Source organism: Nannobrachium achirus (genome assembly GCF_963921795.1).
Source record: "Nannobrachium achirus genome assembly, chromosome: 5".
Lineage (NCBI taxonomy): Eukaryota > Metazoa > Chordata > Actinopteri > Myctophiformes > Myctophidae > Nannobrachium > Nannobrachium achirus.
The window spans coordinates 33,831,887-33,903,975 of NC_137814.1; the positions used below are offsets into that span (position 1 = coordinate 33,831,887).

A 72,089-nucleotide genomic window follows, 5' to 3' on the forward strand; every position below is an offset into this window, starting at 1 on the left:
CACAGGGATCAATTCTCTTTATGTTTGCAGATCTAGTCTAACTATTAGCCCACCTGCTCCAAAACTGCTGTTTCCAGTTTGTGCCACAATGTTATTGTTCCGGCCAAAATGTATGATCTTATGAATCCAGCTTCTTCATGGAATACACATTTTGGGCTTGCGAGATTAGCCTCTTGACACAGTCAAGTTCAAACTCACTTTCTCTCATGTCATGTGTTCAGTTGCACCATACACATCAATTTGGCATCACTTTCCACAGGTACTGCGGGTCTGGTGAAGCAAGGTTAGGTGTTGTGGCTGACTGGCTGGTGTGGACCAGGCCCACATGTGGTTATACTACTGACATACCTGAGCTGCAGTACTCTGGGTTCAGCCACATTCACTGTTATCAGTGAATAAATACCTTTATAAATGACTGATCAACCCTGACACACTGAATCTTCACACAATCCCATCATGGTCCTTGCACTTTGAATTGTAGATTAATTTCCTTATATGCCTAACCTTCCATCTTCAAATGTGTTATTGGCATGAAAGAAAACCATTAAACCACAAAGGGGTGATCTCATGGTGTGATCAAGGATCATTGAGTTCTTTTATGTCCTTTACAATGGCTTTGACCTCCACAGCCCATCTTCAGTAAATGGTGACCACTATGAACATGCCAAGAAAGAAGATCCCTGGAGGCAGTACCATGCAGCCAAGACAGACATAAACATTTCTCAATGAAGGATGAGGATTTTCTACTTGGCAACAGCACACAAGATGAAAGAGGAGGAAACAGAACCTTGCAATATTTTATTTTACTGAAAGGAACATGATTAGCCAAATGTTCTTCCTCGCTTAGTACCGCTTTCTCATTAGGAGGCCCTCATTCTATGTGCGGTTTTGGCCTCTTCACCTTTCCACATGCTGATGACAGCTACAGAATATCGTCGTTGTCGGGTGGAAACCTTGTATGTCCAAAACCGCTGTTTTCACTACTTTTGTGCCACAGCCTTGTATGATGAAGCAGGGCTTTACTTTACGAAAAAACATACAAATTTGAAACTTGGAGATACGAGGTTTCTGCCCGACAGTGACGATATGCAGAATGCATCAGACCCCTGCCCCCTCCTCACACAACACACAATCACAATCAGCCTGACGCACCTTGCTGCTACACAACACAATCAGCCTGACTCACTCGTGTCCAATGACTACCTCATTCACTGGAGCCATATCACACCTCATTTATTTCCATGGTTAAGATGCTCTCCAGAATTGAATTTACAAACTTAACTTATTCAGCCAAGAGCATGGCACTACAATAATGCTTTGTGCAGTACCTGGTGATAAATCTGCATCGAAGATGAATAGCAAACAACCCAGGTAAAAAGGGGGAAAGGGAATGTTGAAGAGAAGCTAATCTAACCCACCGACTCAAACCATTGTGCGTCACAAATGTGTAATCAATGACCAAATTGTAGACAAAGGCTTTTTATTTTTTACTATCATACAGAGTAATGAGCTGTGGCACAAATTATGAACAGCCATCTTCTCATCAGCGTGTCCAATTAAGTTCAGGATCATCCCTGGAAAAGAAGCAGCTGTGTAAAGTGACTGGTGTGCAGTGTGGTTCTGTGAAGGCATGTGGATTAAAGAGGGCTCTGAAGGATTAGGAGAACCCTCGCTCCCCGGCCACGCGCACATTATTCATCCCACCTCCTCCTCCTCCTCACCCCTTCTCACCCTCACCACCTCTCCTACCACCAGCCCCCCCCCCCCCCCCCACTTCGTGCTCCCCCATGACTCCCCCACTTTCCTGACAGAAGCATAAGCCCCGAGAACCTCTCTCCGGACCGCGGTGGCGCGAGTTGGGAGTTGGGATGGTGTTAATTAAAGGAAAAGGTTAACTCACACGGGGCTGGCAGAAGGCGCATTCGGGACGCTCCCTTGGTGGAGCAGCTGCTCACCGTCCCCTCCATCCGAGCCCCCCAGGAGCGGACCAGGGAGTGGGGGGATGCAAGCCAGGTGATAGGGGACACCAGAATGAAGGAGTGACTGGGGCATTGAGGATGGGGCTGATTTGACCCTCACACCGAGCAGCAGCCAGGGGGTGTAGCGAGTGGCTCCACTCACCTGTCCAGCGCCGGCCCGACTGGGCCTCGTGTGGAGCTGATTAGTGTGTCCCAGAGAAGGGCTCACCTCCCCAAACACCGCCCACACACCATTGTCCAACAGTGGGATGTGTGCCAGACCCATTTAGGGAGGAATGTCAGGGAGGTAAGGAGAAACAGACAAAAAGGGAAGGATGGAAACCAACAAGGAGAGGATCCGAAATAGTCATTTAAAAAGACAAAAAAAGAAAAGAAAAAGGTCTGCTGGACACCAAGGAGGAGGTCAGGGTGCAGGTGGGATGGGATGGGGCGCTGAGGGCTCAGGGGCGTCACACCAAATTCTGGGCCCCGGGTACAAGGATTCACTGCGGGCCCCCCATGAATGTTAACTATTGAAAAATAGCAGATATAAAAGCTCACAGTAGATCTGCTATTTTTTTTAAATCGTGAAAATGTGCGCAAGAAACTTAGGCCTATGTTTCTGTCAGTGGTGCTCAAACGTTTTCATGTGAAGGACCCCCATGATGATATGTATTTGGCCACAGCTAGACCCCCCCATCTCTCGCACATTTTCACGACTTTTCAAAAATAGCAGATCTACAAGCTCGCAGCGCGGCACTCGGTGCCGCGCTGTGAGCTTGTATATCTGCTATTTTTCAATAGCTAAAGTTACTAGGGCCCCTCCACCTTGGGCCCTAGTAACCCAGTGCCACTTTCCTACCCCTTGTGACGCCCCTGCTGAGGGGAGCTGTGTCTTGGAGAATTACCCCATCAAGATCCTGTACAGCTGTTGTGGCTGACTGCACCATGTGTGAAGTACTGTCTGTGGGAGATCATTAAATAATGATAAATTATCACTCCATATTGCCCAAATATGTAACATTATTCTCAAAAAGAACATCCATTTGGGAGAGAGAGAGATGGCCTAGTTTAGCGCCGCATACGTCGCAATGGTTGTTTTGTATCAATTGGGAATAAATGATAAATGGATCAGACCTAGCAGCGATATTTTTAAGATTAATTTATAAAAGTTAATTAAGAGCACCTAATTTGATTAATATTAAACTGTGTTCCACCAAGCCAATTGTACAAAACATAGAATCGAGATTTAATGTCTATATTTTGGTATTTCAGTTCTCTGGAAATTATGCACTATCCCAAAAGTAACTTTCTCTTTCAAAAAGGTTTTTATTTGTAATTTTGCCAAGCTTTCTGTCATCTGTCTCGATTCCAATTTAACCCTCTGAATCCCATATTAATACACAGCTATCAACTATCCTGTCATCTCTCTCAAATCAAGCTCAACCCTCTGAATACCTCATTAATTAACTCCAATAAACACTTATGAGCTTTTAAGGCAAACAAGAGGGAGTGAAACAGTTTTTTTTTCCTCTTTTTGCCCCCAAACAAGCAGAGATAATTACACATGCATCCTCTGAGAAGAAATGTTCCCAGTGGAAGGCTGTTTGGTTTAAGGATTTGCTCTGTGGTTTTACTCACTGGGGACCCGCTCGCCGTTTGACTCTCAAGGTTTTATAACTCTAACAAGGCTTTAATTGCCAAGGTAACAGACCACCTGATTAAGTCCAACACAACCCATACTCTATCTGTGGAGGAGGGGAGTGCGCGGAGTAGATCACGTGGAACCGCATTCAAAGGATGAGTGCAAGTGTTCAAGTGAATTCTATTCTCTGGCCCACATCTTCATTGTCTCCACCAGCCGAAGGCTGAGGGAGAGTATGTTTTCCCCTCCGTCCGTCCGTGCGTCCGTGCGTCCGTGCGTCCGTGCGTCCTCGCAGTTTGTGAACAGCTAATCTCAGTCACCGTTGGCCCGATCGCTGCCAAACTGAGCACACACACTCCCTGGATGCCAATCTAGAACCTCTGCCCCACATTTTTCAAATCAGCCTCATGGTGGCGCTATAACAGGCCGATTTGTGTGGCCTGGTTGTTACCAGCTAATCTCCGGCGCCGTTGGCCCGATCGCTGCCAAACTGAGCACACACACTCCCTGGATGCTAATTCAGAACCTCTGCCCCACATTTTTTAAATCAGCCTCATGGTGGCGCTATAACAGGCCGATTTGTGTGGCCTGGTGGAGACCTGTGCTCGGAAGAGCACTGCTTCTAGTTTATACTCCATTTCACAGCACGGTCGGTCACTCGATGGTGACACCATCGTACTGACACATCATCCTGTTGTTTTCTATATAGCGATGGTCACTGAAGAGCCATACAGTATGCTGTCATGTCACCACAGCAATGTGAGCGTGTGGTTAAATGTTGCTTGTCGCAACAATTATATTTACTGCGCATCAACTCACTGTGTGCAATGCACAGCGCTGGCAGCAAAGTTTGCCAATACTACAGTGTGTTTACTTTGTGTGTATGTGTGTGTGTATGTGTGTGTGTGTGTGTGTGTGTGTGTGTGTGTGTGTGTGTGTGCGTGTGTGTGTGCGTGCGTATGTGTGTGTGTGTGTGTGTGTGTGTGTGTGTGTGTGTGTGTGTGTGAGAGGAGGCTGCACTCAAAGCCACAGGTCCCATGCCATGTGCCCTCCTTATTGTAACGAGTGCATTTCTCTCCTCAAACTCTGACTGGTGAGCGTGCTGAGGGGGAGAAGGAGAGGGGGGCTGGCTCTTCAGAGGAGATGGAGGCAAAAAAACTCTGTGTTAAAGTCCCATCTCTCCTGTCAGAGGGCTGACACAGGGCATCCAGGGACCCGGGGCCTCTGTTGCTCTGAGTCTGGACACTGGCCTAGTTTCACCCCTCCTACAATATCCCACCTACAAAAAGAAGAAAAAACTCCACGGCAGCCCCATCTCATCTGTTCTTTACTGTCATCCTGACCCCAATGAACTACCCCACCACCCCACGCTCCTTTCTTTCTTTCTTTCTTTCTTTGCTTCTTTCTTTCATATTAACCGATGAAGACCATAGGCCAATTCTAGAAATGCCTTCTAAATCAGTAGTTCTCTCACAGATGCTTTCCCTGTTTTAATGGCTTAAAAGCATCGACATTGTTGTTATTCAGGACAAATCGGAGGGGAAAAATAACATATTTCACATAGGTTATTGCGACCGTCAGGGAGCAGTTTACTATGAAAACCTCCACCGGCCGTCCGTCCGTCGGTCGGTCACACGTCACACGTCACACCTTTGCCCTGCTCATATCTCCGCATCAGTATATAGGGCTTGTTTGTTTATTGTATGACATCACGCCACATCATCAGCTGTGGACTCTGTGATGTCATCGTATCGCATCAGTATATAGGGCTTGTTTGTTTATTGTATGACATCACGCCACATCATCAGCTGTGGACTCTGTGATGTCATCGTATCTCCATATATGGCCATCTCCGTATATGGAGATATAAGTCGTCCATGCCCAAGTATGGGCTGGTGAGGTCAGACTTTGTGTGATGCGTAGGTTATCTTCATATATGGAGATTCAACATTCCAGGCAATGCTCTCTTCCCTGGTGAGAATTGCCCCTTTATATAGGGCTTGTTTGTGTATTGTATGACATCACGCCACATCATCAGCTGTGGACTCTGTGATGTCATCGTATCTCCATATATGGCCATCTCCGTATATGGAGATATAAGTCGTCCATGCCCAAGTATGGGCTGGTGAGGTCAGACTTTGTGTGATGCGTAGGTTATCTCCATATATGGAGATTCAACATTCCAGGTATGACGTGAGAGGTGGAGGTTGTGATATTTGTGGAGATAAGCGACCAACGGTCGCTTATCTCCCGATTAGGGAGTCTTACTGGTGTAATATCTGTGAATCACACGCATGCTAAAAGAGCAGTCGCAATGTTGTTAGCATTAAAAAGAAAACATCAATCATATCCCCAACAGGCCACATTTTCTGGAAATCGTTCAGATTTTTATGACAGACTTCTGTAAACAAATATGTTATAATACAAAATAATTCTGCTTAATATGTCATATATACATATTCAGTGTTGAGGAAAACGCTCCAGACAAAGTCACATACCATAGAGCACTGGTCCACAATGTGGGGCCCGGGGACCCCAAGGGGGTCCTTGAGGGGGTTCCAGGGGGTCTCCAGCTAGATGATTGATAGTTAGGAACCAAATGGATCCTTACAGATCTGTAACTGAGAGTAGACCCATAGGGGTCCATTTGGTTCCATGTGGTTACACTTTGTTACTTTTCCAGTGTGCAGTAAACTATGGTCCCAGAAATAACCATCATATCAAACGAGGGTCCATGACTAATGCATATTAAACTGGTGGTGGTCCTTGACAGTCTAAAGGTTGAGGAACAAGTGTCACAGCTCACGCTTTGCTTGGCTCATATTTCCATGCTGGGAAGAAACTGTTGATGCACAATTGTTGACTAAACTGTCCAAGATGATGGGGATCTCTCCCTTCAAAGGTTTTTGCTTGTGTGATATTGTGAAACCTTTAGTTTACAAATGGCATCCCTTACTAACCCCAAAACAACATTCAAAGCCCTTCTGTGATGTGAATATGTAGTGCATGTCACTTCATGGAATTCAGAGTGACATGCGTCTACAACACATGCACCTCACAATGTGTATGTGGAAATGTCTCACATGTCAGTATGGTGCTCTTGCTGGCAGGTGTAAATGCTGCAGGTTTTTGCTGTCTTGTTCGACACCCATTCTATTTTGATGTGTTGGCAATCCCTTTGCCAGACCAATAGCTCCCTCACACCTACACTCCTCTTTCATGTTGCCTGCTTTATTCTCATTCTTGGTGGAATCCTCTGGAGATACATAGTGCGCCTCTTAATTTCCCTTGGGGTGCATGCAAGAAACATACACTAGTGATTTTCCAGGCATGAAACATGGGGAAAACATTAGGACAGGAGATTGACACCTACTACTGCTGGGTCACATGGGGTTCCAGAACTTGTCACTTTGCCTAAGTCCATATTTTGCCTTTTTGCTTTGTTTGCCTTCCGTTTTGGTTCCCTTCCTTTGTTTCCCAGACCGAGGGTGGGATTATTCAGAGCGGCTTTGTATTGAGCAACACACACAGCCAGCGCAGCGTAGTAAGGGGGAGAGTCCCAGGAGACGGCGTGCCCCGGTGGGTTTGGTTTGTACACCCGTCACACACATCTGAGGGGTGACGTGCATCACTGCTCCACTGAGGGAGAGCCTCTGCCATGTTTACTGTCATGTTCCTAGGTATGCTACGTGGCTTCAAACACATCAAACACATCTACAGGAATACTGATATTGGGGAATGCCACAGGGAGCCTCGGGAAACATACAGACACACTCCTCAAAACATATACACTGCTGTGCCACAGTCACAAACCATTCCCAAACATAAACACCCTAGCCTAGATTTTCAACCTCATATTTTTCCTTTTCTTTTTTCTTCCTTTCGCTTAGCGTTAATTATGATAACACATATTCCTATACACAAAGGGGAAAGTATTTTTATTTTTTTGCAAAGACAGTTAAGGCAAATTAAAGCAAAAAAAGAAAAAAGAAGAAGACATTGTCAAAAAGATTGTGTCTCATTTAGTGCCCGTAACATCTGATTTTGTCAATGTGCTTTCTTTTTCAACTGTACAATAGTTTCCATAGTAACAATGCCAACAGTGACACCCATGATGTAAAAGCAGTCTGTATAGCCAGGGGACGTCTTTGTTCAGACTGTGAGAGCTGATTGGAAACAAGAACGTTTAAAGGGTCTGTCGGCCTCTGAGTGTTTGGCACAGTAAAGTCTGGAGTTTTAATTTAACTCTCAAAGTGTAAAGCTAATTTTTTATACCTTCAGAGTTAAGTTATAACTCCAGATAATATGCACTCACTGTATACAGCAGTGTATTGTAGTCCTGCTACCCTCAAAACAATCTCATTCTGTCAGAAAATTGATTTTTCTTTTTACTTGTTTCATTTCAAGTCTGCATCAAAACCTGACTTAAAGGTTTGATGAGGGAGCTCACGATGAAACTCACATCTCTGTAAAACGGTGACGGTTGGATTGAAAAGTCCAGCATCACATGGTTGCGCTTGATTGATGAAGGACTAACTGTCGAGACTGATTTGACTATGGCAAAGTGCTCCCCTCCTGGCCTGCTGTGTTTGGTTGTTGTATACTGTAGATCTGTGTTGTTTGCTGTGCCATAGGCTCAAGGATGAGGGGGAGCAGCCTGGAGCTCCTGCCTGGCTCAGGGGGAGGTTGGACTGGATTAGACGGCTGACAGCTGGGCCACATCTCTGGAGGCGCAGGGCGGAGAGGCCCCCTGTCTGCCTGCCTCTGCACCAAGTGTCAATTTGAGCATGAAGGAAGGATGGAGTGAGCCAAGGAGTAAGTAAGTGAGCGAAGTGGGGCCAGTGGTAGTCCTTGGTGGATGGACATCAGCGGTGCATGGGCCGTGCACACCGTTAGGCATCACGAAACACACTGTTTATTTAGGAGGTTTTGACTTGGGAGCACAAATGTGTGCACACACGGGCGGACACTCAGACACAAGGCAAAGTGTGCTTACTGTACGTGGATATCTTTTTTGGTTACCTCTTCTCTTTGCACTCCAATATATTGTATATAGCAACAACAACATACAGTAGGGTCTGGGTATAGTTAATTAAGTATGCTTACTTAAAGTAAATAAAAGCTTTCATAATCACAGACATCACAGTGAATTGTTGTACAATTATGTGCAAGCAGGACTATAAAGTAAACTATTTCACCAAGAAATAGATATGTAATTAAATCTTACTTCGATTACTGGTTATTCTTTTAGATAATTTGACTTTCACCATCAAATTAAAAACTTGAAGAGTTTAATTTAGGGAGACAACATTGATATATTATTATCTGATTGTAATATGCATAACAACTGGCATAATTTACTTGAGCAGCACATCTTTAATATGAAGAATGTTTCCATAACCATAAGAGAATGTTCTATAATAGGTTTTCCCTAGTCCTACGAGACTGCATTGTGTATTTCCTGCACTGAGACTTGGCCATCCCTGGGACATGGGATGTGGGCCGGAGTCGACTTTATTAGCTGGTGATGTTTCTAATGTGATTTATTTTTATAAATGAGGGTGGGGTGGGAATGGGTAGTGGGGGTGGAGGCCAGTATGCAAATGTATCCCCTCATTAAACACCAACACCACCACACAACATTATCCGCCACTCCTCGGATGGTGTTTGTGTGCATTAACGAGGTGCAAAGCGTGTCTGCCAACTAATGACATTGTAATGATCAGAAGACTCATGATAAAGTCATCAGAAGCCATGACATTTACACGTTCTCTGCTCTGGGAGACGATCTGCACCTCCCATACAAGCGGACCCTGGATTTGCATCGCCTGGATTTATCTATGTGGGCATGTCAATAGCAATTTAACGCATTCAGAACGGCTACACAGTACTGTGTATTATTATTTTATGCTTTAACTATTGAAAAATATCAGATATACAAGCTCACAGCACGGCACCGAGTGCCGCGCTGCGAGCTTGTAGATCTGCTATTTTTGAAAAGTCGTGAAAATTTGAATTTTGACTCGATTTTATAAGTGTCTTTTGAATCCTTCTAAGATTTTTTGAAAAACCTATATTTCTACGTCAGCATTCTGGCCGGCCATCGTCAAAGAAAAGGTCCTTTTCACTTTCAACTGGAGCTCAGTTAGTCAGTTCTTGAGAGACTACTGTGTCAGTGGTTCTCAAACCTTTTCATGTGAAGGACCCCCAAAATGATATGTATTTGGCCACGGACCCCCATCTCAAAATATTTAGTTCCAGGGACTCCCCAGAAGAAAAAGTTTAGTTACAAACGTTTGCTTAAAAAAGACATACCGGTATATTCAAAGATTTTCACACATTTTCACAACAAAAATAGCAGATCTACAAGCTCGCAGCCGCGCTGTGAGCTTGTATATCTGCTATTTTTCAATAGTTAAAGCATTCAATAATCCTAGGCCTAAATGGGTTAAGTGTTGAATCTCTCCAGAGTCAATAACAGTGACATTTCACTGACAATAAGATAGTGATCACGTCAGCCGTCATCATTTACTAATGATTCATAAATTATTTGGTGATAATAAATTCATATTAAGATAGATGTTAAGAAAATATTGCAAGTCTTTCTTGTTTCCTGTCCTTTACTATCTGCATCAATGTCATAAACAATAACAACAAAATAGTAAGATTGATAAACAGTTATATGTCACTGTTATTATAATGGTTTACAATTGCACAAGCTCAGTATTACACCACAGATATATATATTTTGTTTTATCTAATAGCATTGTCGAATGGAATAAACCACTAATCTAAGGTCGCAAGAATAATCACTTAATAATTATTCTAAAATAATGTATTATTGCAAATTATTACAGAGAGGATGACAGTTTATTTTTGATCCTGAAAAACTTTTCTTGTAAAGTTGGGATGAGTTCTCTTGAGATTTCTATACGAGTCCATTTGTGATTGAGATGTTTATCTTCATGGCTTTCGCGAGAACAAGGAGATTAACCCCACAACTAGCAGACATCTTATAGTTGATCTGAGCATCATTAGTCCACATTAATAACCCATGCAAGTGCAAATGGATTTTTTTTATCATCTTAATTACATGACATCTGAGCTCACTCTCTGAAGATGACTCACTTTGGATACGAGAGGGATTCCGTGACTTCAAGGTATTTGTTTTATTGTGAGCATATCTGACTGGATACAGTGGGAGATGAGATATGCACACATGGATACACGCGCATGGACACACACGCGTGCATGGACACACACACGCGCACTTGGACATGCACATGCACATGCACACGCAAACACACACACACACACACACACACACACACGCACACACACACACACACACGCGCGCGCACACACACACACACACACACACACACACACACACACACACACACACACACACACACACACACACACACACACACACACACACACACACACGCACACATGCACGCACACACGCACATATGCCAGCCAGCTAAACTAAAAAGGATGCCATTGCCCATTAGAGAGATGGATTGACAGGAGAGTGGAATAAATCTTTGTGGCAGTGAGTCAGAAATATAAATAGAGCACCTAAGATAGATTTGTCTCATGGTGTTGATGAAGTTACCTCTGGGGGGAAGAGCTCTACCTTTTTAGTAATGAGGACAACCACAAACACTTTGGTCTCCTAATGAGGAATGATAGGTCTAGAGGTGCCATACAAAAGTGCCATAGAATAACACCTCACTTAAGCATTTACACAGCCCTAACGGCAGTGAAAGCAACACAGGCATAGCAGCTCCATCCAAAAATACCCAGAGTGTGAGGAGTATCTTCTGAACGAATGAGCCCCACCTGGTGGCTTTGATGTATGTTACTGCACAAGGGAAGGGAATATCCCATTGCATGTTGTGTATCAATGAGCCTTAAAACAGCAATATAGTTTTGATATTGTGAATGGTGTGGATGTGAATGAGACTCCTGAGTTTACATTAACATGAATTCTGCCGGGCGGCTTTAAAATAAATGTATTTTAAGCAGGACAATTGTGTGAAGCACTGACTGAGTGGTGAACATCATAAGATTACATTTCGATAAGATATTTTCCCTTAGTGTTGTGTCCAACATCTTAGTTGACTGCGTCTTTATAGGTGTCCTTAATCAAAGCATCCTCTCCAAAGAGAAGAAGAAAATAATACTTAAAAGCTCCATTAACGGCTAAATCATTTTTAATTAGATCAATAAGCGGTGGTAAAATCAGGTAGGCAGGGGAGGAGAGGGATGCTCTATTACCCATTTTATCATCAAAGCGTGTGCAGTGCTAATTATGCTAGCAGCACCCAGTCAGAGCAGCCCACCAGAGACTGATAACAGAGGACTGCCCAGGGTTACAGTGATTGCACACGCTGCACAACTCCCTCTACGCCATCTCATTGGACAGGTTGAATTGCTGATATTCATGCAAAAGTGGAATGCATAATGGCATGAGGTGGGTAGGTGGGGGCAGGAGTGTCACACCACATTCTGGGCCCTGGGTACAAGGATTCACTAATGGGCCCCCCATGAATGTACTTCATAGGGGGAGGGGGTTTAACCAGACTGGGAACGTATTATTACGCATTATTTTGTAACTATTGAAAAATAGCAGATATACAAGCTCACATTGCGGCACCGAGTGCCACGCTGCGAGCTTATAGATCTGCTATTTTTGAAAGTCTTTGAAAGTTTGAACTTCTAAGTTTTTTTTTTTTTTTTTTTTTTTTAAACCTATAGATGTTTCTATGTCAGTGGTGCTCAAACTTTTTCATGTGAAGGACCCCCAAAATGACATGTATTTGGCCATTGACACCCATCTCAAAATATTTCGTCGCAGGGACCCCCCAGAAGCAAAATTTGAATTACAAATGTTCGCTTAAAAATACATATATTCAAAGATTTGCACACATTTTCACGACTTTTCAAAAATAGCAGATCTACAAGCGCACAGCGTGGCACAAAGTGCAGCACTGTGAGCTTGTAGATCTGCTATTTTTCAATCGCTAAAGTATAAAATAATTAAGGCCCCTCCACCTTGGGCCCTGGTAACTCAGTCCCACTTGTGACACCCCTGGATGGGGGTGCATCATGTAATATGTTTTTGAACCTGAGCTTGAGAGCTGGCATCCCATTAGAGCCGTATTGCTAATCAATGTGAGGCATTATAGGTTGTATAAATCACACTCTGACACCTGCTGTATGGGTCGTTAACACAGAAGTCACCAGGGAGGGATAGACAGAACAAACATGCATAGTCAGTCACATACCACAGCAATGGCCTGAGCCTAAATTGAATCACGGTGATGTTGAAATGCGAAGGTGGTGATAGAACTGTTTTGACGGAGACAGTGTGATCAACTGAAACATAAGTAGGCTACCAATTCATTAGGGCATACACTGAATTACCACAGGCACTTCTAATTTACCACGTAAAAAAATAGATAGGTCTAGGCTTTGCTTTGCTTTCGAATAACACTAAGATGTATCAAATAATATTTATTTGCAGTTCTCCAATTAACAAACATCCACAGACCACCGGAGATGTTTTTCAAACACAGGCAAGAAGAGAGTTCCTGTGAAAAATGTTTAATTGAGGATGTAGTTATTTTGCCTGAAAAGACTGGCTGGAAAGTGCACACGCAGGCATTTGTAACCTGAGTGTGCTACAGAGGGGGACCATCTGAAGACTCACAGGCCCTTTGATGTCTCCTGAATACAGGCATAATGCATGTGTAATTAATAAGCCATTTGCATATGATGAACTAGGGCACTTAGTCAATGTTCTCGGGATACAAATACCTGAGGAAAACAATAACAACAGAGAACATTAAAAAAGGGAGTCTACGCAAAAAAAGACAAATCTATGGCTCGCTTCGGATTAGAAATGCATTAGCAGCTAATTATGTCCTAATTGCCAATATTTTAGCAGGTGTTTGTACTTAACCAGTAGTAATGCCCTCCTGGAACAAGCTCATCAGGGTGATTCTCAGGTGAATCTCTTCTCCAGTCCTGGGTGAATAGAATAGAAGAGATGGACTCATGGTCAAAATATTTGGATGATAATGAATGGATCTTATGATAATATCACTGCTATATTAAGGATGTCCATAATTACAACACCAGAGGCAGCGCCACAGATCACTTTCAACCCAGAGTCAAAACCAACAAAGGGTCAAACTCTTTTTTCTGCTATACCACCAAAATATGGAAAGCCTTACCGAAGGTCATAAAGGAGTGTGGATCACTAGCATCCTTTAAAATTGCCCTGAAAACCCACTTACAGGCAGCAGCCGTTCGCAACTGGTAAAAAAACTAACCGAGCCCAACCCTACCCTCCCCTGCCCCTTCTTTGTATATACTGTTTGTTTAGACTTACTGTTTTCTTTTTGTTTTTCTTTACATATCTACTGCATAGTACTGTGTTCTACTTGTCTGTCATTCAATGTTATATGAGATACTTCAATGGTTTCCAGTGGAAATAAGCTTAGTCTTTTCATGGATCTCCTTTTAGTAGACCTTGTACCAGTGAACTGTACCGTCATGAAACTGTACCTTTTCCTATGCAAACTTCTAATAAAGTCTTCAATCAATCAAACCACTGCTACAACTACCACTGACACAAAAACTATTACTACTAGTACTACTACTACTACTATAGGCCAGGGGTCTTCAATGTTTTTAGGCCAAGGACCCCTTACTGATAGGAAGATAAAGCAGGGACCCCCTATACTGTATAACAGTATAGGGGGTCACTAGAATAGGGTGGGTCTAACATGACCTTGTTGGTATGGTTTTTGTTTGGTGTAAAATGCAATGTTTTATTATTTATTTATTTATTTATTTTGTTTGTTTCCTGTAATGTCTTATGTTGTTTTTATTGAATGTTTTAGTATAGGGATTTTTAGAATGACATATTAGCCAGTTACTATGAATTGTTGTTTTTGGATACGCAACGGAATTAAGTCCTTGGACTTTTTGTGCTGTCCAGATAATTGTGAATTTATCAAATAAAAAACAAAAAAAAACAAACAAAAAAAACATTGTGTTGCAGATTTTCATAGATTTCATGAAAGCGCTGTCATCAGTCTATGTTGGATTTGTATTAATGTGTTTTTGAAGCGGTGAAAGCCGCTTCCAAGGAGTGGCTTTGTCTGTCCCGTACAGTCTGTCCCATAGGCTTCCAAGGAGTCCCGTGTCCGTGTCATGTCCCGTGCATGCAGTATTGAGGATTGGTCAAGCTTCACATGACAATTTGGCCCTCCAGACAAAATCATTCATTCATTAAGAATAGAACTAAAACACATAGAAAGTATAGATCTAGAACACAAAATGTATAAATCTAGAACACAATGTATAGATCTAGAGCACAGATAGATTTCAAAAATTCACCGCTTCACTTCGAACCGAGGTTTGATTCTTTTTAGACATTTAACCACTTAAATTGCAGATACTTGGTACATTTGACTTTTTCACTCTCTACACTAAACCTATTTGCCAAAAATAGCCGATGTACAAGGCGTTGAGAGCTTGTAGATCTGCTATTTTTGGCTAAAGTTCTCCTCAGAATAGGGATGCGAGGGTTCAAGTTGTTCATTGAAAATAATGATCCTACCACACAAAGATTTGGTGGCCCCCCTGTAGTAACTCTGAGGACCCCCTAGGGGTCCCAGACCCCCTGTTGAACACGCCTGCTATAGGCTACTACTCGCCCGCACCCACCACCACCACAACCACAACAGTACTACTACTACCAGTGCCACTACAACTTAATTAATGATAAACAAAATTATCCACAGTCAGTGCTGCTTTTGCAAAAACATGCATGAACTTTATAGTTCATAAGATGCTGCATTCATTCTTTTGCCAAATATTTTTGGAGCAATCAAAGTCTCTGGGAGGTGGAATTCTCTAACCTAATAAAGCGGCGAATGTAACCCAGAGCCTGATTAAATATTGAGCTTATAGGAGATTTGGAGGTCTTTTTTCATTGGCCTGCTGACACTTGGCAGCAAGGGAGCATCAAACTCTCATAAGTCCCTGGAGTTGGCCCTCGCTGGAAAACTGCTGAGGAAGCTGAGCCTACTACAACTTAAGGCCTGGGAGAATGGACTTCAAACTTAGATCAAACTCAAAACTTACATAATTAGAGATTATCTCATCTTATCTAAAGCATTGAACTGTTTCCTAACTTTTCAACTAGTTTGAAAGGTGTATTGATTAGGCCTTGATGGATTATGGCAGAAAGAAGCCATCTGTACTAATTCAACTGTGCCAACTGCCAACAGTGTTGTAGAAACAGAAGTATTGTGTTTTGTAGTGTTGTTGTATTGATGTGGCGTTTCATTGTGCACAGCCCCACTGCATCATCAGTTCAACTTGTTTTCAGGAAAATGTAGATTTGCACAGGGACTTCAGAGATGGGTAATACAACCTATCCTTGTGTGTTATTGAAACTACCCCAAACAATCACACAGGTCTTTGATATTTGCCTCTCGGGTTCAGGAGTCTGAAATACCCATTTCCCAGGTTCCCAGCTCTATCCCCATGCTGCATCAAATATCTGTTCAACTTTTCCCTCCATCTTTTTTCGCTCTATCCCCACACTTACCATTGTATTGTTCGACCTTGAATGAGATGCTGTCAGGCGCTTTTTAGAACATAAGCGTTGCAGTTTCCCATAATCCTTTGGGAATGTTGAGGTGAGAGCTGTGGCCCAGTAGCACTCTGAGTGGCTGGCAGCGGATCAAAAGCAAACGAGGTTCCCGAGCTCATTCCAATTATAACAGCACACACTATCAACTACAAATACAAACAGCACGTAAGTGATAGCGCTGGTGGCCTGGAGGACTGCTGCCAGAGAGCAGGCAGCATGCTAATCAGGATACCTCTTGCCATGGGCTATTTAGGGAATAGCCTCTCATCCCACCAATTCCCAGTGCCATAGCCAGGGAAAAGAAAGAGAAAAAGGGGAGTGAATTCCCCCAGTGCACAATCCAAGGACAAAATATTAGAAAAATGGATCTTTATCTTTGCTCTTGGCCAATATCCATATTAATTACAAAAGATACACAAATTCATATGTGCTGAATTAAATATAAAGTGATTTGTTAGACATAGTGCTACAACTGTGTGCATGGCCTCGGTCTGTAGGTTTAATTGTCTGCTCTCATGTTCATTTGATGACAAAATGCAACTGAGACATAACAAGAGAAGGCGCCTATATAACCACATGATGATACAGCCGACTTCATATTCCATTCAAAAAAGCTTTTAGCCTACATCCTACAGACATCACTCCATATACCGTACACCGACCAAGGACCAAGCAAGCAAGCAACCAAACAAACAAACAAACAAATATAGCATAGCCCTGGTCAATCATATGTCACTTCACACTGTTTATTACATTTAGTGTGATCGCTCATAACAACATCTTCCCAATCCCAAGCATCCTATTGTAGTTTGCCCATACAGTACGTGATTTATACTGTGTAGACTGGCATGTGGGGGAGGAGAAGGGAGGAGAGGAGATGCGCGGCGCGGCTCTTCACTAACATGCACGCTCCCCCACTCGCACCGACAACCCCTCAGAGCTTGGCGTCTCTCCAGAGCCACGCAGGGGCGGCGGAGTACAGCGGGAGCCTGAGCGAGAAGCACACATTGTGCACCGCGGGACCCCACCAGCCCCGGCCCGAAGGCACAACTCTCAAGGACATGGAGAACTGGGGCAGAGAACTTCCAAGCTTCCCACTGCTAGGGCAGACTGAGCAAAAGAGGGAAAGTTTCCAAACTGTCTGTGTTTGTTTGAACGTGGCTGGTTTGATGTGTTGGTAATGAGCGAGGCAAAGATTCTCTTAACCAATAGTGTCTGAGACCCTGGTCATACTAATGTTGTCTGCATGGATGCAGCAGCTTTCCAATATTTTCATTGTGATTGTGCTCTTATGTTTATGTTTTGTCACACTTACTAAAGTTCAAAACCTGTACCTCTATAAAGTACAGGTTTGATGATGAGTAAAGCTGTATTTTAGGTATCAGTATTACAATAGTAATAGCTTTAGAATGTAAAGAATATAGAGACATGGAAAGCTGAGGACTGATGGCAATGACAATGGAAGGTGCTCATAAATATAGCACTTGGTCTTCAAGTAAAAATATATCTGGTTTTGTCTTCACAAGACAGTGTTTGTCTGCATTGATTCATCTTCTTGTGTTTGTATTTCTTTCTTTGTACATCCAGAGTCTAATCTTCTAGTCAAATATAATTACAGACTTCTGCAATAATACTTTCAACCCAGTGAGTGATACATTTTGGATCAATGGCTTATATAGCCTCTTCGTATCCATGAAGGGAAAGATAATCTTTTCTTTTTGCAGACAAATACAATCTGAAAATGGAAATGACAGTTTTACATTACATAATAAGTTATCTAAAATGCATTCAGCAATCAGCCATTTGAATGCAAATCTATACTGTATTGTGGACACACATAAAAAAAAAGCATGAAAAGTTTTATTTTTCTTGAGCTACAGCCATGTGGGATTTGAGAGAAATATGTTGTACGTATAGGCCCACTGGGGTTTGTGTGATAAAAGTCAATGCACAAAATGGGTTGTTTTCCAAAGGAGTCTTTGATTCTGCATGGGGCCAGCTATGGAGACAGCAGTGGTCTCCCTCATTGTCCTGCCAGTCAGGAGCTCAGGTTTGCTGTGGGTCAGCCCCCTCTCTCCCCACATCGGGGGGAAGGAACCACACTGATCTGAGATGGAGTACCCCCGACCAAACCTGACCACATCGACCCACGCCACCAGCCTGGGTCTCTAATGGAAGTCCCGGGTGTCCAGACGCCTCCCCCGCTCTGGCGTGGGCGTCAAGTAGAGCTTTACTCATCATCAGAAGCAGCAGGCCCTGGCGCCCCCGCCCTCCCCCCTCTCTCCCTAGGACGGGCTTTTTGGGAACATTGCAGACAGATGTGTCCAGATGAACACGTTCTAATTTGTGGGCCCAGGTTAATGCTCGGCCAGAGGCCCTGGAGGATCGATAGCTTTATTTCCCTAAAACGCCAGCCTGGTGAGAGCAGGCTCGCTAGGTGCTTTTAATACCACCAGTGTCCCAGTGAGGACTGGGCCATATTGATTGTGCCCATGTGGACCTACGTGCGCCTTCTGGGGAAGGATCTATTTGAGTCACCCTGGGCTGGGATGGGAGGCTGCACTGGAGGAGTAGAGAGCCCAGCCAATGGAGGATGCCAAAAACATCAAAACAGCCATGTTTACAGATTACCCAAAGGGAAAGCAAATTACAGCAATTATGCAGGCTGTGGGAATACTGATATCAGCATACCTGCTATTTCTCCCAGAGACTACTTTTATGGGGATGGCACACAAAACAAAACAGCACACTCAGTTTGATTTGATGGCTAGACCCTCAACAAATGATGGGATTTAAACAAAGCATACACGGCCCATCAGATGCATGCTAAACACCTTTGTAGGGGATTAAGGTTCCCTAATTGTGTTGAAACATTTTCAAATGTGAAACTAGGTATAATAGTCTTTATACTTACTTTTTAAATCTGTGTGCCAAGCATGTTTTCAACAGGAATGCACATGTGATGCTATATACACTATGCAGGCTCTAACACACTTTTCTCAGACAATGGCAATTAATCACTCACTGTTAACAGCCCAAATCGCTTTAAAGAAAGTGAGGCACATTTACTGTTGCAGCATTTGTGTCATACATCAGCTCAGCGAGAGCAGTCTTATCCAAATCACAGGCCTTTGTTTGCAGCTGTTGTGACATATTCATGACTGAGGCCATAATAGTCAGATTCCTGTTATTTCCCCCAGGGAGAGCAGAGAGGATGGTGTCACATCCAATTACTGCTGCACACTGTAGAGGTAAATCAAAACTCATGCTACGAACTCTGGAATCTAAGGTGTACACATATGGGTCCACATATGTACACACACACACACGGGCACGCCACGGACACATGCATGCAGACAGGCATGCACACATGCACGCACTCACATCATGTTAGCCCAGCAAGATTAGCACAGAAGGGAACAGCTACATCAACATTGATAGCAATATTGGAAAAGACATTCTCCTGGTTACTTGGAGGTCATGTATGGATTAGATAGGGAGATTGGGTTGGCTGTAGGCCATTGGTTGTTGTTTCCTCAGAACATAAATTGACATAACACAGTACAGAGGCACCAGAATGGCAGACATTGCTCGCTCAAGAATTTTTATGATTATGGATTTGTTTGGAGACATGGAAAAGATTGGAAATTGCAGATGAAGGATGCACTCCTGATTGGAGGGAGAATAATCAATAGCTGAGTCCTCAGGTCAAACGGTTCCGGTACATTCTCTGCATCGAGACGCCTTTTCATCCGTGGAGCGAAATGGATGCTTTGTCTTTGCTTTTCACGGTAGGCTTTAGGACGGCTGGTGGTTTGGTGGTTGGAGGGTATCTCAGCAGAGCATAGCCCCGTTTCACCCTGGAGCAGTGCAAAGCTCCTGCCCAATAAAGCAGGCTGCATCCCCAGGGCCCCTCCCTCAAGCCTCCAGTCAGCGCTTGTTTTTGCACCATTTATTTAGTGTGACACATCTCCAATTAAACTGTGGAGGCTGCTGCATTTCCCCCATAACTACCTCTTATACCTCCCCATAGACTTTCTGTCACACTGAGGGTGTGTGTGTGAGTGTGTGAGTGTGTGTGTGTGTGTGTGTGTGTGAGAGAAAGAGAGCGAGCGAGCGAGCGAGCGAGAGAGAGAGAGAGTGAAAGAGGGAGTTAGAGAGGAGGGGGGGTGGGGGGGTTAGACAGAAAGAGTGAAGAGTTTGAAAGCAAGAGAGATCACATCTTGCCTGCCAGCTATGATCACAATGTCATTTCCCCCTCAGTGGTTAGAACCCTTCACTGAAAGGTGGCCTGAATTATAATTATCAAAATATTGAACATGATAATCATCCTCTGAAATAGGCTACTGTCACCTTACTGTGTGTCTTGCTGTCATGTGTCAAACAACTAAAGTGCAGGGAGTGATGGTAGGCTATCTACTTCCTTAACAATAATGTTAAAAGAACAATGTTAAAGAATTAACATAGCACTGCAGGTTACACAAAAAGGTTCAAAGGAAAAACCTTTTACATAATAAACTTCCGCTCTAGGCCTACTGTAGATAGGAGACAAAATATTATTTACAAATGATCACTCAAGGAAATATGAATACCGGTAGTTACTTTGAGGGTAATAATTCAATTCCCAGTTCCACTCCACTTTATTTAAATGTTGCTTGACAAGTGTCCATCGACTTGAACGTGTGAGTGCTTAAAAATATACATCCTATTCGATGAGACGTAGTATTCCAATCCTGCCTGCCCCCTCTCCCACTCCCCCAACGGCCCCAGACACAGTCACAGGAGGAGTGACTTTGTCCGACCCCAATACCGTCTGCGAGAGCGCAGCTGAGGGCGGCAGCTGCCAGGGAGGACTGGTGGGGGAGCGCCCAAAACGCCGGCTCTGCCAAGCGGAGGGGCCGGGGGGGAGCCCCAGTGGCAGCTGGGAAGGGTGGGGCGGCCAGCTGTGGAGCAGCAGGATGGTGGGTGACTGGGAGATGCCACTAGACCTGAGCGGTGTACATACAAAAATACACACAATTCCACGTGAGCGCTCTTACAAACACATACCGTAGTCCGCAGAAGACGAAGCTTAATCACGAGCCGACGGTGCCATCTCGCATTCTCTGTCCGACATGGAAACAAGCAGCTACTGCACCTCAATCACCTGCCCTGCATCCACAAACACAGCCACTCATCATCAGAGCCGATGCAAACCAAGCCGTGGCCCTCTTAACACCATCACCGCTCTCCCATCACGTGCTTCGGCCACACATCTGGCGGACCATCTGTATCACTCCCCCCGATGTGACAGGTAGTCCCTCTCCCTCTCTTGGGGGGGAGCAGAGGGGGAGAGAGCGACGTGGAAGGTAATTTTGGGTGTAAATGTGCCCTGGACCTCTCTGGCTACATCTGGACGGAGCAGACATGCTGCTGAGTCGGGTAAGGCCATTACCAGTTGGAAGTGGGCTACCTGATCACTTAAAGCCAAACAAGTATATCATGCTGTCAGATCATTGGACAGCAGCAGTAGTGTGCAGAATGCATAGTGTTGCATATGTAAGTAAAAAAAAACAAAAAAACATTTAATGTCACTACTCACTACAAATGAAATTAGTCAAAATATATTAAAATTCTTGCATTTTATTATATTGTACAGTTTTACATTGCAATGACAACTGTGACCACTGTTTTGACAGGGTGCAGGATGAAAATATTAAAACATCAGAGGATGGCAATGACAGTTCATCCTCCATGCCATTATACATATGGGATCAATATAGTGTGCGATGTAGACCAATAGCCAGTGATATAAAACGGCAGTCTTTACTGTGAAATTATGGAATCCATGTCAGAACATTAATTTTCACATCCTATGTTACATATTTGAAAGTAACAATCTGTTTATTATTCACATACACTACTATTTGAAAGACATCAACTCAGAAGTTAATTCAAAATGAAGTATTCCAGCATTGTCAAGACTAACAAAACAGTATTTGAGAAATATTTTAATACACGTTCGATCTCTCCCATACCCGTTTGCAGTCAATGGACAATCCCCTGTTGGGTACTAATAAGGAGCTTCTAGGAACAGGAGCAGGGCCTTGTGAGTTGGAGTGGTCTTTATTAAATATGTCACCTGTTTCAGGAACATATTGGTCTAATAAACCCAATTATGATGACAGCAAAGACGGTAAAAAAAAATGCTAGTGACTCAGGCTGTCTATATTCACAAAATAAGACATTATACCCTCTTGCCAATTCTGAAAGAAATATATATTTGAACAGAATAAATGCTCCAATTCCAGGTGTAGTATTTCTATTTGTCCTTCAGGGCTTTTCTGTGCAACTCAATTAAGGTTCCATTATTAACCAAAGCAGTCACGTGGTGTACAAGTCACAGAAGTAGCAGTTACAGCTGAGCAATTATACAATTCAACATAGTACAAAGAAGGGGACAAAAAAAAAAAAAACAAAAAAAAAAAACAATGTGCTGGCTGGGGAAAAAAAAAAAAAAAATACAAAATACATTGACACATACACATACAGGAAATTAACAACACAGTATTTAGTACTAGTCTCCAAAGTCTTACAAAGTTAGCTCCATCTAAAAAGCATAAAATATATATTTTTTTACATCACATAATTTGACCATTATGACATGTACCATGGCCAAGCAGGAAGTTAGTCTGTGTCTGGTGCAACTTCTCATCTTTCCCTACTGCTGGCATTATTGCTTCTTACATTATGGACAGGGAGTATTGACAATCAATGCACCACACTAGACTGACATCTGCAGATTTATGTCATTTGTGATATCCAAAAAGTTTATAGTGTTTGCCCATTTCACAATCTGCAATGCTAAACATAAGGCAGTTCCGTTTTCTCACTTTTTTTTAAGGCATTGCTACTTTTTGAGACATCCTGGACCAGAGGGTGGATCGTGGAATTTGACATATTTGAGTCAATATCGAGTCATGATAATACATTTGTACAGGTAAGGATAACAGCCCAAACATGAGGGGGAACAGAGAGAGGTGTCCTTTGTGATTGGATTTGAATGTTTGTGTATATTTCTGAGAGAGCATCTCAAGAGCATCTCAGAGAGCTGCAGCCATTATTTAAGTCTACTTAACAGTTGACCAGAGGTCAAAGCTCAAGACAGAGGTCAGAGCAGGGCTGTGTGGGTTGCTGTGACCATCTCTCATTGCTGGTAATTTCCATATTGACCCTGTGAAGAGAAAAGATGGCATAAATGTGCTTGTCTTATCAATCTTTCTTCTTAACAAACACAAACTGGCAGTAGAAAAATCTAATATCCATAAATCTTAATAGGATGCAAACAAGCTACTACTTGACTGCATTTGCTGAGTTTGACCAGCAGGTGGCAGCATGTGATCACAACTTGTGAGAACTGAAATGCAGCTTGACACCTTAGAATTCTGCAGCAGCATGGCTGATGATGACACTACTCCATATTGACTAACAAGAGTGGTAAGACTGCAATTACGGCTAAAGTGCAACAACAGTAGTCAATGCATTTCTAAACAGGGGTCGAAGTATGCTTGACGAAGAGCTGTAAAAATGCATAGGCAACATGAAGATTGTAAACTTGGATGCAATTCTTATTTAACGTCAATAGAGAAAAAATACTTTGAATTTGTATCAAAAGCACATAGGCATACTCATAGAAACCATTTTTTGTGGATAACTGCATGGAAAAAAGGACACATAACCAAAGAATATGAACTTTTTTGCTGTTTCAGTACAGACTATGCATGCTGTGTGTTTTTGGGACCTCATGACTTAGGTTCGACCCCTGGTTACAAAACAAAAAGGGGAAAAAAAAGGAAGAAAAAGATGGAAAAAAGTTTAAGACAAAAGAGACAGAAGAAGAAACATAACAAATGCAAATCAAGGCTAGGTGGTCAAACGTCTAGATTGGACGTTGAGGTCTTCACAGCAACCATTACCTTTGCTTCTTACAGAGCTAGTCAGAGGGGTTCATATCCCCGGGTCTTTATTTCCTCATGTGTCCCTGAATATTCAAAGATAAAGATATCAAAGTGTAGCTGTGACCCCCACAGAAAGACCACAGGAAATACAGGGCAACAAGTAGATCTCCCTGTCAACACTAGAGCAGTGCATTACGTTCAACGAGAGAATCTGCTTAAAAGCCCTCATATTCCTCTGCCCTGGAGTGGCATGCCTTATTAGTCAGGACACATTACTAAAGCCCTCCTAAGACAGCTAAGTAAAAACTTTGAACTAAAATGTGAGAATATATAGCTAAGTTTAACTCGTCAAACTGTCTTCAAAGTACACCTCCCCTCCCCAACACAATGACAGCATGCACAAAATACCCCCCTCACATCTTTTATGTAAAACATCACTGACACTTTCTTCTTGAACTCTGGTTTCAGTGTGAGCTACAAATTATAAACAGTAAAGCCTAATTCATACTTCATTGTACGACCGCATTGCTTGTGGAAAATAACTCATTTCCAGCGAGGAACATGGTTGTACGATGGAAGTATAAGAAATTGCTCTAAGGCTGGCAATAAACATAAAAGAGACACACTAAGACTCATATACAGACAAGTGTTAATGTCTATCTAGTGTTCGTGCCATACTCACCTGGTCGTAACCATAAGGGCGCTGCTGCTGACCCTGTGGAGGTCCAGGTTGAGGAGGGCGATAGGCCCCATACTGCTGTCCCTGCCCCTGGGGATAGTTGGGATACTGCCCGGGGGCACTTTGGGAGGGGCCTGGGACAACACAATGAAATCTCAGGTCAGGTTAAGCATAGTTTATTCTTGACTGAATTAACCTTGGCATTTTCACCGTTGGCTTCCATGTTAAGGGATCACTATTGTGTGCACGTGGATGCGCGATGATGATGAATCGGCGATTCCACCCGTGCCAGAACTTTTCAACGGACGGTACGTAGCCATTGCCAGCTTTACTGTATATACAGTAAATAGCCCGCGTATACGCGGGATCGGCACTCTAGATACCTTTTAATATTTCACGAGTATTCGCGGGATCGGCTACAAATGAGTTAAAGGGGATCTTCAACTTCTGAAGTCCAGTGGCATGCAAATAAGTCTTTAACCACACGCTTGGGTGGCGCAGTGGTAAAGTCCCTGCCCACCACCACGGAAGGTTGAGGGTTCGAATCCCCTGTGGTGCAACCGGCTATGTCGGGCGTCTGTGCGAACACAATTGGCCTGTGTTCGGGAGAGGGTAGCCGCCTAGCCGGACGGGGAGGGTGATACAGGTCATTGCGTGTATTCCTACGGACTGGGGCGGCACCTGTCAGTAGGGAATGTTGGGCGGGAGGAGTAGGACAAAAGCTCGATGTCCTCCTGGTGGGGGCTCCTCACTGGCAGGTGAGTCAGTAGGATACAACAGCAATGACAACACAGAAATGTGTGTGGGGAGGAACCAATTTGTATAACGACTAAATTGGGGCGAAAAAGGGATACAAATAATTGGCTAAAAAACCCTCTGGGACTCGACTAAAAAGAAAAAGTCTTTAACTATATCCTGTCTTGATGGGGACTGCCCATAAGTCCTAAATCTCATAATCCTACTTTGGTTAGGGTTAGGCATAGTTTTACAGGGGTTTGGGTTAGATTTAGGCATAGTTTTACTGAGGTTAGGTTTAGGCATAGTATCATTCACCAGATTCTGACTAATGGGATGTAAGAACAATGAGATGTCGGACTAATGCCATGGCACCGTCTTGATCTTGTCAACCCAGAGTGCTCCAGGGAAACACTGTTAAGTTTATCGCTGCTTAAGCACAACCATAAAGAAGCCAAGGCATGGTAGAGAGTGGCACTGGTGGACAAGCCAGTCCATAACCCTAGTTTGTTCAGGCTGGCTCCGCCTTCGCCTGGATTCTGTAATGAGTGAAAATGATCGTGTCGGGCCAGTGCCACAGCTTCTCTAAAGCAAGGAGACATCAAGGAGATTCCGAGGCTCTTCATTAGAGGGGTGCAGGTCTCATTAAAAATCACTTTATCAGCCCCTGTATACACTGTAACCGTGCCGGAGCTCTGACAGGACTGAGGAAAAGCTTAACTGGGGCTGGAGTCAAACAAGGCCCACGCACCATCGTTAAGCACTTGCATCGCCTGATCGCTGGCGAGCATAACCTTGTGAGGGCCCGCGAGAAGGAGGAAAAAAAGTGCCAGATGGATCCCCACCTCACAGCCTCTGCCTCTCCGATAGCTCATTACTGACATGAGATAAAGGCCTCTGGCTCAGAGAGACGAGGAGGGATGGAAAGTTAGAGGGAAAGATGGTACGGGGGAGAGACAGACAGACAGCAAAGAAGTGCAGGAGCTTCTACACTCGTACACATAGCCAAGGGTCTATACCTGTCAGCTAGCCCTTCTCTTCCTCTCTGATGCCTGGTTTGATATGACATATGTCATATCAAACACAGCATCATGAGGAATTCTAATGCTGTGCTAACTACCACTGCTCATCACTTATATGCTCCCATTCCATAAAGATTCATTCCCGGGTGTTGATGGTGTGTTTGGCAAAAAATAAATTACCATACCATCCAACAAAATGTCAACATGCTAAAGTAGCCAAAGAAACGACATAGTACCCGGCTTGTAGAGGGAGAGAAAGAGGCCAATACCATCCACTCACCATAGCCTTGTTGCTGTGGAGGATAGCCCTGCTGGCCAGGGTACTGCTGCTGTGGTGGGTAGCCCTGTTGCTGTGGAGGGCCTTGCTGGTAAGCCTCCTGCTGTTGGCCATACTGGGCATTACCTGCAGGAGGCGACAATGAGCAATGTAAACAAGTTTAGGACCTACCTCTGTGATGACTACAAAGGCATAGCAGACAGGCAACAGACTGACAATATAACATATGATTTAAAAGATAACTATTGATTACATTTCAAAATGACATGACAAGAACTAGTGTTCAGTCATGAAAAAACAGATATCAGCTTGTGATATATTGGGCGAGCCTCTTATTACAATAACCTTACCTTGTATCTATAGTTGTGTAAAAAAATAAATAAAAGCAAACAGAATGACATTATGTAATAAAAAAGAAAAAAGTGACAGAAGTAAAGGAAATCAGGGGAAAAGGAGAAAAGAAATTTGACTAGTACAAACCCAGCAAGATTCGACAATTCGGAAGGTGTAAAAAGTAATGGAACTCTTCTTTGAGCACATTTAATTTTCCATTCAATTTGCACTTTTGGAAAACAAACAATAACCAAAATGTCTCCAGGTAAAAAAAATAAACAAAAATAAAAAGAAAGAAAAAATAATCAAGTCCACTTTTTCCAATGGCTTCACTAATTTCACCCAATGGTACATGTACAGTATGTGAAGGCACGAGATACCTTCATGTGAAGGCACGGGATACCTTCATTGTAGTAATGTTGTGAGGAATCCTCATAAGACTTATCAAAGCCTTGATCAGGATACAATTGCTGTTGCAAACTGTTATCATAATGACCTACATCAGCTCAACAAGGAGACAGGGAGATAAGTTAATACCCTTAATTCAAACAGATAATGTGGGTATTAAAAATAAATTCAAAGGAAAAGAAAAAAAAAAATCAAAGTTAATTCCACTATCACTGAATAAATGGCTTTAACATACCCTGTGCTAACAGAATTTGGACAACAGCCCCTGGGACAATCATACTTTACAGTACATCACATTCTCATGTTCTTCAACCCTGCTGATCTACATCCTTACTATTTAAACAAAACTGATTTGTCTTGGGGAAGGAACTAGTCTTTGGAAAGGTAGAGAGAGATGATGCAGTCATAAGACAACAAAAACACAAGAGAAATGTTAATGGACACAGACAGAGAGTTGTTTATTGTGATTCCGGTAATCAGCCCCTGTATTGATTTGATGGTAAAGCCTTAAGTGAACCCTCTGATGAATTTCAGCTAAACTAAGCTACGACACGTCTTTTGTTTCTTCAGTTTACCTTAGGTGATGTTGATTTCAACATAGACATCTGCTCCCTATGCTAAAGATAACAGTCTAATTTAGTCGCTAATAGTTGACTTTGATTCCTTGTGTGTTCTCAGATGCAGCAAGATTTCTTGATGAAATGCAACAGCTTTTTAGAAGCCTCGAGATTACCTCACAGTCAGGTGTTGTAGTTCTTTCCCGTGAGCCGAGGGCAACTTTTATTCCCCGGGTGAGGGTGGGGTAGATGGGTGATGTATTAAACTGAAGAAAATTGGTCCCACTGGCCTTTCTCACTCCATGTCTCAACACGGCTCCTCAATATTATAATTCATTTTTGGGGGATTGGTTTTCTAGGAGTGGTTGGAGAATTCTCCTACCTTCTGAGGCTCCCTGTCCTGCGTGACTGTATTGGTCTCCATAGTAGTCTTCCTGCCCTGGGTACTGCTGAGGGGGTCCTACATACACATACACACACAACATACACACAAGTAGATTCAAGGTGTTGTTGAAAGGGCTGCTTCTTTGCCAGGGGAAGGGGAGTGAGGATGGAGGCCCTGTGCCACTACTTCTCAGGAGAAATCTTCATTGTGCTCACCCAACTATTTTGTTGATTTTTTTAAGATGTATGGGGCTGCAAATGTATTTCTTTTTAATTCACCAAGGTGCCTCTATGCAATAAATGTGAAAATAGTTTTGGAAAGTGAGAGGGAGGGAGAGAGAGAAAGAAAGAAAGAAAGAAAGAAATGCAGAAGGGTGGGTTAGAGGAAAAGCTTAAGCACTCTGCTTTTTGACACCTTGCCCACTCTGCTCCGAGGGGCATACCTTGCTGAGGGGGTCTGTAGGGTGGCATGGGCCTCTGCCCCATGACATGATTCCCTTGGTTCACCTGGCCCATCATGCCCATGGGGGTCTGTTGCCCTTGGTAGTGCTGCCCGCCACCACCAGGGGGCATGTTATACTGCTGGGATGGAGGCTGCTGGTGCATCAAAGGGCCTGCCGGTGTAGCATTATAAATTAAACGAGAGAACATTTTACGTTTTCAATACAAACTAAAGGGCTGTAACTATAACCAAAAACATGAGTGACAAGGGAAAGATTTCTGCAAGTCGTACAAAAAGAAAATGTATGGTTGTTTTTACCTTGATTGGGCTGCATGTTCATATTGGGCCGAGGACCGTAGTTTCCCATGGGTTGACCCTGGGTCATGTTCATTTGGCTCTGGGCTGGCATGCCCTGGGAGGAAGGGGCTGCATGGTTGTAGCCACCCATTGTGCCATGGCTACTGGGGGGCATATTCATGGCGCCACTGGGTATGTTTGGGGGCTGGTTGGGGCCTGGGCCAGGCCCTTGCATGGGCATGTGATTAGGACCTGGAAGGCAAGGGCACCGATTATTCATTCATTCCACCCATCCTGAAAGATGTGTGACGTCATTACGTGCGCGTCACGCGTCTCTGACGCATTCACGTTGCCTAAAGACGCATTCACGTCAGTGTCCTTGGGTCCCACGGACGCATCGCCTCCATTGGAGTCCACGTTAAAATAATTTACCACGTTGCGAACAATTTTTTTTTTTTTAAAGTCCAGACGCCACCATTGTTCATGGGTGAAGGCATGCTACTTAACGCTATGTTAACACAAATGAAATCCGCGTCCGTAGATGATCACAGAATTCAATGGGTGCTTGAGTTTTAGCGTAGCACCGGGCCGCTCTCTGACCATAGTGGCACAGCGTGTTAGGTGATACACCAAAAAGTGTTCCCCCACAGAACGTGTATGGCGCAGAAACATGACATGCTCACTGCTCACACAGCGACCCGCCTCCTCTCCCTCTGTCCTCTTCATTCAATAACAACTGGATACACGCGCTATAGTTTATAGATGTGGTGGACATTGGACAACGTGTTAGAAGCCACACAGGTCTTCATTGCGTCTTTACAACAATAGCGACGATTAACGTCGTGGTGAACGTGGTCAAATAACCTTTATTGGCTCAACTACAACACAGAGGAAGCAAGCTAGTCTAGCATGTATGCTATCTGAGACAGTATGTATATAGCCTAGGCTGCCTAACTGTTAGCCTAACCCGATTGATATAGTGTTTTCGTGGCGGCGCCGTCCATTTGGTGGTCCGCCGGGGCAGCGGACAACCGCGGCCGCCTGTGCCTTGCACTCCCGCATCCATAGAGGGGCGGCACGTCCCTCTATGATCAACCGTTCAAAACAAAAGTAGCCGATCTACAAGCAATCCTAATCCACTGTTTTTGACCCAGTCCACTGGTTCTTTGTATACAGCAGAGCAAACACAAGCACGGCATTTCCCCCATTCCATAGAAGCAGTAACAGTACAAACAGGAGACATCATGATCTCACTTAGAAGATCCATATTATCGATGTATATAAAATAACAGGTGGCTGACTGGCTGTTGATTATGAAGACTCGGTAAAAGCTTCTATCTACGCCCCCAAGTGGTCAACATCCGATATTACCGGTTAGGTATAAAAAAAAATCAAACCATCACATGACTATTTGGAAGTATTAAAATTGTAAGATTTGGAATTGTGGTTCATTTCTTTCAGACACATTTCTACGTAACATGAACATAACCATATAATAACCAATTCAAGTTAAATGCTGCACTTTGTCAAAAATGACATGATGCGTTGAATTTTTGTGGGACCCATAAAATATCCCTGGGACTCATCCGAAAGACCCGTCTTGGGTCCCGGGACTCATTACATTAAAAACCTATTAACATCACTGCACATGATGTGTCCTAATTTTTATTCAGCATACATAATTAAAATACACCATGGCATAATTATCATGTAGCTTTATACCTTTACTCTGACAGGTATAGAATGTATTTACAGTAAGTAGAAATACTGTTCTGAGGAAACAGTGTGGGCTCGCATGGAACACCATGTATGGGGACAAAGATCTACCCAACAGGCACTCCAACATCTATGGGCATAAACATCTGCCCAACAGGCACACCAACATTACTTCTGAGACTCCTATATTTTATATACTTTATATACTTTAGTATCTAAAGATTTGGGAGAACATACTACAAAAGATTTCATGTTGTGGTCTATAAAGTTTTGGTTTAACATACTGGACTCGCCTTTCAGCGAGCCCACAATTAGATTTAGAAATGGATCATTTTGCTCCCCTTAACATTCACTGCGATTTTGAAACCCCCTCTAATGTTCCACACCACCAGGATTTGCCTACCTTTAACACTTCTGCTGCCTCTTACTTTGAAGGGATGAATTTTCCATGGCGCCGCGCCGCTTCCTCCTTAGGCCGACGCTATTATTTTGAAGGGCCGGGCGGGGTTGTTTTTTCGCCAATGGATTATCACTTTAGTTCAACGTTTACGTCACATGACAGTGTGTGCCCAAAAAAGTGTCATGGCCGCGCCCAGCCGAGTGCAGTTTGTACTATAAACATGCCAGCCTTGGGATCAAAATTGGATTTGCTATGGAGGAGCTTCACTTCGCGTGCACGCCCAACGCGCGTTGTAAACAAATCACGGACATTACCGATACGGGCGGGACCGGAGCGACGTACAGTAAGTAATAATACTTTTAATGTATTTACAGTAACAGTGACGAGGTGACCCGTCAACGGCGTCATGGTATTAACCCTTTAATTGACGAGCTCATATGTCAACGGCAGCAGATGTGTTAACGTGGGCGCGTGCGTGCACCATGTGCGCAATGGTTCGATCGTGTTCGCTCTACGAGCCAGCCGTGATGAGCAACAAAAAACAACAGCCGTCCATTATCCATTGCGAAAGCGTCTGCATGCCACGTGGTTATTGCGTAACAAGGAAGTGAATGTGCTCAGAGACAGGATACAGGGGGTTGGTTGTCCCGCCCCCTGATCCGGTCTGGGACTTCCGTTCCCGGTTTACACGGATTGCCCAGACTCTAGAGCAAAAAAAAAAAAAAAAAAGAAAAAATTATATATATATATATATATATATATATATATATATATTAATTATCGCGATTACAGCATATTGACAGCCCGTCATACTCGTCATAGGTGCAACGGACGCATTTATATAGCTTGTCATACTTGTCATTAAATGAATTAAAATGCTCACTACGCTTATAACATACTGAAACATTTAAATCAGCAAGTATACAAATAAAACAAACAAAGCCACAAAGTAGAAACAGAGACAAACAGAAGAAAAAAAACCCAGACACAGGCAAGAAAAGTCCAAGACCACCAGAGCTGACAAATGGGTGACATCATCCTTCAGCAGAGCGACCTCCCTCGCAGCTCTGTGGTGTTGCTAGGCAACCCAAGTGAGACAGGGACCAAGGGAGAAGGGAAGGGGGAACAGAGAGAAAGAGAGAGGGGGGGTCATTTACCAGGCATCTGTCCGTTCATCTGGTTCTGCATGTGTGGAGTTGGGGGACCACCACTGACCATCCCCTCCGAGGGGATGTTGTGACCGTGAGGAGGCTGAGGGGGGGCTCCACTCTGGTTCATTCCACCAGGACCCATTGGCATGTTCTGTGTGGGCGGCTGCACACATAACAGAGAGACAGATCTGAGCCACGCATGAGGGGAAGACTTGTGATGATGAATCAATCAGGATTACATAAAAGTAGAATCATCCTGTAAAGCGTGACAAATGTGGGCGTGATGTAGCAGCTTAATAAGCTACAGGCAAGTAAAGATTCACATTGTATGCCTTGCTGACAAATAATTCCAAAGTGTTGTATAATGAACCAACACAGCACTACAGGCACATGCTGATATCAGAATACAGCGAGACAATAATGAGAAGACAGACACGTTATGAAATCTAGCTACTGTGATTGGCCAAGATGACCTCCCAACCTGTTGACTAAGGTTGCAGTAGAATTTGAACTTGATATTACATAGTAGTAGTGGCGGCTGTGTATGTGTATGAGGAACATCAGAATACCAATCAAGATTGCTCGAGTTCATGCTAAAACTGACAAGGCAATAGGGTCTTGGCAGAATAGGTGTCAATGTATGCTCCAATGGGAATTCAGAGTTCAGCGATCTTCCAGTCATTCTATTTTACAGCATTTTGTTAAGTTAATATTAGTCTTGTAACCAGGCGACTGGAGATCTCCATCTAAACTCTCCATGTAGTGGCTAAAACTGGATGGAAACAATTCTGAGATTTATAAATGAACTGCAAACCAAGTCTTTAGGGTGGTCCTTCATTTTGGAATGGTGATGATTGGTTTTCCAAAGCAGTAGAGCTAGGATTATCACAGCTGTTCTCTCGCCACTGTCAGTAGGTGGAGTGGACATGTCCAATAATTCTGTCTATGTGCGGTTCAAGGTTCCTTTAGTTTGACATCTTTGGTTACAGCTTATGTTATGATTTGACACTGTAAATAAAATGTACTTGACCAAGACATCTTTATTCCTGTTTGTATTTATTTACAGAAAGACAACTTGACTATCAGGGAGTGACAAAATGGAGCAGCAAGTGTGTAGGGCTGAAGGTTACATAGAGACCAAAACAATAAGCTAGATCCAATACTCACTGCTGGGAGAAGTGATTGCATGTTCTGATTGGAGTCTGCTATCGTGGCCAAATACACTAAGTTTCTGTGGAGCATCTGTTGATACCTGGAGGGGGAAAGGGTAACGTTATCAGAATAATATCTGGATGAATCTAAATGTATTTATGACACATCTAAGATACATAAGATGCACTATTCTACTAGCCAGACAGGAGAAGAGACTATTGTTGTTTTCTGCAGTGGCAGCAAACAAAACAAAAAGACATGAAAAATGTGGACAACTGATAGCTTCAAGGACTTAGGTTCAACAGCAAAGGGCCCCTTACTGTGAGCATTCTGCCGTTTTGCCTTTGCTTTGGAAGTCCATTATACACTGGATCAGCTGGTTATTCTCATCAAGCAACTGGAACAGGGGAACAAAACAGAACAAAATGTATCCATTTGTCAATCTGAGAGTTAAATTGACCATAGACATACAGTAGGCCAGGGGTCTTCAACAGGGGGTCCGGGACCTCTAGGGGGTCCTCAGAGTTACTACAGGGGGTCCTCCAAATCTTTGTGTGATAGATTTTTTCCCCTCCTTTTCTATATTAACCACTTGAACCCTAGCGTTCATATTCTGAGAACTTTAGCCAAAAATAAAGGGGAAAAAGAGCAGACTAAGTACAGAGTGAAAGGTCAAGTTTATAAGGTATTGACAGTTCAAGTTCAATTGGGTTCAATTTACATGAATCCAAAATACACTGATGATTGTGCTGTCAAACAATGAAACTAAATGGTATCTATGGGTTGTGGGGGTTCCTGTTTCATCTCTCTCTCGACTAAGGGGTCCTTGGCCTGAAAACGTTGAAGACCCCTGCAGTAGGCTATATAAAGACGATTAGTTCTCAAAGAGGACCCCCATGGGTCCTTGAGGGAGTTCCAGGTCCCCAGCTAAATGATATTTAGGAACCAAATGGACCCTTATGGGTGGCTCAGTGTAAAAATGGACCAGAACAGGTACATTTGGTTCCATTTATACATTCTCAGAGTTAAATTAACATTGATTTTATTTTTACAATATAAATTGGGGTCTCAGAGATGGAAAAATAATTAAATGGGGGTCTATACTATTACTCCATTATAGCCTAATGCATATCAACATGGGGGGTCCTTGAAATGGTTGATAATCACTGCTAGTGCTAGAGCCATAAAAGTCGTCTCGAATGGGGGTCCCTGGAATGTCTTTTCAAATGGGGGTCCGCGGGCTAATAAGTGTCAATTTAGGGGTCCTTGACATGAAAAAGTTTGAGAATCACTGCAGTAGACATAGTCTACATGTCTGTGACGGTACGGTGCACCTCCCGCCCTGCCTTTTTAAACACCAGAGAACGTTTTACAACCTGAGCGGACGTTTCATAACACTAGAGGGAACGTGTTTTTGAAGGGGGGACATTTCAAAAGCAGAGCGGGTATTTTAAAACCCGGGAGGGAACGTTTTAAAACCAGAGGGAACGTTTTGCGATAGAAGTGTGTGTGAGTGAAGGGGGGCATGCATTGCAGGCTAACAAAAGACGCCGTCTTGCTAGCCGTCTACAGCTAACAAAACCCCAGGCCCACGTTCATTTATCTACGTTATTGTATTATTTCAATTCCCCGTCGCTCCGCAATGCACTCATAGTTGACACACGTCTCACGCTTTCCTCCCGCGAGGTTCATATTGAGCGCGCTTTGACCCTGCAACATTGTTACCAATGTATTCCCCGGGTCCAATGCTGCTAACGGGGACGTTCTCATTCAGCTGCTATGTGGCTAAGCAGATTCCCCCTTTCCCAGGTGTTTCGCTCGGGTGGGCGTGGTTATAACCCTAACCTCAGTACAACTACTGGTGTGCCTGAACCGAGGTTTTTGTACTTTAGTTGAGTATTTCCAATTTCCAATACTTACTTCTACTCCACACTACAAAATATAAATATAGCACTTTTTTTTACTCAACTATTATTTGAAAACCGATAGCCAAATACACACACACACACACACACACACACACACACACACACACACACACACACACACACACACACACACAATTCACACACACAATTCAATTCAATTCCATACACACACCCCTCAACCTCACCAGTCTGGCTGACCATCGTCAAATAAAAGGGAACGCCCACTCTGTTTGTTCCTCTTCATTTGATAGCTAAGCTATATCAGAGTCTGTCTTGAGACATTAACCTCACAAACACTAACAGAAATTGCCAAACGCAAAACCACGCCCACCTGGTCGAAACACCCGGGAAAGAGGGAGTCCTTGTGGCTAACAGCAGCTGCTGCTGCTGCCTCCATTCTGTGATGATGCAAAGAGAAACGTTCATTACCTTCTGGATGCCAGCGGGGGTGATGTCGCCCTTCCCACGTTGTCTGTGAGGTGCAAACGCCACCGACATGGTGATCAAAATGTAGCGACTAAACAAACTAAAGCATACAAAGTGTAGCCGCACGCTCTACACACTAATGGGTAGAACTCTCCCAGAGTCAGACCAGACACACAGCTTAGAATAGGATGCTGTTTAATAATGCGGTGATCCACTACACGGGGGAAGCGTGTGGTCTTACAGATTTAGACACGGTGTTAGTTGAGCGTTTATTAAAGTGTTAAATACTAGTTTAAATTAAAATAGACATATACGAAAAACATTTAGGTAATAACTCATATCTGCTGAACAAATTGACTATTTTTGCGATGACAAAACTACAAACTCCCCCCTTCTTTCGTACAGTGGAACATTCTCAGTCCAAAAGGCCACGGGAAATGGACTGCTCTATTAAAACAGGGTGCAAGACAAGTGTGACTGTGACCGTACTAGTCTAGAGAAAATAAAGATGATCGTATGCCGCGGCATGTCGCTTTGTTTTATAACGATGCAGTGTTTCGTTCACATATTTGTATTTTTTTTTTATGTTTTATCTACAGCACTGACTGCACCCTGAATACAAAGAATACGAAACCCAAAATAATACATCGAACTTGATCAAAGAAGCAGATACATTTACACAACATGGAATCAGTGATCGCTTTCCTATTTTAAATGTACAATTCAAAAAAGGAATGTGTAGATTCATTTTGACAGCCCGTAGTTTTTTCTTTGTAGTTCCTCCCTATAACCAGTTTGACCAAGGATAAATGATTGACATCATAAACAATAGGAAGTGTGTGTGTGTGTGTGTGTGTGTGTGTGTGTGTGTGTGTGTGTGTGTGTGTGTGTGTTAGTTGACTCGTGGTTATGACGTCACTTCGTAATCCTTTGAATCATTATTGTAGACTTCTAAATATTTGTTTTCTAATTTATGGAATTTCTTCGATTTTCCGTTATTTCTGAAATAAATAATTTAATTCATCCAAAAATGTAGCTTTTTGGGGGTAATATTTTGAACTTTGTTTTGAAAAAATGTTGTAGGAAACAAAAATAAAGGGACCCATATAAATGTGTCCGCGACCAACAAATGGGTCCCGACCCACTGTTTGGGAACCACTGAGAGTTCAGAGGTGACGCGCATGCGCTGAACACAGAAGGTAGAGCGGTTCTGTTAGCTGATTCATCTGCTGCTTTGCTTTCTCTTCACTTTAATATAACTGCAGCACGATGGCAGCCAGATACGACAGAGCCATCACTGTGTTTTCTCCTGACGGGCATTTGTTCCAGGTAGAATACGCGCAAGAAGCCGTGAAGAAAGGCTCCACGGCGGTGAGTCTAAAAGACAACAAACTAATAGAAGGCACTTGGGTGATTAGCTAACTAGCTTGCTAACTAGCGGCTAGCGAGCATTGTCGCTGTGTCACTCTAGTCTCCGAGTTTCAGTTTGAGCAAGCAGGGTTGAAGCGCTGCGTTGCGAGTAGCGATTTCAGCCAGAGTGGTTTTCATTTGTCAATTTCAACCCTTTTCATGTCAAGGACCATTATTTATTGGACATTTGAGCCACGGACTACCATATGATGATATTTAGCCTCTCAGACCCAAAACGCAGAATATTTAGGAGAGATGACAGTTGACCAAAATAACAATTCTTCTTCATTCTCTAATTGTGTAGACTTCTTGTTAATTAAGTAATGCAGATCCATTTGATTTCATTTTACAATCTAAAGAGTTAAAGAACTATAAGGGTCCATTTGGTTACAAACTCTCCCATCATTTATCTGTGGACCAGCCTTTAAGAAGAGGCTGAACAAACACCTCCTCAGTATCTGACTGTAATTCTAGAAACTCAAGGACATTTAAATCATAAAACATTAAGTTTATACATTATATACACACCTAACTGAGTAGTGATGGGTACTTTGAATGTTTTTCATAAAGCCTTTATCTGCTTAATCTAGAAAAAAATAGAGGGGGAAAAAAGACAACTGGTGGTCCCCGGACCACTGGTTGAACACACTGATTTAAACTAATACTGTTTGATGTTGTTGATTTGTTCCCCCTCTTTGTGATAGTGACCAGTGACCATCTCAATTATGGTCTATTTAACTTTTTCTAATTGCCAGCCCAGAATATGTAAAAGCTAATGACAGGTTATGTGTACAAAACCCAACTTTGATGGATGAATGGATCATGGATGGGTGTCACACGTTTAAAATGCATGTCCATTTACCTACCTCCGACTGGTAGCCGTTATGATGCGGATTAGGTGTGTTAGTGGTGTCTTGTGCTAATGCAGTTTGTGTGTTATAAATGAGGCATTGATAATGGTGTGTAATGCAATGCTGGGAGATCACCCTGATGGAACTGGAGTCTAGGACTCAGACTCGGTCATATTCTGTCTGATGATATTCTGTCTGATGATACTGTAAATATTCAACACACCCCTTTACCACTTCAACTTGCCCAATGTATTTATTACTTGAATGTATGTTAATATCCTGCTTATTTTGTGATATTGTTTGTGCACAAAAAAACAACCTAACTCAAATTCCTCATGTGCTTTGTAAACTTACTTGACTAGTAAGCTGTGTCTGATTCCAATTTTGAAGAGCAGGTGCTGGTTTCTGAATGTCATGGTAATTTCCACTTGATGGTTCTGCTACTCCTCCGGGAATCATCCCTTAAGTTGTCAGATCCCAGGATATGTAACCTTTACATGGTATGGTCGTATAACTTAATAGCCTTCCCAATCTTCGCAGGTGGGAATCAGAGGTAAAGACATCGTTGTCCTTGGCGTTGAGAAGAAATCAGTGGCAAAATTGCAGGAGGAGAGGACTGTACGTAAGATATGCGCCCTGGATGAGCATGTCTGCATGGCATTTGCAGGTACTACATCCTACGAAAACTTACCATGTTAATTGTACATAGTATACTATATGTTCTTTTATATTGTCTTCTAATCCAGACACATGGAATTGTTTTGTCACGAATCTTCTTCTATATGATACACAACCATTTCACAAATCCCGATCTTTTCCAGGTCTGACTGCGGATGCCCGCATTGTGATCAACAGAGCTCGTGTTGAATGCCAGAGCCACAGGCTAACTGTTGAGGATCCAGTCACAGTGGAATACATAACGCGCTACATTGCTACACTGAAACAGGTACTTAATGATGCACCCAAAATCTCTGACTCATTATCAATCACTTACTCAGTCTTTATTTGTGTTACACAGTTTCTCATAAAGGTGTACTTAAAGTGATAGTTCACCTATTTTTGACATAAAGCTGTGTGAAATACTTGCATTTAAAACAGTGGTTAAAAATGTATTAATTGATTACCAGAGTCCCGTGGTCAGAGTTCTGGTCAGTTTCTAATGAATATTAAGTAGTTCCAATGGGGTGGGGGCCATTTGGCGTGGCCCAATCATTGAAAATAGATTAATCCACAAAACTAGCGTCATTTGTATTGTTGGCCTATTTCTACCGAGGTTTCGTTCTGATCAGCTGCCTCCAAAGCACCTTGTTTTGGGGAAATACGTTGCAGCGGCGTAGTGATACTGGACACAAAAAATAGTACCATGTGACAGAGGGGTCAAAGTTGAACGAAAGTTGGTCTATTTGGTAGAAATAGGTCAACAATACAACTGAATCTAGTTTTGTGGATTCATCTATTTTTAATGATTGGGCCATGAGCCCCTGCCAAATCACCGGAACTACTTTATATTCATCTAAAACGGACCAGAACTCTGGACACGGGACTCTGGTAATGGATTAATACATTTGTAACCACTATTTTAATGGCAAGTATTTCATACAGCTTCATGTCAAAAATAGGTGAACTATCACTTTAACAGTGCTTCACCTGTTAAAAAAATCACACCTAGTGTGAAGTGAGCGGACATTTCTTGGGACCCGGATAAAGCCAGATGCTGGAGTTTAGCTTCTTCCAGGAGCACCCCTCAAAAGTGAAATAAAAAAATACAATGAAATTATCACATGTAAACAAATATCACAAAGCAAAAACGTAGGTAAAAGTATTATATAAAATATACCAGTAAGACTCCCTAATCGGGAGATAAGCGACCGTCACGTCGCATACACAAACTTTAGAAGGCATTCGTAGCCAATCAGGAGGGAATATGGGAAATGGGACAGATCCATGTCGATGACATGACTTTAGAGACTGTGTACTGCTTTGCGTGATTTTAGGCCAAAATTTGCACTCGGGTGTTGTGCTCTGAAAATAGCAGATCTACAAGCTCAGCACGTGTCGCGTTGACGGGTTAGACCAGCTGCCGTTGGACTCGCTGCTGCCGTTTTATTTCCCAGTTCGGCGTATTGTTGTGGGCGGTGGATCTGTAGATTTGTTGTATTAGCAGCACGTCTGACTGGCACCTTTTTTTATGGCAAAGTGTACAGATCGCTTCCTCGACGTTACTGGGCTCTCCTTTGTCGTTGGGATTAAAACCGTACATACCACAGCGGTGCGGTGGTACGTGGCTTTGGAAACAAGCTTTCATCCTCCATGACACAACCTAGTTATCCTAGCCTAAGCTAGCGCATCCGACCAAGACAACCTGACGGCGACACGAGGAAAACATAAACAACAGTGTGGCCGCTGCCTGCTGCTGCTGCGTGTGCGTGCAGCTGTGTGATCCTCACGGCTCACAACACGATGATGTCAGATTCAGAGCGAGTAAAACATAAAACCTATTTATTATGATATAATTATATTTCTGTTGATTTCAACCAAGGGTCGATTTTATTTTATTTGTCACTCCCCCATATCCATATAAAATACACATGATAGAAGATGATACAACAGAATTAAATTACGTTTCACAGAAGATCTTTTTAATTAAAATGGATAATTGATGGTAATGGCGAATAGACGATTATTTAATAATCGTGAATAGATGATTATGTCCTGCCCTATTGCCTACATGCATTTCCTTCATTTTTAGGAATAACTGTGAATAATTAGTCACACCTCTTCTTGTTTCACAGCGCTACACTCAGAGCAATGGGCGCAGGCCATTTGGCATCTCTGCTTTAATTGTTGGGTTTGACTATGATGGGACCCCCAGGCTGTACCAGACGGACCCCTCAGGAACCTATCATGCCTGGAAGGTCAGTGATTTTGTATTCCATTTCTATAATCTACACACTATTTATAATGTATTTCTATAATCAGTTAATTTTTTAAAGACAAAGTAGTTAATTATTGTGTAGAATATATTCTTACATGTGAGCCATAACTTTGCTATGGCTCATTTGGTCCAAACTGTGTTTCAGGCAAATGCGATTGGCCGCAGTGCAAAGACAGTGAGAGAGTTCCTGGAGAAGAATTACACAGATGAAGCCATTGCTGGAGACAACGAGACAATCAAGCTCGCCATCAAGGCTTTGCTTGAGGTGAGGTCTAATTTAGGACATTAACCTTTATTTTTGTCTGCAACAAACAACTCAACTCTTTGAAGGGACATGCATGGGATGGCTACATTAGAACACCTATTTTATTTAGTCCCCCCAGGAATCCGCGGAGAAAAAAATCTTTATTCCGCGGAGAACAATCCTGATTCTGCGGAATTCTGCGGAGAACATTTCTTGATTCCGTGGACATTAAAAAACAACCTAAAATGACCAGTTATCAAACAAAAAATTATATAGTTCTAATAATCAAGTAAAACCCTTCATGAAATAGCTACAATTAATTGTAATTAGTGGTTAGAATAATCGAATAATCATTTTTGAGAATAAAAATCTAATATTAAATCTATTATTTTTTTAATTGCTATTGTTTTTAATAATTACTTTCTGTTGCAAAGACTATATTGTCATGCAAACCCTGCCCATAGTAACCACATTTTAGAGGATAGCCTACCTAGTATGGGTGTAATATCTATTTATTCTCTTCTGCATTAGCATTGTTATTGCCAGGACCATAGAGGCTTAGAGAGGAACTATAGTTCAGGACAAAGTTTCTGTCAGGAACGAATGTGGGACCGGACCACCATACAGCATCAGTACCTAGCAGGAGGGAAGCTAAGCTATTCCCCCAGGCTCTGTATGAGGTGGCCACTGATCAAACCATGTACAAATCGTTTTATAATAGTAGTAATAACTACTCCCGCCGCTCTGCTGCCACTGGCGACTGTTATTCCGCGGCCGTCAGAAAAGTCCGTGAATGGCCGAGAAATCCGCGGGTGGTCGCGAGTTCCGCGATAAATTCTGTGATCGCGGAATCGCGGATTCCTGGGGGGACTATTTATTAGTCTGACCAATATTGCTATGCAATGACTTTCTAATGGAAGAGGAAAAAAGACTGCAACATTTCCAACCAACTCAAACCGATAAGACAAATATAGAATTTGTATGTAATAACTGACATGGCAATGCCAAATAATTAAACCAATAACTGGGCCAAAACTACATCAAATGTATTGATTTAGAAATGCATACAGGACCAGTTAAAAGAATGACCACATCACTTTACATCACTTTTCAATCTATCTTCATATAAATGGTCTTCACTAATGTTCACGATAAATATAGCACTTTTTTCTTAATCAGTCTGTCTCCTAGGAGAGCTGTGGGCAGTTCAGAAATCTGTCTACCTGTGACATCAGTGTTAAGGGGGTTCCAGATCCAGACGGAGCGCGGTCGCAGCGTCCTAGTCATTCATTTTCAATGGGAGGCGGGCAGCTATTTTGGCCGCGCGGAGAAGTTTAGGGGCGGTGAGGCGAGCAGGCGCGGTCCTGTGAAATCCCCGTGAGTGTGCTCGTTTATGCACGCGGGCGGCGAGAGCTGGATTGTGGTCATTTTTGTGAAATACTGCGCTGCGTTTACTCACTGAGCGTGTGTGTTTGTGTCTCACCGCAGCGCAGCCGCCGCTGATCCTAGCGGGAGCCCCTGCGGCACCTCTGTACCGTCTGAAACCCCTTTTAGGCAGATTTCTACTTATTTTTTGGTCCGAAGTTTCATTAGTCCGAATTTGTTAAGAATACTATACCTAACTCTAACCCTAACCTTAACCTCAGTAACCCTAACTAAATTCGGACTAATGAACCTTCAGATTTATGGGCAGTCCCCTATTTTCTTTATTGGGATAACAATGGCTTCCATTGAAATTAGAAAACAATTTCTCCAGTCCTGGAAAAGTTTTGGAATTGATCAAGGGTCCTTGAAAAAATAGCTATGCATTGTTCTTGGTTATTGATTTTGTTATATAGTCCTGGAAATTGGGTTGAATATTCTAGAAAATTTTGGGAAATTCATTGGTAAAAATGTGTGGGAACCCTGATTATAGCATGGTAACTTTTCAGGAATAGAAAGCCTGCAGTTTCTATTGACTTAGATTCTCCATCAATGATGTCACTGGCAGACAGGTTTTTGAACTGCCCACAGCCTTCCTATGAGACAAAAAGTACAATTTATTTATCTTTTGCTATTTTATCGTGAGGACCATTATATGAACATGGGTTGAAAAGTGGTGAAGTCGTCCTTTAATAAAATGGATGTGCTCCTTGGCACATGTAAACAAAACCGTCTCATTAATTTTATTAGCTGCATCTTGTCTTAAGTGAAAAGTGTCTAATAGAAGGAAATTTGGAAAACGCCACCTTCCACTGCCAAGATATCAATATCACATTAGCAACGCATACAATCTTGATAAGAAAAAAAATATTATAAAATAGCATCACATGACGGCTGTGGCACTGCAGCGGCTGTGTGTTCTGGATTTTAGTCATCTGTAGTGATAATGTTAAGCTATGGTTTTAAGCACAGGTACAAGCCGCTCATCCCTGTACAAATCATATATTCTATCATTTGAATCTGTGTTTGTATTTTATAACTTATTATGATTAGAGATGTGCCGATTGATCGGTGAGTGATCGTGATCGGACGATAATGCCTCTTAACGGCTTCGATCGGTATCGGCTTTGCCTCTATCGGTTTTGCTGATCTACAAGCTAGATCAGCTATTTTCACAATATCTATCTGTGGGACTGAATGTAACCTCAGTTTCAACTCCTAAAAGTTGAATTGGATACTGAAGGACCTCAGCCTGCAATCTCCTAATGTTTATGTCAATGTTTTGTAAGAAGAATCATCAAATATATAAATGCTGCTACAGTAACACAATAAATAGAAGAATTCATGGATTTGACGCTGTGATCTGGAATATCGGTATCCGCAGATACTGATTCCAGTTGATCGGTGAACTGTATCGGCCCCAAAAATCACAATCGGAGCATCTCTATATGATAACAGTAATAACTGAGTAACTGCACTGTCATAAGACTAGCAATTCTCAAATGCCTTTTGTACCAAAGAACCAGAAGGAGGCTTGACATAAATTAATTTTCTTCAAACATAGAAACATCTACCAAACTTAATTTAATTGTAAGCCATATTATTTTTGTTATGTGCAGGCTGTGGGGAAAAAAGCCCTCTTAGATACATAAGTGCTGGTTGGTTGCTTTTTGTTTCATCTTTTCTTTTCTTTTTTCATAGGTGGTGCAGTCAGGAGGGAAAAATATTGAACTTGCAGTTATCAGACGAAACCAGCCACTGAAGGTACTGTAATATCAGTAATATCACTCTACGTTGCCTTGGTTTTCAGTATCCCATTTGTTTATAGTACAGTCATCTACTGCAGGCTGTGTTTGATGCCTCAGGTGTCTTTGCAAATCAGGGAAAAAATAGAAACATCAAGTGATCCACCATTATCACCTGGCTGGTTTTGATGCAACAACTATGTTCTGATGATAACGGACTTGCATGAATTATTATGCACAATCTAAACCTAATCTTTTTTCTTTTTCTATTTTCAGATCTTGGAGTCTAAAGAAATTGAGACCCTTGTGGCTGAAATTGAGAAAGAAAAGGAGGAGGAGGCAGAAAAGAAGAAACAGAAGAAGTCCAGTTAAATCAGTTAATGTTATCCCTTTTTTTTCTCTCTCTGTTGCACTTGGAAGACATGTTATTTTGGTTGCAAACGTTTTTGAATGTTTTGGAGGGTTTACTGTCGCAGCTTTCATTTGTGACTTCAGATCTATTGGTTTACCGTACCTCCCAGTCCCAACCTTTGGACACATTTTGGACGAGTGATCATCAGTAGTAAACTTATTCCATAATTTCCACCTGATGTTGGGTGTTGAGAACAGCATATATACATTTGATAAATGTCCAGAAATGACATGCTATTTTATTTAGTTTAAGTTGCAGCATCTTTTCTCATCTCCATTTTCATCAACACACAAAATAAACTGGTTATTGTAACATTCTGAATAATAATGGCTCAATAAAAGTCAACTTGTTTGTAACAATCTCTATTTCATTTATAATCATTAATGTAATCAATCTTTTAAGCAGGTAGTGTATCAAATATCATTACTGATATTCTTATGGCATGTTAATTTGATTGGCATTAAAGCCATTCTTGGATGTGAATCTTAACCTGTAAGACCTTTAGTAGTATTAACAAATCATGTAACTTGTCATTAGTGTTCACACCGACAGGTTTCTTCAAATTGGAAACAAGATTTAAAAACAGCAAAAGCAGAGTGGCTTTTATTTAATGGCTTCCTTTATTGATTATTCTACTACCACATGAACCAGAGAGATGTGGAGATAACTAGTTTTACACTCTACCGGAGGCAGTGTGGAGTGTCCATAAAGTGCAATGTTTTCATTTATCAGCATTCTGTGGCATACGCCTGAAAATGCAGAAGAAAAAAGTACTATAGTGCTTTATGAAGTGCTCACCTTTCCCTCAGTCATTTAAAACGAATTAGTGATGAGCGAGGGAAGTGTCTAATGGTGGTCCAATGAGACGCCTTTTTTTTTTTGTGCCTCTCCCTCCTTTTATTTCACCCTAAATTCGCTTATCAAGCATCCACTGCTCTGAATTCTCAAAGACACAATTATGGCCGGCGGTGTGGTAGGGCTGCTTAATGGGATCCTGGCCTCAGACCCCAGTGGGAAACTTCAGTGACTTTAATCTGAAGCCCTTTGAAAAGTTGTGCAGTGCTGAGCTGAAGAGCCCCAGGGGGTCCCCCTGACTCTCACCAAAGACATAATGGTGAATGGTAAAGTCCTTCATTTAGAGTTATCTCCCCAAGCTAGGATTTCCTGAGTGGGTAACCCGACTGCATCGGCGGGTGCAATTGCAATTTGTCTTGTTTGCGCGGTTGTGCAGGTTCATTGTTTATGTTCGGACTGATTTCAGAAGATCAGTTAACAGGAATGGTGACCATACAGATCCCTCATAATTAACACTGAAACATTTTACTGGCCTTACAGGTTCATCATATACAATACATAAAATCACAATTAATCTTAACTTTCCAATCTATGCACTAGTCTGTTACTAATTGAACCATTGCACAAGGAGTATTACTTTTGGAGATGCTGTTTTTTGTAATGCTCTGGGTTGTGAAATATGGAGATGCTTTATACAAAGGATGACCAAAAAAAGATACTTAAAAACTTTTGGAAAGTTCATTCTGGGTAATCCTCTGCAGCCAGCCACAGAGGTTATCTGATCCATCTTGTCAATAGACCAAGAGCAGCTTATTCTACACTACTGCTGTTGCTTCTAGTGGTTTTGAAATGCTTGTGGGAAGATTTTTGTTTTTTCTTCTTTCCTTTTTTCCTTTTTGCCAGCGTTGTTGTTGCCCATAATCAGAGCTTCTGTGCCTCAGGATAAAGCCCATCTCTCTCATCGCTAGCTGCTGCTCGTCATTAATGCAGAAAATAATGGCTCCACCAGAGGTCATCGACGGAGGAACGAAGCCTGCGGACATGTACTCTCCGAGCAAGAATGCACACTGCTGCAGGCTGTAGACTGAGTGCATTGTGTATGTGTACACACACACACACACACACACACACACACACACACACACACAGCCCCACACACACACACACACACACACACACACACACACACACACACACACACACACAGCCACAGCTCACAGGCCAATTGCAGACATAGTAACATTGTATTACACACAACAGATTTTAGCAGTAAAATAGCCTACGATCTTTCTCTATCTCTTACACCCTCTCTTGTTCATTCATTCTTTCTTTCTGTTTCACCCTCTTTCTCTCTCTTTCAATTTTTCATGTACACGTGTTTTGATGTTTTATATTTAATAGGGCCAGGGTAACAGGGGGGATAAGAACGAAAATATGTTTCTGTATTCATTATCTGTTTTTCTATTATCTGTAACACTGACACCCAGATTGTCTCTTTATCTCAAGACATCATTTATAGTTTTCTTATGGTCCTAGACCATTTAACTTTCATCATTTACATTTTTGTCATTCTAATGTGCCACCCTGTGGCCATATTTCCAAGCAGGCCTCTCATGAGATACTTACATTTTGTCAGAGCAGAATGTCCTCAGGTCCAAGTATAATTGCTTCAAGGGCAAAAAAACACATTGGCACTCACATCCCTGGGGAACTAAGGTTATATTAGTTCTCCTGAGCATGCTGCTGAAATTAGTGGTTCTATTTTTATTTATTAGCTTCTACCAGCAGGGTGCAGTGTTGCATAAAAGCAGCACGCTCATCATATCGGTTACACTTTCATCTCACTTTTTGTCCTACAGACAGGCACCATGACTCCTCTAGCTAGCAGCAAGCAGAATCTACTGGCTACTGACGTGTTTTTTTGTCTCTGGTTTTAACACACAGCCTCAAAGGGTCTCAGAACAATTGGATCCATCGAGGGAGAGTTGTTTTGCTCAAAATTGTCAGATGAAAAAGCAACAATGCTCTTGTCCTCAAGCAGTGGCCAAGCTGTCAAAGTGTGTTGGGTCATGAAAGGCTGCCTCTCCGACACTGTCCCTTCTCTGCTTTCACATGTCGGCTGTTATGCACGCTATTATCTTGGTATAGCAAATTTTGCTGGCCTCAGCGCAAACTCTACAGGGTAATGTAGAAGTGAAGTAAGGCATGGACATATTCAAATGTAGACTTACATATCCACCATAACTTATGCCCTCAGGGATACATTTTCAATACATTTCTAATATCTAAGATCTGTCTTGTGTCTCCACGTCTGTCCACCCCCATATCTATCTATCTATCTGTCTGTCTGCCTGCCTGCCTGTCTCTCTCTCACACACACACACACACACACACACACACACACACACACACACACACACACACACACAGGAAACACAGAGCCCATGTACTGTAGATCTTTGACTATTGATCCTGGAACACACCCTCCTCAATCATTGTCATCGTCCGTCGCACAGCACCGCACATACATTTGAGTAATGGATACAGCCAACAGCACTGGTTGCCGTTTGCCTTTGTGTCTGTTGAATGGAGGAGGAATACTAACAGTTTGTGTAAAAGAGACTAAAGGGCTGGTTTTCCGTTACCCCTCAAGGAGTCACCTGTCAGGGGTTTTGTCTCAGATGAATACAAGTGCATCCTCTTCTAATTGAAAGGGGACACTACTAGGCCACGATGCACAGAATAGCAGGAGACTGAAAAAAATATGGGAGGAGGAAAATATTTTAAAAAGCAAGTGTGGGGGGACACCGGGACAGACAAGGCTAAAATAAACAATTCTCTGGATGCTGCAGGGTGAGTAACAAATCACCCAGAGGCTCTGTGGCCCACTGGCCCTTTGGGGCCATGGCAGAAGCCAGTCACACACATCACATAGCATTACACAGGATGGGGTTACAGGAAAATGTCAGCCGACTCATAAGGAGGAACCATCGGCCCATAGGATAATTTGATTGCCCGAGGGAGGTGCAATCTTGCATTCCCACGATTCCTCCCTTTCCACCCACACCCTCTTTTCATTGTATTTCCAGAATCCATTTTTCCTTCCTCTCTGTTATTTAATGTTTTCAGTCATGTTGTGTGCTCTGGTAACCAAGCATAGTCATGAATGCATTACAGCAAATGTGGGCTACTGTGTTTATTATACAGTCGGCCGTAGCAGTTACCACTAAGCGCAGCCCTCTCCTCCTCTCCCCTCCGCTCCCCGATGGGAATTTTAAGGGCCATTGGTTCATAGCGTGGCCTCTGATATCTTGATTTAAAACCTGATGCTGATGTCAGAAATCTCTTACCCCCCTGCTCCCGCACAACACATGCCCCCACATGATAATGTGGGTTGAATGGAACCAGAGCAGTCACCTTGTACCTTCCAGTCATACGTCCCTTTGCCAAATCTGTGGTCAAAATGAACCGAATGGAATTATGAAGTGAATCACAGACTGTGGCTGTTTACGCAAAAGCAGATATTTGTGGTCTCAAATTTGCTTCCTTGTATACAAATCTGGTTGCTATTCTGTTATTGCATTTAATGTTTCACTGCCTGGAGTTCAGAGATGCAGTGTGTGTGGTATTGTGTGTGTGTGTGTGCGTGAGATGGCAGGAGCGACAGCAAAAGAGGGAGTGAGAAAGAGAGGGAGAGAGAAAGAGAGAGAGAGAGAGTGAGAGGGAGTGTGTTCAGCACAGATATCTGAGTGTGTCTGACAGAGAGGACAGCCCTGAAGGCAGGTCCCAGCCCTTCAGCACCCAAAAATGACACATGACTGCTTTGACTTTTGTCATCCCCGTCTCTCTCCGCCCCCAAAGCCTGCAAAGAACAGACAGCCTCCAACAAACACTGAGGCTAACACACACACATACACACACACACACACACGCACACACACACACACAGACACACACACACACACACACACACACACACACACACACACACACACACACACGGTGTACTGCTTAGATTACATTATCTTTATCCTCAGGACATGAACCCTCCTTGTTGGATGACATTTAGGCATGTGCAGCACTAAGGTTACCTTTCTTTGCCCCACAGTTAAAGATGCATGTCTGCAGCCTTGCATCTGGAATGGAGGAGGAGGAAGGGAAAAATAAATCAGATGAGAAAGATTTCCAAAAGCGCTTTGATCAGAGGCATCAACAGTCACGCACAAACTTGTTAAGTAGTATGTAAATTTGAGCTGATACTGAATAAAGTTGCTAGAATGGCATGAATCCATTGTGCTTGCGATGATGAAAATAAAAGAGGGCTTCATGCGCTGGAGGGCAAGAAAGTCACAGACATGAAGGGTTTTTCTTTTTTCCCCCTTTTTTCTACAAAGGGGCTGATGGGATGCAGAGAAGGAGAGAAATGAAAGATACGGGGGCAAGCCTGGAAGGATCTCAATCTAAATTAGCCGAATGGAGGGGGAGGCAGTGCTGAGTGAGACATAATTAAAACCACAATGATGAAAACATCAGCCGCTCGCTGGACGCATTTCTGAAAATTGCATTTGGGAGATGGTGTGTTAAGATGTTTCAAAGCTAAAGGTAAGCCTATCCCATTGTAAAAAAAAAGCACTGCAATCTCCTCTTTGGGCATGATTTATTCTTCGCCATAGTAAGGTGTCGCCCCCCACAAGCTCACAACATGTGAGCTTGTAGATCAGCTACGACACCGTACTACTACGGGTTATACATCTTTATTTCTCAGCTCCTCCCTCGCTACCTCCCTTCACCCCCCCCCTCCCTCCCTCCCTCCCTTTCTTTCTTTCCCTCCCTCTCTCCCTCCCTTCGTTCTCTCTGTCTGACACTCTGAGATGAATAGGCGCTGTCACGGAGACTCTTGTAGCCTGTCAGCTTTTAAACAAACAGTTGGTGAAAGGATCACTTTCACAGGAGACCTCCGCGTCTGCAGTGAGGTCATTGGCTTGCCTCAGTCAGACCTGTCTGTGTGGGAGGACCTTCTCCCAGGTGCACCATGCACATGAGACCGTATCATCCCAGGTCACACAACACTTTCTAAACAAAAATGGCCGTTTAAAAATAAATAAAAAGTTGTAAAAAATGCAGTTATTCAATATTCTTTTTTTATTTGTGGTATTCAGCCTATAATATAATATGTATATTACTAGTCACGAGGATCATTTACAAAGATCTGTCCTCCAGAAAGCCATGGCTCCAGATCGCTGCAGGCCACTGACACAACAAATGTCTCTGCACTCAAATAAAAGACCCCTTAAAAAACAAACCTGACTTTTGTGAGGGGGGGGGGGGGGGGGGGGGACAAATCCCATCCCCCCTCCCTCCCTCAGGTGTGCTCCCTCTCACTCTGCCTCTATGCACCTGCACCAAGTCTCCCATGTCCTCAGAGTGTCTCTCCATACAATGGAGACGGTGCATCGCCTGTGGCTCCTCTCTCCAGCTGAGAGCCACCTCTCTCCAGAGGAGAGCACAGGAAACCTGCCAGCACTAACAACTGATCCTGGCAGATAGAGGACTAGATACATAGGCACAATCACTCAGGCAATACACAGCAAAATCCTGAGTAGTGCTCATTTAACTTTGGACAGTGTACAAATGTAACCGAATGGACCCGCAAGGGTTCATTTTGTTATATTTGTACGCTCTCTGAGTCGCACATTTATTTAATTAACACTGGTGATTTTACTGTGCGCCGCCTTGGCTGGGCCATTGTTATTGTTGATTGTGCCATTACAATGATAATGATGAGTTGATGACATAATGATGATAGGAGAATGATTATGATTATTATTTAAGGCACTTTGCCTTGATGATTCAATGCACTGGTTTTCTGAATCAGAACATTACCAGGACATGTTGCACACTCATGTTTTGCAGTCATTTTATTAATCACAGTACTATAAGAATTTCTTAAAAGTAATACTTCACCCCGATTCTTCTTCTTCTTCTTCCTTTTTTTTTTTTTTACTATTTTGCCTTCAGCCAAGGTATATATTCTGTATCTGTTTTACCTATCTATGAATGCAAAAAAATGTTTTTCTTTTTTGTTTTTGTTTTACATTTTATTTCATGTTTTACATAAGAATATTTTATTTATGGTATAGTATAATCATATAACCTTATTTAACCAGGAGGTCACATTGGGATCAAACAAAGAACTCTTGTACAAAATGGGCCAGAATAAGTCCAAAGCAAAGTAAAACTAGAAACTTTTAGCTCCTCGGAGCACAAGTCTCACAAACTTTGAAAGTCACTCATGATCTTTTTGACAATTACTGCACCCTGTGAAGCCTTGAAATCATGGAGATATTTTTGTAGATATGCTTGTGTCACATTCCTTCTCAGTGATTGAGGAATCCAACAACAACAAAGAGAATACTCGATGAATTGAGAGATCCAGGATTAACAACAGCAAAACTATATCCAGAATCTTTTTTATGAACTCCAACTAACAACTCTCACTATAATCCAAGTGTTGTGTATCCGGTGTACTCATTACTTCCAAAACAAACATTTTCCCCTAAGCTTTTCATATTTGAAACTCTTCTGGGATGCACAATATGAGGACAGACTCATATAGAGGGGATACAAGACCCCCGAGTAACGTTCAAGAACAGATGTACAAAACAGAGAGGGTGCTGTTTTTCCCTTTTCTTTGACGATGATTAGCCAGATTGTACTGAGAGCACTCTGAGTGTATAGTACAGGGGTCTTCAATGTTTTCAGGCCAAGGACCCCTTAGTTGAGAGAGAGATGAAGCAGGGACCCCCACAACCTGTTCATAGATTCCATATAGTTTCAACGATTCATGTCAGTTTGTGTTTTCAGATATTCAACCACTTGAACCGTCAATACTTATTAAATTTGACCTTTCACTCTGTACTTAGTCTGCTCTTCATCCCCTCAACACCAAACCTCTTTGCCGAAAATAGCCGATCTACAAGGTCACAACGCTTCGCAGCGTGAGGCGTTGTGAGCTTGTAGATCTGCTATTTTGGCTAAAGTTCTCAGAATATGGATGTTAGGGTTCAAGTGGTTAGTATAAAAAAGGATAACAAAGTTTCTATCGCACAAATATTTTGAGGACCCCTGTATTAGTAGATGATCATGAGACCCATTTTGAGGTTCTATAGATCGTCTGTATTGGGCTTGTGACAACTTCGTACGACAGCGCATAAATGAGACATTATACTGATCTGGTGCTGGGTCACCCAGCCTTGTACAGCTGCATTGCTGCCACGTAAAAACTAAACCATCCAGTGTCAGAGGTTCAGCACAAATGACTGATGTTACTGAAAAGAGCTGATCTACAAGCTCACAACTCGTATATTAAATATGGCTTAACGTTGCTGTTCCCAAGGCTCCCAAGGGCAGTTGCCAGGAACTGTGGTTAGGGCAGACGGCCGGGTCTCCCAGTCTAGGCCACAGCTGGGAACACCCCAGGCCAGTCTGTGGACCTGATGTGATTAAGAGTAAATCCAGCTGTATGGATGGGTAATGGATGGAACAAGTATCACACCTGGAAAAGGAGTTCTGCTAATGTAAAACATATTTTCTTTAGATTTTAGAAGTACAAACAAAAGAAACCCGTCTATGGAGAAACCCTGGACAGCTTTCACTTGAGTTGGCTTGTGTTGATTTGCATGCAACATGTTTTTTTTTCTCTCTCTCTCTGTCAATTTCAATCACTTATCTGGTCTGGTTTGTGGTCCGTGAGAGCAACGCTCAGTGTTTGTCCTGAGAAAGACCTTGAATGGAATGAGGCCTGAGAGAGAGCGCTTGCTTTCTTCTCCTCCATGCTGCTGCAGGCTGTGGCTGTATTAATGCAATGGCGGGGATGTTTGAAGTTGTGACTTTATGAGACAAAAGCTAATTTCCTTCCTTTTGTTCATTATCGAGAGAGACTTCCAGCCGAGCGGAGAGCATGCTGTGCTAATTATTCCATTTATGAGTCGTCTCCAAAGTATGTCATGGATTTGACTGGGCTTTTTACAGGTGAGCGGTGTGAGATGACGTGCAAACATCTGGGGGAATCGTCTGTCATTGGTCAATTATCTCCTTTACGTGCATCTCATCATTGTGAGACAAGGGCATTGCTTTCTTATGCCATCATCAATTCTGAATGGGGTGAATACACTGGAGTCCAGTTGAATGGGGTTTAATTGGCTGGAACTCAGTCTAATTGTACCAGGAATAAATAAATACAAGTTGATTGTTAACTGCTTATTTCTTATCATGGTTAGCTTACAGCATCAGGACCAGTACTCATACCACTGTTCACCACCCTATCAAGACCCTATCAATCCTCTTGGATTTGGGTGAAAGTAGCAATACTACAATGTAGAAATATTGAAAAAATGTAAAAGTCCTGCATTCAACATTTGACTCTGATCTACAAGCATCGTGAAATGTTTTGAGCTTGCAGATAGACCGGCTATTTTCAAATATCCCTATTATAAAACATGGCTTAAGTGTTTTGTTTTGTAGTAATAACCTAAATCTACAAAAGTGACTTGTAACTAAAGTTGTAAAATAATTGTAATTACATGGTACAATACCTGCCTCTGAGATGTAGTGGAGCAGGGTATGAAATATTGGAAATGGACAGCAAGTAAAGTAAAAGACATGAAATTAAGTACTAAATACTTGAGTAAATGTACTTGTAAATGTAATGTAAATTACTTTCCACCTTTAGTCTGTTCATTAAGATCTGAAGTCAATTTAAACATGAGTTGCAGATATCGCAGGGCCAAGTTCAACATGTGACACACAGTGTAATGGGATTTCCATCTCTTCCTTAAACAGGGCTTGGCAAAGCATGAAGGGAAAACGCAACATTTCCACATTCCATCTCCAGGAGCAAGTCACTAAGCACAGAGATGCCGCCCACAACACCTGAGCCCTCCCAACCAGTGAGATGCATGCCCTGGCACAGATATGAGATGTGTATTCTGCCTGTCAGATCAGAACAAAACAAAGGAGTTATGCTAGATTTATGCTCCGCCGTACTACGTTGCTGCTCGGCCGACAATAACAGATCTGCAAGCTCACAACATGCCGCATCCACCTCTGAATGTGGGCTTGTAGATCGGCTATCATTGGCATGCAACACAGCCATATGATGAGGCATACATCAGGCTTTAGGTGACGCCGGAGAAGCCGTACCACCTCCATTGCTGTCTGCCAGTCCCACCCCCAGCCCACCCCACCCCTGCTTTGTTTGTGCTCATTTCATTCTGTGTGCAGCCTCCTGGCAGTCAGGTCAAGGTTTACCCTCGCACCACACACCATTTCCCTCATGCACCGCCTGGGGGGGGAACACTGGAGGCCCGAGGCAAGGGCAAGCCCAAACAGCTCACTCAACATGGCGGCCATCGCCACCTCTAACCACACGGACATTAGGATGGGAGGACCATGCACAGTCACACCATTACAGCTAAAAATGATGTCCTTTCTTTCTTTCTTTCTTTCTTTCTTTCTTTCTTTCTCTTTCCATTTGTTCCTAATTGTTCCCCACTACTATTTCCTTTGGATGTTATAGAACATTATTGATTTGTGTCAGTAGTAAGGTATGTGTCTATTAACTGATAGATTTAATAGAGCGACAATAGAGAGCTACTCATTTGTTCCCCCGTAGTGTAAGTGTTCATTTTGAGAGTCTGATACTAACCCTGGCTAGGAGCTAGTGCTGGATTTTTAGCTGTAAATGGAAAACGCCTGTGGGCTTTTCATTTTCTGGGCCCAGACGTTCCCTTCATGGTGTCGGAGCCCTTGTGTTCACAGAGTTCATGTTTTGCTGCGGGGCTTTTTATTTTTTTTCCTATTTTGTTTTATCTCATAGCTTAGACTAGCAGAGCTTCAACTCCCAGAGGACTCCTGCGTAGCAACAGCAGAGATCAACAAAGTAAGTTTGTTTACGTTGGCTGTGTCCGCATGTTGTCGACTTATACATTTCTCAGTCTCCATTTCCTGCCTCTCCTTGCCCCAGGGAAAAGGAGCCCTCTAATTGGATCTTGTTCTAATTGAGCCTAATACTGGAGCGAACCGGAGTTGGGCCCTGTGGCTAATGAAGAGCTGAATCAAAACTAAGCACTAAAACTTTGACTGTGTGTGTGTGGATGTGTGTGTGTGTGTGTGTGGACGTGTATGAGTATGAGTATGAGTATGAGTGTGCACATATGTGTGCATCTGCGTGTATGTACTGTAAGTGTGCATGAAGGAGTGTGTGCGTGGCAGCACATCATATTACCGGTGCAGAATTTCTCAAATTACTACTGTTTCTACTCTTGGCTTGTTAGATCATTTTCTTAAAAAGAAATCCATTTTCTCAGTCGGGGGATAATTTCACATTGCATGCATTTCACAATCTCTTTGAAACTATGTGTGAGGCACAGTTCACTTTTACATTTTGTCTTCTTTCAACCTTAAACAAATAATACAAACCCCTTTTCAATAAATTGATTTTTGCTCTTCTGTTTTCCGCTCTCACCCAAAAAGCCAATCCGGTGGATATAAAGTGAAACAGACCAAACAGATGCTTCAACAGTCTCATAGGCGAGAACAGAGAAATGGAAATGAGGCCAGGTTTACTGCTACAGGGCTATCAATGAAATGACTACTATTTTGCCATCAGCCAAGATAGATATTGTGTATCTGTTTTACCTATCTATAAATGTAAATTGCTGTTTTATATTTATTTCATGTTTTACATAAGAATAGTTTATAGTATTGTATAACTGTATAACCTTATTTAACCAGGAAGTCTTATTGTACAAGTGAGACATGGGCCAGAATAAGGCTAAAGCAGTGTAAAACTAGAAAGAAATTGCTCCTTGAAGCGCAGATCTACACTAGGCCAGGTTGCCTACCAAGGGCCCACAAACTTTGAAAGTCAGTCAATGAAAATCGGAATAGAATTTGAAAAGTTTCATTTGACACATCTTGATCATATGACTCCAGAGACAATGTCTACCGATTTGTGTGAGTTTGGGATAAAATCTGAAGGAATAGTAGCTAAAGGAGTCTGCAAGCATCCGGTTTCTACATTGAAGCCATATAGGTTCAAGGTTCAAGGTTATTTATTTGTCTCCTTTAGGAGAAATTTGTCTTGGAGGGCCACAGCTTTATACATAACATAACTTAACTTAGCACTTAACATATAACATATGTTTCGAAAACACCTTATGATCGATGGTTACCACCTGATGACATCAAATTTTCCTGGCCAAGGCTACATTCACCAAACGTGAATGGAGGAGAAGCATCGTTAGATGTAATTATAATCATAGAACTCTGGGCAACCAGTGACTTCCAGGAAAGTCTGGATGGAAACCGAGGAAGATTGGTGACGCTGGAGAGACAGATGACCACCAGGAAGAGCCTGGCGTGGGTGTATGAGGTTAGCAACCTCATGCACAGCACTCGCGAGAGGGCACCAACTCAAGCTAAAGACATTTATACAGATACCCTCAGAGTCTCCCGAGAGGGGGGGAGTATGTGAGACTCAACAATACAAACATAACGGTAACAGCCCTTAACTAATCACAGCTAACGAGATGGCTCACCTAAACAACATCAGCTGGGGAGAAATTGGAAATAAAGTGTCACTGCGAGAACATCTGCAGGAACACAAAAGGTAAAAATACATCAAGCCAGGACCAAGTGTGGAGAAGAGGGGTCACAGGTGCAGCGCACAACTTGGTTGGTGAGTTGGTGAGACGAAGGAGAACTCCAGGCAGGAATAACCCCACAGTACTGGAGAACTCTACGCACCTGTGTCACCTCAAGACCTCAGGAGGGACCCACCCAATACCTCCCCAGAGAAGCCTCTTGTTGGGAAAAAACAAATAGAGCAGGAGAGGGGAGTTTAGCCTTGGTCAGGAGGAGGAGATGGGCAGTGATTTGGCCACCACTGCCGAACCGGCCATCAGGAGGGTGTTGTGGTTTGCGGTTCGAAACACCTTATGATCGATGGTTACCACCTGATGACATCAAATTTTCCTGGCCAAGGCTACATTCACCAAACGTGAATGGAGGAGAAGCATCGTTAGATGTAATTATAATCATTATAAACATATAGGAAGTGACAGTTTGATTGGCCACTAGTTTAGCTACATATTTCCCCATGATTTCCCCCCTGCTGGCTGCAGAGGCAATAACGCTCTTCAAGCGGATGGGTTTTTGGCCAGACAGGTTTCTTTTCGGGACTGGAAGTTGATCAAAGATGGCGGATTTTAATTAGCCGAAAAAGTAGCTTCAAAGTTGTCTGTAGAAACCAATGGGGCTCCCTTTGTCCATATTTGTTTGACAGGTGTCTATGAGCAGTGTTGTGAAGTCTTTTGAAGAAAATGCTAAATTGTGGGAACTTTTGGCTGTGGCAATATGGATCCATAGAATCTATATTTGAGTTATTACAATTTACAATTTAGGCATTTAGCAGACGTTCTTAATCCAGAGCGATTTACAATATCAATACATCAAATGCATAGAAATAGTAATCTAAGAAAAAAAAAAGTAGGTAGACCAAATAAAAAACTTAGGCAAGTGCTATGGGCTAAGGTGGAGTCTGAAGAGGTGAGTCCTCAGACCACGGTGGAAGCTGGGGAGCAACAGGGAGTTTTTCCACAGTTTGGGGGTCAGGAGGGGAAGTGTTATAAGATTTTTAAGCCAAAAGGAGAAGCAGAGTTGTTATTGTGCCACCATGAGGCCAAAAGTTTCACACTGATCGGTCCAGCGGTGTAGGAGATTAGCTGCTCACAGACACATATGGACAGACAGGAGTGAAAACATAGTCGTCTTGCGGAGACAACAAAAGACAAAAATAAACAGAAGTAAGCAATTGCACTTTCTGAAATTATAAAATACAATTTAAAAAATCTAATAAAATAGCATTAGTACCAGAGGGTTTAAAAACAAGAGCAGACATATCCATTATCCGCCTTTTGAAATCTGGAGATAAGATGCTCAACTTTGACTTTTGCCTGCAAGTCATTCCATGACCATGTACATGCACTTAAAAGCCATACATCCGTGATCACATATGGTTATCTTCTTTATCGTCCAGTTTCCTATTCTTTCAGTTTGGAGATCTGGATGGGGGGGTTTACCTGAGGCTACAATGGTTAAAGGCTTAAGCTTTCTTGGGTGGCTTGATTACCTTCAGGCATAATAAACTCGCTTGAAAGGTCTGCAATATACTCGGGTATTTAATCATGGCATCCTGTGGGAACATGTGCTCATTTTGAATGCGCTATATTTCATACTGCCAATATCACATATCACCATACCTTGTCAGAATGCCTGCATTGTTATACCATCACGTCACGTGAGTGTTAATGCAAAGTGTCATTTGACTGGTAGCGTAATGACAGTACTTCATGATGGTGTTTACAACAAAAACCTTCTTAAAAACAATGCTGGTGTAAGAAATTCACTGGAAAAGGCTGTTGCATAGCCATAGAGAGAGAGAGAGTAAATGTGTGTGTGTCTGTGTGTGTGTGTGCGTGCGTGCGTGCGTGCGTGCGTGCGTTTGTGCGTGCATGCGTGCGTGCGTGTGTGACACTACAAAATGACGCAACATGTCTGTATAATTATTGGCCTGACCTTGTAAATCACATAATCCACATTATGTACTTTATTGCAACATTTTCCTTCAAACATTATAGGGCATAGCAGTGGCATCCTTGTTGTGGTGCCACAGATAGAGATTTCCAAAAATATTGATATAAATTATTTTAAACCTGGAACCATGCCATCTAGGCTCCTGGTGAATCATGACCCTAAAACATTTGTTTCTGTGTCAAAAAGTATTTGAATGTAGGCCTATTTATTAAATAGACCTTTTTGTGTTTTATTTTTTATTTTTTACAGAAAGCCCAAATCCCCCAACATGTTTCCGTTGTGCAAGTGCCTTGTTCAGCAGCCTGGTGGCAGGCCGCGCTCTCAGACTGATCTCAGACCTTTACTCTTCTTTGGACCTACCTGTGGATCATACCAGGGACAAGAGACATGGATTTAGATTTGGCTCTTCTTGGACCAAACTGTGGATTTCACTGACAAGTATAACGTCATTGTCGGGTGGAAACCTTGTATGTCCAAGACCGTTCGTTTTGTATTTATCATTTTAAAATGAACTAAACTAGTGAAAATAGCAGATCTACAAGCACACCGACAAGCACAAGCACAAGCACACAACGCCTCGCGGTGCGAGGCGTTGTGTGCTTGTAGATCGGCTGTTTTCACTACTTTTGTGCGACGGCCTTGTATGATGAAGCAGGGCTTTTCACAAATGTGAAACTTGGAGATACGGGGTTTCTGCCCGACAGTGACGATAAGTGACTTGACTTTTTTCTTTCCTCATGGACCTACTTGCGGATTATACCAGTGTCAGTCCACTTTATGTGGATTATGCGGTTGTCACCCGCTGACGTTTTGCACCTTGTGCAACCCACTGACCCCTTTCTAGCACCTTACCCAATGTCCATAATCACTGAGCGGTGCTCCAGGAAGGAAAGTCCAAGTTTTGTTGTACGCCCAGGGTCAGATTGGCCAAGCTTTGCGGGGGACACTTAGCCTAATGAAATTAACTCATAAATAGCACCGCTCACTTCACAATGGGTGTGATTTTCTTCTTGCACCTTATTAGTTTTTATAATAATAATAATAATTTTATAATTACTGACAAAAAGTTTAATTATTTTCGGTACTTTGTTGTGGTTTTGATAATAACTTTATAATTATGGACCAAAGGTTTAATGCTTTTGTACTTTTTGGGAGTTATTAGGCTATACTACTCTAGTTTTACTGATGAATGGTTTTATGTTTTTATTTTTCATTTTTTTATTTTCCAACTGAACTGGGTTTCACCTCATTATGGGTTTCATTTGATTTTGTGCAAGTTAGTATCCCTGACATTGAGAACTTACTGTCATCATTGCCATGTGAGAAACCTGCTGGCACAGTGGTACTGATATGTTAAATAGCAAACTATTAAGAATTGCATCTTGCTATTTAATCCAATTTGTCTTCAAAAAGTGTTAAAATACAGAGTTTGTCCTAAAGTTTGGAAGGAGGCAGAGGATAAAAATAAAAATAAAAAAGTTTGAATAAATGAACGACCAGAGGGCACAACAGTTCCCCCAGTTCCTATATCCAAACTGGGTTACGAAAAGACCCGCCCCCACCTGCCTCTGATTGGCCTAGTTTCTTTTAATTTATTCTGCCATTACAAGGACCCCTGGGTAACAAATTTTGTTTTGTATTAATGACAATAAAACTTCTTGAATCTGCTCGTGGCACCCTATTGACAGGGCAAATCCTCAAACAATTTGATCAACCCTTTTCTCAGTATGTGAGAAAAGTATGTCTGTAGTATGTGATTTTTCCTGTAGAATCAATTTCAGCATTGTACATTTTTGTATTGTGCATATTTAATTCGATCATTTTCATATTTGAATACATCAGGACAAATAACGAGTAAAGGTCATACAACTTGCATTTTGGTGGTTTTGTGTTAAAGGGGCACTCCACCATGCACTTTTCAACCTATGTTCATATAATTGGTCCTCACTCAAAAATAGCTTTTCTATTTTTTTTTTCTCAGAGGAGGGCTGTGGGCAGGTCAGAAACCCATCGTCTTGTTACATCATCGATTGCCAATCCAGCTTATAGAAACTGCAGGCTTTCTATTCCTGAAAAGTTGTAATTTTAAAGTGGAAGCCATTGTTCTCGCGATAATAACAATCTAAAAAAGAAATCAAAAATATTGATTACAATTCTTTTTTTGGAAAATGATGATGTCACAAGACGATGGATTCTGAACTTCCCACAGCTCTCCTAGGAGACTTGGACTGAGTAGAAAAAAATTGTGATATTTTATCATGAACATTAGTGAGGACCTATTATATGAAGACAGGTTGAAAAGTGGTGAACTACTCCTTTAAGCATATGAATATTTCATCTCACTCAGGTGTAAGGACATTTGGCTGTGTATCCATTTGGCAAGTTTATTATGGTCATTTCGCATTAATTATGAATATACATAGCAAACACATGGTTCTTTTCTGTTCAATATTATTCTCTTTTTCTATTTATCTCTTTTTGTCTCTACCAGCCGAAGGCTTGGGGGAGAGTAACCTCGCATCACCAGGCTTTCCGCTGGGGGAAAGCCTGGTCTTCGTTTACTCAACGGGCCGTTTGATCCGGTCGGGAGCGGAAGAGCTCCTACGTTTTTCTGTAGTCCAAAACGGACTACACTTTGGCCGGAAACAACGACCGGAAACAGTTTCAACCCAGTTAGCGCATGCGCAAGTAGTTAGCGCATGCGCAAGTATGGGTTAAAACTGTTTCCGGCCAAAGTGTAGTCCGTTTTGGACTACAGAAAAACGTAGGAGCTCTTCCGCTCCCGACCGGATCAAAAGCCCGAAATTGGAAGCCAGCCCAGGCTAGGGGGAGAGTATGTTTTCCCCTTCGTCCGTCCGTCCGTGCGTCCGTCCGTGTGTCCGTTTGTCCTCGCAGTTTGTGTGCAGCTAATCTCAGTCGCCGTTGGCCCGGTCGCTGCCAAAGTGAGCACACACATTCCCTGGATGCCAATCTAGAACCTCTGCCCCAAATCTTTCAAATGGGCCTTTTCTAGCGCCACCTAGTGGCCGATGTTCGCAAAACACATTTCTGTGCACTACTCTTACAGACTTTGTCCAAAAATCCTACAAATCGGTAGGCAGTATCTCGACCGTCATGTGATCGACACAGATCTGTCCGATTTTGCATATTCCATCCTGATTGGCTAAGATTGGCTTCCAAAGTTTGTAGGATTGAGCCGTTTTGAACAAAATGCCTCAAATCCCAAACGCAAAGTGCAATTATCATGAAATCGCGCACACACGTTCCCACTAGGCCGAGGAAGAAATGCCACTTTTTTTTTTAAATCAGCCTCATGGTGGCGCTATAACAGGCCGATTTGTGGTTTTACCTATAACTCCACCGATCAGTTTCAAACTTTGTAAGCACACTCCCTAGAGTCTAAGGATAAACCTTTGCCCTGCATTTTTCACATCAGCCTTTTATAGCGCCACCTTTGGGCCGACTTATGTAAAACACATTTTTGGATATTACTCCTTGAGATTTTATCCAAAAATCACGCAAATCGGTACACAGTATCTCTATAGTCATGTGATCAAGTCCGATCCGGTCTGATATTTCATATTCCATCCTGATTGGCTAATATTAGCTTCCAAAGTTTGCAGGATTGCTCAGTTTTTGAAAGAAATGCTTCAAATCATCAACGCAGCTTGCGATTACCGTGAAATTTGCCACACATATTCCCACTAGGTCAAGGAACAAATGCTACCTTTTTTCATATTGGCCTGTTATAGCGCCACCAGCAGGTAGACTTTAGCAAAACACATTTTTGGAACACAATGCTTCAAATCATGCATGCAGCGTCCGATTTCCATGAAAGATCTAATGGTGAAGAACATATGCCACCCTTTTTACATTGGCCTATTATACAGTAACACCACCAGGACACACAGCCTGGTGGAGACCTGTGCTCGGAAGAGCTTCTAGTTTACAAATGTTTGCCAGACCCATGAAATGGGTAGGCCTACATAAGCAAATGTCGGTCTGTCTGTCCGGGTTTTCTATATAAAGGGTATATATGATGATGACATGATGATGACGTATTCCAGTGTGCCTATCCCGAACTAGTCCGGCTTTTTTAATTAAATGAATAAAATAATCCGAGGCCGCACCAAGCCTGGCTCTAAATTTAAAATCTAGGCGGCTGACCGAAAGCCCTTTCCCCCGGCCCGTAATCGGGCAACGCGGCCGCATCGCACCGCCCACTCCAATGATAAATCACATCTTTAGACAGGATTTTCTCCGGATTGTGTTCCCAGACCCAAAGAAAAAGTTTTTTGCGACTGAAATAGCTTTAGATCGGGCTTCTAAATGGGTTAGCATTTTGGTAGTCTGGTAGGATTCACCTTGAAACATGGGCTGCATATTGTTGTAGTGTTTTTGGTTGGTTTCTGTTCTGGATGTTTTGAAGGTTTGCACAGGGCTCTACTTCCTGTATTGTCCCAGCTCAGATTCTGAGCCTGGGACAACTTCCTGCCCAGGAATATCATAGTTTTGGCCCAGAGGTTCTTCTCGCCCCCCTAGTGGCGAGAAAAAGAACCTCCGGGAACTCAGATTGGCATTTTGGCTACGTGTCAGCTAGCTTCCTCCTATTGTCACCCATAGCATTGGCTGGAGTGAAATCCCAAGGCACTTGGGACAGTGTCGACGAAAGCTAGAGCGAAGGTCCATGGAGAAATCTCTGGCACTCTAGCGCCCCTTGTGGCCGGCGGCACTATGAGTTAATAAGCTATGACACCAAAGGCATTTGGGATCGTACTGCGGTAGACCTTGCCTAGAGCAGCGAACAGGGAAGCGGTGAGCTTGATAGCGCAAGTCTTTATTTTTTGATCGGGCTTTGTGGCTTGGCCAAGCTTTGCCTGACATTTGTGCCATAACCGCTCACATTAGGATCCTTTACAGATCCAAGCACATTTACAGTGTGAAAAATGTTCCGCTGGACAGTACATGTGAATGGAGGACCAGGCCTATCATACTGTTGTTCTGTTGCTGCAGTGCAGAACAAGGTGTATGCCTTTGAACGGTTCGTTTGTCCCAACTTCCAACGGTTCGGACCTAGGGGCTCTATTTTGAGAGCCCACGTTTTCGACACAGAGTGTTTACGCTGGAGGACGTTGACCTCAGTGACAACTGGAGATTATTACATTGGGAAGCACGTGGTGGGCCAATCGGGCCACTCGGCTGTACTGATAGAACATATTGTCTACGTCTGGGGAAGTGGTCCTCCTTGGTCCAACCTTCTTCATGCATTTGATGTCCACACCCACAGCTGGTCCCATCCCACGATGTTCGGGACAGTTCCAGAAGGGAGTCTGTATCACTCGGCCTGTGTCTTGAGGAAGGTCATGTATATTCATGGAGGATACTCATACCGCGAGGAGACTGCGTGCAATGACACCTATAGGTTGGACACCACCACAATGCTCTGGTCTTTAATTAACAGAGGCACGCCCCCACCTGCTTCGTTACAACACTCCGCAACCATCATCGGGACACAGATGTTTGTATTTGGGGGTCTAGGCCTAGGTCAGAATGTCGTCAGAGTGTTTGACACTGAGACCAACTTCTGGCTGAACACACCTTCTGCAGAGCTTGGTCCAGCAAGTCAAAGGTTACTGTCAGACTTTGCCTACAATGGAGAGCTGTACCTACTTGGTATCAGAGGAGAAAGTGACCTGTGGAAATTCAACTCAGAGACCTTTTCCTGGACGCAGGTTGAATCCAAGGGGAAAGGCCCATCTATGCTGTCTATTAGACACTGTTGCTGCATGGTGGGAGAACGCATCATCCTCTTTGGGGAACATCAGGGATCCAATGATGTGCACATCCTTGACTTGAGTACTAGTCTGAAGACGTTATGCAAGCTAGCAGTTATCCAGTATGGTCTGGAACAGTCAGAACTCCCACACGACATCAGGTGGGAACTGCGCCTATTAACTACCAAAATGGGTAGTCCCTGGATCCAGATCCCTGGATCTTTTATTTTTAAGTGGTCTTAGGAGTAATTTAATTTGTATTCAGGTTCTTTGTTGAGTTATCAGTTCGGATGAGTGCTGGAGTTTAAATGCCTGGCTAAAGAAAGGACCAGCTGCTTCAGATTGGCTTATATGGAGCTGGGTAATTGGACTGGGTAATTTGAGAGAGGCGTCGTACAGGGTGACACTCTGGCCCCCTTTCTGTTCATTGTAGCGATGCCGATGGACCATGGCAACATGCACTGACTGTTCATTGTAGCGATGCTGATGGACCATGGCACCATGCACTGCAGGCAGAGAGGAGTCACTTGGGTTCATTCTGGTCCTGAGGAAGTCAAGGCGAGTACACCCCATCATGATTACTGGCCTCCACTACGCAGATGACATCGTCCTAATTTCGGATACAGCAGAGAAAGGAAGGGGACTACTGGCAGTAGAAATGGAGTGCAGGAAGATCGGCCTGAAGCTCAATGCCAACAAAACAAAGGTACTGACAGTTAACACAGAGGACAAAACCATTGCCACTGCGGACTGGACAAGCCAGTCGAGGACTTCATATACCTCTGGGCCTGGACTGCTTCAGCAGAGCAGGACCTGACGGTCCAGAGGGCACTTGCCTGTAATGCCTTGCAATCCTTGCATCATTGCATGGGATGAGAAGACTGTGGAAATCAGACATGGAAGACCCCAATCATAGCTACAGTCAGTACTGCTGTATGGGGCTGAGACATGGACCCTCACAGCACAACAGGAAAGAGTCCTGGATGGAGTCTACACAAGAATGCTACGAATGGCACTAAGTGTCACATGGACGGAACAACATCAGAAATGTGGTGGACCTCTATGGGAACCAACCACGGGTCACAGACTGCATCAGGCACCCAGAACTAGTGGCAAGTAAATTGACTCCATGCTTGGCAGCCAACCCAGGGCAAAGTCAGGAAAGGCAACCACCTACTTATATATGCACTGTGGAGCGACATCTTAGCTAACACTGTAGAACTCAAGACCCTGATGTTGACTTGTAGACTCCCACCCAACCCCCCTCCCCCTCTCTTCTTGGAAACAACAATACGATGGGAACTATGTACGAAAACAAATTTCATCCACTTCTTCTGTAAACCTGTGATGTGACAATAAAGCTTCTGATTCTGATTGGTAATCGCTCTTGTTTTGAGCGACCTGCCAGCACACGATCCTTTAACACAATACAGCACTCCTTTAATAGCCTTAAATTAACACTTAATGACAAGAAAACTAAACTCATGATCTTCTCAAACACCCCAAACATAGACCTCTCCAACCTCCGTATCACCACCACCAATGGTTCAAGTATAGAAAAAGTTTCAGAATACAAGTACCTTGGCATATGGCTGGACGACAAACTCAATTTTAAACACCATATAGATAATCTCGTTATAAAACTCCGCCAAAAGATCGGCTGCCTCTATAGGAATAAAACTAGTTTCCCCATGTTTTGTAGAAAGAGGATCATCTAAGCTACATTTCTATCCGTGTTGGATTATGGAGACATAATCTATCGTCATGCAGGTGCCTCCATATGCAGGTGCCTCCATACTCAATTTCACCACTCATCATTGCGACCTATATGGTATGGTGGGCTGGGGTTCTTTGTCAGAGAGGCGCAACTATCATTGGCATCTCTTCATTTATAAAGGCCTGGTTGGAAAACTGCCACCATACATCTCTTCCATGCTATGTGAGAAACCTAGTTACATTCAAACTCGCTCCAGTGATTGGCTGGTCCTTAAGGTCCCCTTTGTTAATTCGGAACTGGGAAAAACTGCCTTTAGCGTTAGTGCACCTGATTCTTGGAATCTCTTGCAACAAGATTTTAAGATGAGTACCCTAGCATCTGTAGGTCATTTCAAGAGTTTACTTAATAACTGTGCTTTACAAGTATGTAACTGTTTTAACTGATTGTTATCAACACTGTTTTTCTTTTCGTATTAATTCTGTAACTGTTTTAACTAATAGTTGTCAACACTGTTTTTCTATCTGTATTAATTCTGTTTGTAATCTCGGCATCATTGTAAATGAGGATCTCCCTCAATTGATCTTTTCGAGAAATTAAATAAAGGTTGAACAGGTCACAGCTGTGTGACTGGCACCTGAGCATGGGTCCTGCATCTTTGACATCTGTATGTAGTACCATTGTGCAAATCTTGACTGTATTAGTGATGCAAGGGTGAGGAACCAGTCTTTTTGGGGTGTTGTGTTCCTGGGACGGCCAAGTTTGGAAATGGTACCAGCCAGGGCTGACACCAAATAATGCTGCCACTCTGCTGTGGTGTAAAGTAACTAAGTACATTTACTTAAGTACTCTACTTAAGTACAATTTTGAGGTATTTGTACTTTTTATGCATTTATTGATATAGGACATTAGACTGACAGGAAATGGGGAGAGAGATGGGGAGTGACATGCAGCAAAGGACATTGGGATCGGGACTCGAACTCGCCACGCACTGTCATGCATCAGAGCCTATGTGGTATGCGCCTGGACCGGTAGGCCAGCAGGTGCCCCACCAAATATTGAATTTTTACTCCACTACAAATATTATTATTATTATGTTTTTTTTTTAAGGTTTGTTTTTGGGCTTTTTGCCTTTATTGGATAGGACAGTAGACTGACAGGAAATGGGGGAGAGACAGGGAGTGACATGCGGCAAAGGTCGCTCGGATCGGGAATCGAACCGGCGATGCCGACAGGCATTGATGCCGAAAATGGCAATGCCTATATGGTATGCGCCTGGTCCATTAAATACCAGGCGCCCCCTACACTACAATTATTTGAACACTTTAGTTACTAGTTACTTTGTAGATTTTTATTATTATTACAAAACATACATAAACCACTTCAGCCTATACATTTTGTCCATTTGATGTGATGCATTGTGAGCTTGTAGATCTGCTATTTTCAAAAGATGTTTGTACATTTGAAAACTTGAAATGGGACATTCTGCACAATGAGTACTTTTACTTTTGGTACTTTAAGTAGGCTACATGTTGATGCCAATACGTTATATATTTGTACTCAAGTACATTTTGATTACCAGACTTTTACTTGTAACAGTAGTTCTATTTTTCAGTATTGATATTACTTTTACTTAAATAATGAAATTGATTACTTTTTCCAGCACTGCAACTGCATAACCAAACACCAGTTTCCACTTGCCCTATTGCATGGGTCTTCAACAGGGGGTCCGGGACCCCTAGGGGGTCCTCAGAGTTACTACAGGGGGGCCGCCAAATCTTTTTGTGATCATTCTTTTAAATGAACAACTTGGATCCTCGCATCCCTATTCTGAGGAGAACTTTAGGTTTGGTGTAGAGGTTAAAAAAAAATCGCACCTGTGCGAAGTGAGCGGTGCAAAAATATTTAGGGAGTATGATATACTGTGGACTTCGATTTCCAAGCCTTGTTTTTTTCTTTAAATAATCATATATGCTTTTCCCTTTTAAATTGAAGATATTAAATAATATAAGAGATTTTTCAAGGGCTGTTTATTTGTATTTTAAACTTGTATTAGCTGCCCGTCATCTATAACCTGTGAAATTAGGTTATAGATCAATCGGGTGCCTCTGTGCCTATGACATCATCGACAGATCAACAGAATCGAAGTGTTTCATTGGTCTGGCTAACTCATGTCATCATCATTAGTGACATCATAATTTTTGTAATAGAAAGCGGGGCATAGGAGCGGTTTGCACCGCTCAAAAACACATTTAGTAAAGCCTTCACAACATCAAATCAGAAGCTATGACATAGGTGTGACATCATTCACAATATAAATAATAGATACGCTTGATGCATTTGGAACTGTTAATCCCACAACTCCATTCCACAGACCTTGCAGCAGGAGACTGTAAGAGAGTCTTCCACACCCCAAGAGCAGTCCACAGAGGCCCAGAATGTGGTCCTTATCAGCAGCGCTCCCATAAACTAAAAAGATCTCTGAACCTGACTCCATCACTTACACCACTACTACTACCGCTCCTGCTCAAGACCACACCCTTGTCTTCACATTTGGAAGCCACTCATTCGCTGACCTGGCCAAAATTAGTGGTGATGAAAACTTTGCAATTGGAAAGCAAGCCCTGGATATAGTCTTTGGAGCTTCAGCACAACCAGCACCAAAGCATGGCGGAGAGGAAGAGGGCAGTGACAAAGAGGAAGCATCCAGTAATGTAGACATCTCTTTTGAGCCTGTTGTGTAGTAGAACAGCTGGCAGCTATGTTCAAGACCACTGACTTGGCTGAATCTTTCAGGAAGACCTTCTGTAAGTGCCCGAAGAGCATGGGCCAGCAGGCTCCGGAAACACAGACCCTGGGCAAGGAGACAAAAGAACCACAGACCCTTGTCGAGGAGATTCCAGAACCACAGACCTTGAGTCAGGAGATGGTGCAGAACGACAGAGACCAGAAGATGAATATTTTAGTTTGTCAAGGTTTGTTCGTAATTTTTCATCAATTAGTCGACCAAGCTACAGATTGTAACTTGTAAGAGTGTCATAATGATAAGTGACCTTGTTTACCTCGAGAGAGGCATCCAGAGAGGCGAGAAGAGGCCAGAAGATGAATATTTTAGTTTTTCAAAGTCTGTTCATTTGTATTTTAAACTTGTATTAGCTGCCTGTCGTTTATAACCTGTGAAATTATCCACAGTCTGTCTAAAAGTGTGGTTATTTTATCGCTTATCAATGATATTCATCTAATACAATTTTGAAATTCAAATTCAATGGCCTAAAGGGTGAACCAATCGGGTGCCTCCGTGTCTATGACATTGTTTTTTATGACGTATTTTCTCCGGCCTAAACGCGTTCTAATCAGGGTGAACCAATCGGGTGCCTCTGTGCCTATGACATCATGGACAAATCAACAGAATCGAAGTGTTTCATTGGTTTAGCTAACTCATGTCATCATCATTAGTGACATCATATTCTTTTTTAAAGGCTGTTCATTTGTATTTTAAACTTGTATTAGCTGCCTGTCATTTATAACCTGTGAAATTATCCACAGTCTGTCTAAAAGTGTGGTTATTTTATCGCTTATTAGTGATATATTCATCTAATGCAATTTTGAAATTCAAATTCAATGGCCTAAAGGGTGAACCAATCAGGTACCTCTGTGCCTATGACATCATTTTTTATGACGTATTTTCTGCGGCCTAAACGCGTTCTAAATCAGGGTGAACCAATCGGGTGCCTCTGTGCCTATGACATCATGGACAAATCAACAGAATCGAAGTGTTTCATTGGTCTAGCTAACTCATGTCATCATCATTAGTGACATCATAATTTTGGTTAAAAAAAAGCGGTTCATAGGAGCGGTTTGCACCGCTTAAAAAATAAAAAATAAATAAAAAAACATTAACATGCATCCAACATAGACTGACGCTTTCAAACAAGTCGATGAAAATCTGCAACACAATTTTATACAATATGAAGGGGGTCCCTGCTTTATCTCCCTCTCAGCTAAAGGGTCCTTGGCCTGAAAACGCCTATTGCATGGGCCTTATGCTGAAGGGACTAATGTGGCCCCTTTCTATGGGGGCAGTGTTGCTGCTTGGAGCATACACACACTCAACAAATATGCAGGATTGGTGTCAGTCTGTCAGATGTACGATAATTATCGTATTTGTACGATAATTTTACCCTCTTTACCCTCGATCAATAATTCCAAAAATGCCCAAATTTACGATCATTTCAGCATGAAACCTTAGATCTGTACAGTACTTGGAGGCATTAAAAACATTGGTCGGGTCTTTCCAGTCCAGTTTTAGGCTTTTATTGCGACCGTCAGGTCGCAGTTACTGTCAAAACCTCGACCAGCTGTCCGTCTGTCCGTCACATGTGTCACACGTCACACTTTTGCCCTGCTCATATCTCCGAAACCGTTTCCCCGATCCATGCCAAATTTTGCACACACACTCCTTGCCTGCCAAACCACAACCAATCAATTCTCACATGGCCCTCTTCTAGCGCCACCATGAGGCCGATTCTTGCAAAACACATTTTTGCACATCGCTCCTAAAATGTTTGCCCTAAAATCACGCAAATCGGTACACAGTATGTCTATACTCATGTCATCAACATGGATCTGTCCCATATAGCGCCACCATCAGGCCGATTTTTTCAAACACATTTTTTGACACTGCTCCTACAAATTTTGCCCTAAAATCACGCAAATCGTTACACACTTGCTCTACACTCATGTCATCAACATGGATCAGTCCCATTTAGCGCCACCTTCAAGCCGATTTTTTCAAACACATTTTTGGACACTCCTACACATTTTGGCCTAAGATCACGCTGCGACCTGACGGCCGCTTATCTCCCGATTAGGGAGTCTTACTGGTTTGTGTAAGGTCCAGGAAGTTGCCTGCCTCCACGCAGCATTCGTGATGCATTTTTGTCACGTAGGAGTCTCAAACAAGGTTGTTTCTTGCACTAAATATGCATTTCTTTGTGAAATT

General features: G+C 42.7%; 2 protein-coding genes across 4 annotated transcripts; one reads left to right on the forward strand and one right to left on the reverse strand.

Annotated features, from left to right (window-relative positions):
• Positions 1-21,908: 21,908 nt before the first annotated feature.
• On the reverse strand, positions 21,909-36,281 carry ss18 (SS18 subunit of BAF chromatin remodeling complex). Of its 3 annotated transcripts, XM_080726455.1 has the most exons (11): positions 36,133-36,281; positions 34,096-34,172; positions 33,791-33,875; positions 32,630-32,786; positions 29,378-29,608; positions 29,061-29,231; positions 28,616-28,693; positions 26,939-27,061; positions 24,905-25,035; positions 24,241-24,305; positions 21,909-23,498 (listed from the first exon to the last, which is right to left on the reverse strand). In XM_080726455.1, exons 1-10 carry the CDS (start codon positions 36,199-36,201, stop codon positions 24,288-24,290), a joined length of 1,140 nt encoding a protein of 379 aa, XP_080582581.1. In that variant the 5' UTR covers positions 36,202-36,281; the 3' UTR covers positions 21,909-23,498; positions 24,241-24,287. The 3 variants fall into 3 exon arrangements, 1 of the variants encoding a protein (XP_080582581.1); XR_013962075.1 differs by having other exon boundaries at positions 24,241-25,035; XR_013962074.1 differs by lacking the exon at positions 28,616-28,693 and having other exon boundaries at positions 24,241-25,035.
• Positions 36,282-37,309: 1,028 nt separating this feature from the next.
• On the forward strand, positions 37,310-45,507 carry psma8 (proteasome 20S subunit alpha 8). The gene is made up of 7 exons (XM_080725325.1): positions 37,310-37,500; positions 38,931-39,057; positions 39,212-39,336; positions 41,183-41,305; positions 41,471-41,590; positions 44,693-44,755; positions 45,013-45,507. The coding sequence occupies exons 1-7, from the start codon at positions 37,399-37,401 to the stop codon at positions 45,106-45,108; spliced, it is 756 nt and encodes a 251-aa protein (XP_080581451.1). The 5' UTR covers positions 37,310-37,398; the 3' UTR covers positions 45,109-45,507.
• Positions 45,508-72,089: the final 26,582 nt, after the last annotated feature.

What these genes read in the sequence shown, in the direction of transcription:
- ss18 (XM_080726455.1), bottom strand. Translation starts at nt 36,201, where the DNA reads ATGTCGGTGGCGTTTGCACCTCACAGACAACGTGGGAAGGGCGACATC. An exon ending in CCCCCGCTGGCATCCAGAAG is followed by an intron (nt 34,173 to 36,132) that starts GTAATGAACGTT and finishes CCCCTGTTCCAG; the next exon opens with TTGCTTGATGAGAATAACCA. An exon ending in GATGAACGGACAGATGCCTG is followed by an intron (nt 29,609 to 32,629) that starts GTAAATGACCCC and finishes CTTGCCTTCCAG; the next exon opens with GTCCTAATCACATGCCCATG.
- psma8 (XM_080725325.1), top strand. Translation starts at nt 37,399, where the DNA reads ATGGCAGCCAGATACGACAGAGCCATCACTGTGTTTTCTCCTGACGGG. An exon ending in TGTCTGCATGGCATTTGCAG is followed by an intron (nt 39,058 to 39,211) that starts GTACTACATCCT and finishes GATCTTTTCCAG; the next exon opens with GTCTGACTGCGGATGCCCGC. An exon ending in GACGAAACCAGCCACTGAAG is followed by an intron (nt 44,756 to 45,012) that starts GTACTGTAATAT and finishes TTCTATTTTCAG; the next exon opens with ATCTTGGAGTCTAAAGAAAT.